The following is a 72089-nucleotide window of genomic DNA, read 5'->3' on the forward strand; positions in this document are numbered from 1 at the left end:
ATATATTTTATGCCAACTGTAATTTAAAAATTAAAAAATTACTAACATAAGCCCCTCAAAAAGTTATTTTATACTACACCTTACCCATAATTTAAAATTTATTAAGATATGCTACTTTCATCACTTTGCTGCAGCATTGAACTACCTTTGTCTTCAGCTGTGTCTAAGATTAATTTATGAAGTGTCACCCTAGAACTATTGTTATAATTGTCACTGGACTGTGAATTTTCAAAGGTGGATAACTGAAAGAATATAGTTCAGTTTCTAAGTTGCTCATGATGAAGTAATAACTTTTCACTCTTATGCTGCCCTCCTAATAATCTGAATTGAAAGGCATAACCATGAGAATGCAATAAACTAAACATGAATTGGAAACATTATTTATATTTGAGCAGAGAGAACTATAAACTTAAGAACACGTCTACTACCTAAATTACCATTTAAATTTTTATATTCCAATGTCAGTATCAGCTTCTTAAAAATGATTGTAAGATTTAATCATTTATGTAAATGTTTTAATATCTCAGATGCTTAAATTTTTTTCAACTAATTTTGAAGCAGAGAGTCTTGGTAGTTTATCTCCCTTTAGAGCGATTCACTTTATCATATTCAAGCCAGATGCATATTAGAAGCACTTTCCTTAATAGTGTATTTAAAATCTATTTGGCCAGTTAATGTCTCCATCCACATAGATGAAAATATGGATAATTTTCATCCCGGTAATTGTAATTACAACTCATGGTCAAGTCAGTTACAATTGATAATAAATGTAATGGGATATAACCAACACTTAACAAATGTAAACGCCAATTGGAACGTATATCTTTCTGTCTCCATAAATGCACAAAGACTAAAAATTAAACGTTTCTAACTACATATGTTGTGAGTTTGTGTAGAAATGAATTGAAGAGCTACAAAGCGACAGGCGAAAGTGTGAGGCCATTGGATCTCATACTTTGATTGCTAAAGGTTAAACCTATGAAAATTAACATATTAGACAGATAATTATTACTACGGCATACAAACTCAAATATTTCAGTGGCTTAATACATTAAGGATGTATTTCTTGCTGATGTTTCATGTCTATTGTGGGTCAGTGGGATGGGAGATGGTTTCCAAAGTGGGGATCCAGGCTGGTGCAGATTTCCCCAGCTGGCACGTGTGGCCTCTGAGGTTGCTATAGCAAAGCCAGATAGAGGAAGGATACACACTGACTCTTATGTCTCCTAGCCTACAAGTGCCATATGTCACTTCTACTCATACCCGTCATGTACTCTCACCCTATCTGTGTGGGAGTATGAGGAAAGCAGGAGAGCACATATACTATTTAGCCAGTCCTAGTCATCTTGTGCTGTAATTAGAAATCTCTTCTTGAAAGGAGTCTGATTCTGTTTGATGTGCTGTGTTTGTGAACATAAGAAATATTTCCTGTGGCTTTCTCTTGAAAATTCAATCATGACTCAATCTGGAGTATTCTAGGAAGAAATGATCTCAAAGATTTTCTCTATCAATAATAATATTTCTTTACTTTTTTTCCTCATTATTTTCTTCTGGTTAACTCAGAATTTTGACCTTATGTACCTGGAAGAATGAAAGTGTTAAAATGGGAAAAAAATTACTTACTATTGGGAAAACCCCCCTCCCCTGCAGAACTACAGGAGGTCCCTCCCAAATCCTTACAAGATAAGGAAAATCAGGAACTGAAAAATGAGAAGTAGTAAGATGGAAATCTTCATAAGACCTTGGTAGAAAGTATGTATTTCTTATTGATTATCTATTATTATGTAAAAAATCCATTCCCAAACTTAGTATCTTGAATTACATAACAATAATTTACATTCTCAGGATGGTGCAGGGCATCAGCCAGTGGATCTTTCTGCCTGGCCTCACTCAGATGGCTGCGGTTCTCCAGTTCTCTGGCTGCTCCACCTGGGCTGGCAGTGTAAGATGACCTCACTCACCCATTTGGCAGCTGGGGCTGCCTGTCGGCAGGGCTCCTCTCCATGTGCTGTCTCATCCTTAAAGAGGCTAGCCCAGGCTCCTTCACAAGGGGGGCCCAGACTGCCAAGAGGACAAAAGCAGAAACTGCAAGGTCTCCAGAGGCCTTTACTCAAAAGTATCCCAACATCTTTTCCATCATGTTGTTTAGCCATAACAAGAAACAGAACCAGTCCAAACTCAAGAATGGAGAAATAGACTCTGAATCCTAAGGCAAAGAGAGGGAGAGTCGCGTAGCAAAGGTATGTGCACAGTGATGGAAGAAATTACTGGAGGGCATTTTGCAAAATAAAAAAAAATCTACTCCAGGTCCTCTGCGCCCCTCAGGCCTTAATCAAATTTAATTTGGTTTGATGCAGGTAATTTTCCCACAAAGGATTCAAGAGGATAGAGAGAGAAATTACACTCACTCACAAGGAGAAAAGTTAATTCTGCCTTTTGTTTTGCGAGTGCACCTTCTCCCTCTTTTCATCTCAGAACAGGGCAAAGGGACTTACCTGTGAAAGTTCTATCTGACTTACCCCAAGAGGGAGAATTCCCTCAGGTGGGTGTTATTTACCAGTGTGTTTAACAATGTCACAGCTGAATAGGAACAGTTACATAATTTTCAGGGCACAGTGCAAAGTGAAAATGTGGGCATATTGTTCAAAAAGAACTTCAAGATGACAATATCAGGCCATTAAACCAAGCATGGGGCCTTCTGAGTGTGGAACCCTGGAGCAGAATCCAGCCCATTGTTACTAAAACAAGTGTATGTGGGAGGGTTGACCATATGATTTTCCCTCCTCATACACAATTCAAGAAGAAAGTTTGTGAGATTTTTTTCAATACTTTCAATTTTTTTTACTAAGGAGAATGCAACTGAAAGTATAAAATTGCTGCCTTCCATTCTCCCCGACTGAGACCTGAGACCGTTTAGTTGAGAATTAAATTGAGACCTTCCTTACAAGGAGTAATTTCTTGCCTAAGGCAATATATCTTTATGTATATAATAGATATGGATGAGCATAATAATTTGAAACCCAATAATGTGAAATGCCGACTCATTTTGAGAGAGATGCCTCAAAACTTGTTAAGTTAGGAAAATATCTCTTTTCCATCTTATATGTTTCAATGGTACTGTCCCATGAAGATTAATTTGTCATTGGGTGCACTAGGGGTGTGTGCGCGCGTATGTGTGTGTGTGTGTGCGCGCGTATGTGTGTGTGTGTGACTTCTTTCTGGGTTTAAAAGGACATCTGTCCCTCCCACCGCCAGGGAGATGCCAAGGCAGACTAGAGTCTGAATGCCCACCAGCTTCTACCATAAGCCTGCTGGCTTTGTGGACATGCAGACCCTGCAGCAGCATGAGGCCCCACGCTTAAGGGGCTCCGTCTCTGGGATGTGTGCATAACTAATTGTTCCTGCTCTGCTGTGATACTGTGAGTCCAAACACCGCTTAACGTGTCCTCAGGTGTTTGCATGACAGAGGAATCATGTCTGTTCCCAGGAGGTCACTGAGGGATTATTCTACATCAATGTGTGCTACTCTACTCTCATTGACCATGATGCAGTGACTTGAAAACTGATGGGTAAAAAATTAGCGCAAATGAATCACATTCTCCATTACCTTCCATTGTAAAATCAAATACTAATTAGAACAGAAAAAAGTATTTTATTCCAGGGATAATAATCACACTTGAATACATTAGCAAACATATGGTATATTTAAATTAGAACAGTTCTTTGATAAAACTATCATACTCAAGCTAAGATACAAGGGCCCAGTATTCTAAAATTTTAAAATGCCAATTTTCATGTTAATATTTGATATTTACTTCTCTTATTGGCACCAGACCAATGGAGAGGGATATTTTTCATTACTCTTACCCTCTAAGAATACCAGGAAAAAATATAGTAGAAACCTTTTTTACTAAAAAATGGTTTTAATACCTAATTATATTTCATGAGGTTACTCTATAATTTAAACATTTTAAATGCACATTATTCATGAGATCATTATAAATTTGTTAGAGATAGTAAAACGGACACATTTAAAAGTCTCTAACCACATAGAAAACATACTTTAATAAACATGCAAAGCCTTATTTCTATTTTTGAAAATCTAAACAAATAATTTTTTTGCAATCTTAGTGACTTTGGGGTTACATACAGTAATGGTTTATTTCCTGTGGGTCTCTGGCAGTCAGTCAAAAACTAAGAAAGGAAAATAGGCCCCTGTGTTATTAAAGTAGTGGTCAAAATAGTTAATCAAAATTTGATAACTTTACACAACTCAACAAAATATTTTTTTCTACTTTACACAGAATTGTAAGTATGTTGAATATCTTATTTCTAAGACACTAATAGACTCAAATCTGGTTTAAATTACAAAGGAGGCACACAACTTTTTATTATATTTTATGTTGCACTCAAGTACAGTTAAAGCAGGAGAGAATAAACATAGCATTGACCCTTGCAGAGGACATTGCTCTAGTAAGATCTTCTTTGATACAACACTCCCTTGCTAATACAGTCCGAGCTGAACCCTTGGTTTGTATAAGAAGAATTAGAAATACCACTATTAAGGTTTATATATATATAGGGTAAACTTTTTAAGGTTTCTAGTTTTGCTAAGTGGCACCCCATAATTTAAGGATTTTTTTTTTTTTATCTTCCATTTCCTGTAGCCTTGGACTGCCCTGATCCCTGGGGTGTGACCAGGTCCTCTTTATCAATTAGATATAAAGTTCATTTTCTTCAGTCCAGGTATCATCAGCTATTAACAATTTCTGAAATGGAAGAAAGCTGGACTGATATGTTTGAAAAGCACTGAAGAGAGACCTTAAGAGGCTACCCTTGAGAAGAAGGTGGTCTTAAAATAGCTTTAGTAGGTGTATAATGTTCTATACACCTCAGGATGAGAGGGCAGTGGTGATAACTTCCAGTTTTACCAGTTTCTGCAATAGATCCATTTAAGGTGGTGAAATGACTAGTGAGGTCTTTGCAGGAAGGGAGTAATTTATCTTTTCTTTATGAGTTGATCATTATAATGCATGTGCAACATAGTGGATTTACTGAAGGAAAGTCATTTTATTTCGAAAATGATAATAGCTGCTCTTTTCTAAACCATACTCATATTTTGTAATTACATCAAAAATACAGAGATAATTGATTACAGTTGCCAAAATTAAAAAGCTAATGAATTATTTGATGGATATAAATCTTTTAAAATATAATATGCAAATAATTTTTTAAGAGTTCATTTATTTTTACCATACTAGAAAATATAAAATGGAGACTTTTTCATTTTTTCTAAACCAACAAAAAGGTATATGGGAATAATAATATGTAGGTATATTAAATACACGATAGTCAAAAACAATAAAAATGCATAAAACAATAGTACCCACTAGTACACTTAAAATTAAAATTGATATTTCACTTCTTCCCTGGGTGTTCTCATACTCACTTTTACTCTATCTTATGCATATTTTAATATGAAATATACGCTAGGCAGATGAAATAGAAATTTTTGATTTTCAAAGTATTTATAATTATCTTACTGCTCTATCGGTACTGTAAGAAATTCTGCAATAATGTTGGCAGCTGGAGCTGTGGGATAAGGTGTAACCGTGGTCTTCCTATGTAGCTTCTGATACAGAGTCTGCAGAGTTGGCAAAGGGAGCTTGGGGTTGCTACAAAAAACGTGAAAATATTTGTTAATTAAAGTCAAAACAGATTTTTATGTGTTCTAAGATACATTATATGAAACCATCAAAAACTACAAGTGCTTTGTAGTAAACCAGGACAGTGAGACCACTATATTTGGGACATTTATGTAAGCATTTATATTGCCTTTATTTACAAGATCTTATTATAATTAAGGTATTTCCATATACGTTTTTCTAAAACATTATAGTCTTCAGGCTTATGAAATTATTGTTGCATTTAAAGCCTCAGAAACAAATTTTGCCTTTTGAAGGAGATAAAAATCAAAGAAGTGTTATGCACTAAAGGGGGACATTTAAAATGTTTCTTTGAATCAGGTTCACTATTGAAGCCAAAGCCAATTTTATTATTGTGTCTGGACCAGGCTTAAGAAATTCTGTTTCAGAACAAAAGTCTTAACTATGGAAATATTTCCTGATTATTTTCTATAACATGTTATAGAAGGTGCATGTCCCTGTAAAAAGGGGCATATTTCCAAATATTTATTAGCAGATGTTAAACAGAATTACGTATTATTATGTATTGCTAAAAACTAAATATATTAACCCAAGGAATATAAAGTTTAGGTAAGATGAAAAAAAAAGATCATCGTGATATCTTCTTTATAGATAGAAACTAAGTTAAAAAACATTTACTTTCACGAAGAGTATTCTGAAGTTATACCATTATTATTTTACGTGCCAACAAGAGGTCTTTAAATTTCATCTATTTCAGGCAAGTGTATTTTTGTGGTTTAAACTATCCATATGTATTCTTCGTACCTTCATGCTGAAGCAATAATCTTTCCACCAAACTGCTAGAAGCAGCTACATCTACAGGTCGCAGAAGCTCTGTATTTTTGGCATTGATATCTGCTCCAAATTCTAGCAGTAAGTTTACAGCTTCCATACTGGACTGTTGAGCAGCAGCGTGTAATGGTGTGTCCCAATACTTGCCTTTCTGTACATCAGCACCTATGTGTAAATAAGAAATGATGATGAATATGAACAAAAACTGTTAGATGATTCATTTACCTCACCAAGGGAAGGAAAATGTGACACAAAGGGGCCCTCAACTCTATCTGCGATGAGTTATTTCTTTATATATACATATATAAGCATACATACTTTTATATATGCTTTGTATATACAAATACATTTGTATTATCTTAAAACTTGGTACGCTTGGATAGAGAGTGCCAATATTTGTTACATTTTCTAACATTTTTCTGTATGATTAAAAGATCTCATAATAAATTTTAAAAAATTACAAACAGTTCCAAAAGTAATCATATTAACTAGTATTATAAACAGTGTATAATTCGGTTGACTCATATCTATTTTCGTCACAATTAATAGCTCAGTATTATTCAAGAGCCTATTGCTTTAATTCTTTTCATTTATTTTAAGGCAATAGAGCTCTTTTGTTTCTTGGAAAACTCATGATTCTAGATATGTGAGCTCTTTAGGTAAAATGTATATAGATTTTCCTGTCACTTCTCACTCATGTAATTTAAATTATAAATGCATATTTATAAATATGCATTTATAATTTAAATTATAAATATATAGAGACTATTAAATGGAAAGGCACATTATATTTCTGCGAAGTGAATTTAAAAACTGCTCACATTAAAAAAAAAAACCTTACGTGTCAAATTACCTATTGCGCAGTTATTTTAGTGCAAGCCCTGGCACATGGTGGTCATTGAATGCATGTGCAATGAATAAATGCTGTTTAATATTGTAAAGAATAATAATTCCATTTTCCAGTACGTAAATGGTTACACCACTAAGAGATGTTTAGAATCAAAGTGCATAAATCCCTTTCAACTCTTTTTTTTGATACTATCGCGAAACTCATGTTTATAAGAAGCAGTGCATTTTAAGAGTTCCTTTATGGCCCTTTTGCTACTTTCAAATTTCAATACGTGTAATAATTTTCAATATTTTTAACCAAATATAAAATGTCTTAATGGAAAAATTATATTGCATAACAAAATCTCCATAGAGAAAGCATCAACTCTGTTGGTTGTATCAATTTTATGGGAGAACAGAGCCTGAAAATAACAATAAATCCACTATCACTAATGGCAATTTTTCAATATTTTTTTCACCTAGTATAAAATATTTGGAGGAAAGAACAATATTCCTAGCATAGTAGAGAAAGTTGTAAAGAGTAAGCTCTTCTGGTTATATAAATTTATGGGAGAATATAGTCAGAAAATAACAATCTGCCAACAATTATTAGCAGAATTCATGTTTAAGAGTTTAATTGGTGTAATGGGGATTAAATAGTAGATGGAGACACTACTTGCCAGAAATTTATAATTTAGCTAAGATGATGTGAGTAACACATAAAAGTGTTACTAAAAATATATGTCAGTATATATCAGAGGCCAACTGATTGTCATAAACAATAAAAAGCATAGACATCCATTTACTCATTTTACATATATTTTTAAGCACCTACCACGTTAGAGACACTGTGCTAGAGGAAAGAGATGATGGGAAAAAAGAGATAATCCATTACCTAAAAGAGCTCTCAGCCTGATAGTGGGAGAAACCACTAAAGCTGAACCTTCAGGAACTGGTTTGTTTAAAGTAGGTGGAAAAGAACGTTATGTCTTTTCAGGTAGGTGGGTTAGAGGTTACAGTCCCGGTAAGTGCATGAATTCTTATGGTTGGTAGAGAATAAGGTTATCTAAGGAGTGACTATCCCTAAAATTTCTTCTGATGGTTTTCTACTCAGAATGGCAACATTACATTCAACCTTAAAGATCTTAATTTTATGATCTTTGTAAGTAGAGGGTTTGAAACTTTGAGGTGAAGTGGAGTTAGCAAGAATAAGCTTCTTATTTATTCTCACTTGCATGTGAGAATACTGAGAATAAGAACATTTTTAGCCATGAGATATTATTTTTGAAGAAGCATATGTAAAGAAATAAATACAGAGCTGAATAATTGCTTGTGTGTACAGACAGAATGGAAGATGTTTTAAAGAAAATTACCAGAATGAAGAAGCTTCCGGATACAATGGAATTGCTGTGACATGCAAGCTACATACAGAGGAGTTCCTAAATGAGGAACATCTTGGTCAATATCTATGCCCCAGGATATCAGTATTTCCAGACATTCGTGGTGACCTGCCAACACAAAGTAGACATGAATTTACTTTTCCTTACCGCCCATCCCCACGACACATGCACCTTACACCATGCTTCTCCCTTTATTAAATTTGTTCATTGAAAAATAAATGGAGCACTGCTTGTTACTGAAGGAACATTTTCCCGCTGTCACTTAATCCCATAACTGTTACCTTTGCTGGCGGCCTCATGTGTGGGAGAAGGAAGACATGACTCCAGTTGGGGTTTGGCACCATATTCCAAAAGCAGTTCTGTGCAGCTTGCACTGCCTTGTGAGCAGGCATTGAATAATGGAGTCACACCATCTATTGTGATTGCATTTACCTAAACCGAACCAAAATCTAAGAATGAGATTCAGAGAATCATACGTGATTAACTATTAGGCATTTTTAAAAGTTATGTAATCTGCTCACAGAAATACTTGGGAAAATGTGAGCAATAAATATGACAAAGTATATTTAGCTCAGACATATCAATGAGGAAAAATTTAAAATTTCGAGATAAATAGAAATAGGATGTGGTAGATAATTCACAGGAGCGGGCATGCAAATAAAAATTTTAAAAACTGTATACTTAAGAATCAAACACGCAAAAACTAATTCAATAGTTAAGTACTTTTCGGTTAGGAAAAAAGTCAACTAATGTAATGGTGATGAAAATTGTGACGAAGCCATTTTACTGGTGTCGGTTTAAATTGGAATTCTATTTCTGAGAACTCATCTAAAGAAAAGCATCTAAAAGATGTACAAATGTTATAGGCATAAAGATATCCATCTACTGCTATTTAGAATCATGAAAGCGGGAAAGAGCTTAAAGAATATTCCGTATTATGCAGCATGCTACCCATTTTTGCAGTGATTGGAAACCCTTCTTAGAGTACAATGAGAAGGCTGGGGCAATTTGAGAACTTTATTTTTATTCTGCTATCTTTGAAAAATGCTAAGAAGGGAAGAAAAGCAAAAGGAGAACTTTGCTTGATTCACTTAGTCAGTAGATGAGAAATGTTAACATTTTTAACAGGTACTTACATTAGCTCCAGCTTCCAGGAGAGTTCTGGCACACGCCACGTGATCTCCAAGGCAGGCTTCGTGCAATGGGGTGACATGGTCTATGGTGACTGCATTTACATTATAACCCTAAATATGACAAGAATCATTTTAAAGATGACTAAAAAATTATATAAAATCATCTCCACAACTGTCATTAGAGAGTGATATAAAAGATGAAGGGATCTCAGGCAACTCAGAAAAGGCCAGTTAGAACGCCACAGGGTCAATCAGTTGTCAGGACTCCTGAGCCCTATTATTGGAACATCATCCCATCTAAACACAAAATTGCCTTAAGTATTTTGTTCAATAGATTCTGAACATATTATTTAAATGTTGCTTTCCTAAAATTTTTTGTCCTTATGAATTGTTTTGGTTGCTATTTTTTTTTTATTTGTTTTAGAGAACTAAGGATTGTTTATAGGCTACATCACTTGTTTTGATTGGGGCTATGTATTACATGTCAGCCCATAGTGGAGGGAAAATATCCTAAATTGTAGTAAGCTGCTTTGTGAATTTTTGTCACTAAATAGGTCTGACTAGGTTCTGTGCTAGTGGTTAAGAACTCTGACTATGGAGTCAGACTTGGATTGGAAGTCTTGCTCCATAATGCAGTAATTGTTTTCATTTGGATGACTACATTAACCTCTAAATTTTAACATTATCATGAAGAATAAATGAGATAATGCATGGAAAGCAATTATTATTACAGTGCCCAGCATATAGAAAAATGTTTTATTATTCAGTCATGACTAAGTAAACACTTTAAGTAATTTTATTCCAATTAAACTAACGATGTCAGATTAAAATAATTAAATATTATTAGAACATGGGATTCTGTGCCTTCTTTCTATTTTTGGTAATTCATTGTCTATTGACAATCGTACTAAACACTAATAGGAAGAAGTCCAAAGACATGAGGAATCTTAAAATGAAAACAAGAAAATGATCACCCTAAATCTTTGTCACTAGCAAGTGGCAATTTTTAAAATCCCTTAAATTATCCTTTCAAAGATTCTGAATTGGCTAGCTAGCAGTCAGACTTAGAGAACTAATTCCTAACTGCCACACACTAGAGTGACCAGATGACAGAAGCATCTGGAAGGTCGAGTTTCATTTCACCAGGCTTTGGGGCAGCCTCTGACTCCTCCTGGCCGGCCTGTCAGTGGATCTGTGACACACGCTGTGAAATATCCTAAGTTTGCTCACCTCTCAAAGAACTGTATGACTCTTTCAGGGGGCTACCCTTTAGATATTACTCACCTTTTGGCGGGTTTTTTTGTTTGTTTGTTTGTTTGTTTGTTTTTACTAAGTGATGAGGAAACAAAATAGTCACATGGTTATCATGAAAGTGAACTGAGCTAAGGGAGCATCTCCTCCTAAAGCTTCATTTCACAGACAAGAAAACAGAGGTTCAGATAGGTTGTGACTCACCTCCAGTGCCAGGCAGGAATCTGCATCCTGAGCCCCAGGGCAGAGCTGTTTACACTGGGCAGCAATACCCTTCCTTCCCTCAAGGCCATCAGAGAAAACTCTTTTCTCTTTGATACTGGGAAACACTAAGGAAATGACCTACTGATCTGAGTGTACATTTGAATCACATTGGAAAAATTTTAAAATCCACAGGCCAAGCCAGAGCACTTTTTATTTCAATAAAGAATCTGTGTTTTTCATTTTCCTCTGGTGAGTCTGATGAGCAGGCAGGTATAGAAATAATAGCTTTCCTAGGCAATTCCCCATAACGTATTACAGATTACCATAATGTTAAAAAGGTTGTCTAGGCATCTGGTCTGATTACCCTTTTTTGAGTATTTTATGGCTGAGCCAATCTGCAATAAGTTGTATACATTGAACAGAGTTAAACATATTTAAAATGCTTAATAAATAATACATAAATGCAATTACTTCTGACTCAAATATACCTATCATCAGTGAACAAATATACTGTATGAGAAATTTGAAATACTAAGACACAAGATTATACCAAAATATTTATAAAGAAGTTTCAAAGATAAATGAGAAACTACAGACTTGACGGCCATGTGAGTTAAAATAAAAAGACTAATAAAATTTATGAAGCAGTTTTATTACTTTTGAGTTGATTACTTCTGCTGATTAATGTTCTACGCTCAGGAGACAGGGCCTATGTTAAGCATTGGTAATATTTTACCTGTGATAATAATGTTCTCAGAGCAAGGAGGCGACCTTGACTTGCCGCTTCGTGTAGTGGTGAACGATCTGCCCAGGAACCTGCCAGAAAAGAAAGAAAACAAACATCTCTATGAATCTGAGTAAACTCTATTAGACAGGATCAATTCCTGTGGGATATAAATGATTCAGATTCATTGTTCACAATGAGACCAAGACACTTAAACCATGCACCGGAAATTTGATTCTTTTCTAAAGGATTCGGATTGGCAGTTTCCAAATCCAGGGACTATAGTCCACATTCTGTAATTGACCTACCCCAGACTTACTGCACCTTTGGAATGATCCTCCAAAGAAGAGGAGCATTAAGGTCACTAGATCTGGCACCAAAATAAACAAGCAAACAAACAAGCAAACACCCACCTCTGCTTTTTGTTTTTCAGACAGAACACAGAAAAAAAATATATATATTTTGCACTTTTAACAGGGAAGGCAGCCAAAACAGCCACCTCTCCACACTCTCAACCCACCTGCTGTTCCCCAGTCTCTGCACCCTGACTGCCCTGCCCTGTGGCGTGAGGAGGCCTCAATGTGTTGCAAAGGAGGGCAAATAGCTGAGCCACAAACCCTAAAATGTGGAACCAGCAGGGTGAGCTCTAGAAAGGAAGTGTCACAGGCTGAGTGTGGCCGACTGTCACTGATGTTTGAAACGGTGCTGATAGTGCTAAGGGCTCACCCAGTGGTCGGCAGAAGGTGGCACTAAAGCCCTCCGATTCTGTGCACTGGTGAGAAAGCACTGACCTGTCATGCCCCTAAGTCTACCTCTTCTGACATAACTTTTGTACTCTTCCTATTACAAAATCAGTGCCCTCCCATGAGGAAATACCTCCCTCCTTCTCTCCCCAGCCCCTCTCAGCACCCAGCTGCCACCTAGAGGTACATCCTCCCCTACCACCACTCCCTACTTTGTGGTCCACCCAGGTGGTTTTATAAGATACTGGGTTGGTACACAGTACTTTTCTTGTAATTCGAACAGGGCCAGCATTGTTGGTTCTATGTAATGGACATGAGAGATCATGTTGAATGTTTCAAAGTGATGCAGGCTATGTAAATCAGAAAACATTCATTTAAAGGGTATCACTGACAGATAAGTTAATGCAATGCTGACTAGACAGGAAAACTTCACAGTGGAATGGAATCATGTTTGCTAATATCTTTCTCCTCATCTACCACTTCTTCCCCCATTTTTGGACCCATAGGGTCCAAAAAATAAAAATAATTTTTAAAAAACATAATTAGTTCTAGTGCAATTTAAATAAAATCACTTAGTGGTTAGTCAGAAATATAAATTTTATGAAAAGCATGTCTCAAGCCTGTTTAAATAGAAAAATTATTGGAAGCATAGTAGGGTGTCGTACTTTAGAAACCACCTACTTATTCCTACATTTCACATCTTCAGAAAAAATCTACACCTACACCTATGCTTCTAAATTATGGTCTTACAGTAGAACTTTGCCATAACATAAGTGAGGTCCAAACAATTCCACTGAATAAAATGTGGGGCACATATCACAAGGTTAATGAAATGACCAAATGAACCTGGTATAGAGGGCAGAAGTCAACCGCCAATCATCAATCTCTTTATAAACAATGATATTATGAGGTTTTATTGAAAATACAATTCTTAAAGGAAAGGGGAAAGAGTCTTTTACTTACTGGTACTGATTTACGAGTAATAGTAATAATAACTAACGTTAAATAGCATTTACTGTGTGCATAATACTAGTCTAAACACTGTGTACAGAATCTCATTTAGTTCTCACAACTCTTTGATGTATATATAATTATTATTTCTATTTTGCAGTTAAAGAAATGAGAGCTAGAAGAAATGAAATCATTTAAAGAGTCACATAGTTTAACTCTAGAGCTGATACTCATGGTTACAACACTGTACTGTCTTCATTTTGCCTTTCTATCTAGCACTATTTCTTGCTCATCCAAAAAATTTATATTCCAGATGCCCAATTCTTTGAGTTTTCAACTGAAAGAAGAGTTATTATTATTAGCTTTTGTGTATTATTTTTTTCCAGTATGCGACACTCCTTTTATATATTAAAAGCAGATTTGAAATATTATATACCAGTAAATAGTCATTGATAGGACAAAATTTGGTGGCAAATAATAATTTATAAGAAATTAGAACATTATGTTTTCCCTACATAAAATGCAAAAGTCACCATCATAAATATTATTATTTTGAGAACAACTATGTTTTGAGTTCCAGCCTCTAAGATGAAATTTGTTGCTTTACAAATCATACACATCCATTTGTTTTATCACTAAAGTAAACAACTTAACTGCAGAGTAAACTTCTGGAGGACTTCAGAACATTATCAATTTTCATTGTGAATATTTAAATAAGAAAATTATAATATTCACTTTCCAAACAGATTGCATATGTGAAACCATTATGTTAGTTTAATCAGCAAAGGAGCAGTAAATTAACAAGGTTTTAAGTAGTCAACACTTAAATGTTTGAATTTAAATAATAATTTGTAATATTTATAATGATCATGTGCTCCTTTCTTCCTGTATAATAGCTTAATAGAAGTTCATTATCCTTAACTTATCTCCAAAAGCTGTGCTGAATTATATGATGCTCATTCGATAGTACTGCCAGTTCTTCCATCATCACTAGTTAACATGCCAATTAAACAGATGTTGGAATTGGGAAAAGTCTAAGAAATGGCCTTTGGGATTTATTCTGGATTCATTTCTTTCTATCATATTATGAAGACTTTTAAAAAGACAGCAAAGCTAAAAATATTTGCAGCTATGGGGAACTTTATGTTGCTGATTTTCATACTAATGTGTTTGTCCATCAAAATGATTGTATTAGCCTTCTCAACCACTTCAGCATTGCTTGCTGGTGTCCACAAAAGAAAGAATAAAAAAAAAAAAAGGGTCATTTAGAAAACAGGCTACACAAGGAGCAAAATAAAGAAATGAGGTATTAGAAGTTACCACCTACATCCCAATCCTCAGTGTTGTCCCCAGACTGTCTGTCACATAGCTTTCTGTCCCAACTGTCTTTTTTTTTTTATAAATAAGATTTAAGTCCATCATGGTGGAGATAGAAAAACTGAAGTCAGATTTTACATATGTGCACTTACTATTATTTCTATTAATATGACCTCCATAGGCATGAAAAAAGAGTCGAATGTCATGGTAATCTGCTGGAAAGTGTAGGTGGGTGGTCAGTGACAAAATCACTGAAAATATACCATGTTGGATGAGAGATCCCTTGGCCCATCAGGCAGAGACAAAGATGAAGAAGAGTGCACGATTAGTTATTTCCTGGGCTGAGCTCAGCAATACTCACTGCATAGGACCCCTGATAGCTGTCATTGTTCTTTTAAGTAGGGGGGCTGGCAAGAGCAGGAGGAGGATGGGGTAGAGGTGGGGGAATAGGAGACCAGATGGAAGTGAGAGACCAGCTGGAGTCTAGAGCCTAGAAGCTCCCAGAGGAAAAAGACTGGGAGGCCAGGCAGGCCTGGACAGTGGCCTTCATGCAGTCATCTAAATGTGAGAGCCAGTTTCCTCATCAAATAGGAAAAGCGCTACCTATCGGACAGGATTGAGGGAGGATTAGGAATGAAGATCTAGTACCTGCTATATAAATGGACAATAAATTATACCTAACATTCTCTGCTAAATATAAACTGATAAATAGGGGAGATTTTAGTATGAATTTTAGGTAGTAATCCTTTTTCTCCAAAACTAGAGAAACTCACGCCATAAATAACAGCATCTATTGACTGAAAGTACTATCTGCTTAATTAAATAAACTATATAAAGCAATTGCATGATTTATAAAGGTATGTAAGCCAGCAATCAACAACTATTACACTTTTCTTTCCTAAGTAAACTATAAGGAATTAAGATACACCAATCTATTAAAGGAGTAATTTATAGTATATGCGTGCTACTCAATGAAAAAATCTTTTTCTTGTTTGAATTCTGCTTACTTAACTCCCCAGCAACCCCACCTCATTTGCTTCCTTGTAATTCCTTAGAAGAATTTCTGTAATTAATCTGGTAACATGTGATAATCAAAAGACACTATATCATGTTCCAGTTGCTGTTTTGAACTAAGTCTTAACCTCTCCTTACTTCTCTCCTTCAAAATCTGAAATTTAGCAACTGCATATTTCTAGTCAAATGTGTTCAATATTAAATATCTTACCTTTCAATATTTGCTTTATATTAGAAAGATTTGTAAGCTTTCTCAAGACCAAATAGAATGTAAATAACTTCATATACAACAATTTACATCTTGTTAGAGTTTAATTTGGTATCTAAGATTTTTTTTAAATATTCAATTTTGCTCCTTAGGATAAATTATTCAGTGTGAAAAATGTTTTACAAAATATCTGTAATTTTCACCGTGCTAATCGAATGCCTACTGTTACGGTTTCTCTGTAGCTACACTGGAGGTGACTCTGACTATATTTAGAAACAACATTAGTTCCCAGACATCTGGTATATAATTTACAGGGAGAAAGCCTGCCTTGTTCAGTAAACATCACATTGCTAGAGCAAAAACATTAACGTTCTTAGATACGTACAGTTTGGTAAGGGTCTGTACCATACCTAAATCACCGTCTCCCCATGGCACTTCAAGCCAGCCACTGCTGAGGTAAATCCGACTCATATTTCTTTTTGATCAGCGTCAAAAAATAAAATCACATTTCATTTGCTAGTTCTATTCGGCCATTTTAAAAAGCTCTAAGCTCCTGTAACATGACCTTTCACCACCAAAAAGAAAACCAGCTTCTGAAAATCTGATTTATTTGCAAAATTGCCTTTTCTTTTTATCATTTCTCTTTATTTGAGAAATTGCTAATCCTTACTTTATTTTTCTCCTTAGAGTGTGTGCCCTGAAATGAAATAGAAGCATTACAATTAGATCTCTGCCCATGACTATGATGAAACCATTTTTTTTTTTAGGAAGTCTTTGTCTTCTCTCATCTTTGTCCCATCACAGAAGTGGGATGCAGACTCATTGGAGAGCTGACTTAGCAGTGATGCAGATGGCTGTTTGGGGCACACTCACTTTTCCTCAGAGGTATCAAAATAGGAAAAGCAGGACATATTCAAACAGGAAATAATAAGGAGAGATGAGAAGCAATGACATCTTCATATATGAATCTGAGTACAAAATGTTAATACATTTTACAGCTCCTTTCTTTATAAAATATTAAGTCAACAGTCTCCTTTATAATGGAGGTAGATTTATTATAAAGCCAATAAAACTTCAGTTCAGAACCCCTAAGAATACTTTCTAAGACACTGTATGTAATTTCATGTTATTTTTCTTAAAGAAGATACCAAAATGTGGATAAGCTTCAAACTCAACAATATCTGTCTCATCCCTATTCACAAGTTTACAAAATAATTAAAAATCACGAGGCATTTACTGACCATTATTGTTTACTCTTCTGTTTACCAGATTAATAAAGCCTTATAAATCCTGGAAGACGTGGTTGATAGAGAGGGGAAGTAATGTGTTGCCCAAACCAGTCTCTTTAAAGACTGAGATTGTCCTAGTCTTTCCATTCTTATCAACTCTTTCAGACAATTGTGCTGCTCTTTCGTGAAATGGCTCAGTCACTCCAATAACCCATTACTGGTCTTTGGTGCTGCAGAAAGAGCATGCTGGCCATCATCAGATAGACCAGAGTTACGATTCCGTCACAGATATGACTTATGTGTCCTTTGGAAGTCATTTAACCTCTTGAACCTGTTTTCTCAACTGTAAAGAGAAGGATAATTCTATCTACAACATCGTGAATGTGAACTACGTAGCACAGTACCAAACACATTTGAAATATGACAATATGACCCACATTCCATTTTAAACAATTATATCCATATATGTACCCATGAGCTTTTGAATACATCTTCTAAATGGAAGATTGGCTAACTTAATTTACCTATCATTATGTAGCCTTAGCTCATCTCATTCCTCTTGCCTATGAATCTATAAGAAATACAAAAAGATAGGGAATGGTCAAATTTTAGAAGAAATTATCACATCCATATGGGTAACTCTCCAACCTGTAGCTCTTACCTGACCTAACAAATTTTAGCACCACATTTTAAAATTTAGTTTTGGACATTCACCTAGACGTTTTGCTGGCATCTCAATACCTTTCTAAAAGCAAACTCATCATCTTTCTCTCAAAACCAGATATTCCTTTTTGCTTCTCCTTTGCTTTAAACAGTGTTATCATTCCCTTTGTAATCTGGCACTAATAATATGATCTTGAATTTAAACAAAATGTTTTTCAAGGAAAATTCATGTATATTTACAGTTTCATATGCTTCTTTGCACGGAGGCAGTCATTATTGGCCTAGATACTTCTTATTAGTTTTTTACTTTTCATGGATCCACATCATCCCAAGCTCGGTCATTGCATCTATTTACACTTGCTGTTGGGGATACCCTTTTTAGTTCCATCAACATAAATATTATCCACATGTTGATTATCCCAAATTTATATCTCTGAATCAGCTCTCTCCTCTGAATTCCAGACTTGTGTTTCCAGCTGGCTCTTCCCTTCCTCACTTGAATATCCACATATAAATAGGAAATTCAGCTTCACATGTCTGAAAGTGAACTCTTGCTGTGACTCTCCTAAATGTCCCTCCAATCAGTACAGGGTAACTCCACTCATCCAGGTGCTTCAAGGCCAAACCTTTTGTGTAATCCCTAATTTCTCCCTATTTCTTAAACCCCACACACAAACACCAGTAAATCCTTTCATCTCTTTCATTCACATATAATCCAGACTTTGACTATCATTTTATAATCTCCACTGCTGCTACCCTTGCCCAAGCCACCATTACCCTCACCTAACTTATTACAAAGGCCTCCTGACCGGTCTGTGTGTTTTCACTCATGTCTTTCCAACAGTCTCTCTCAACCACAGGAGCCAGAATGATCCTTTTAAAGTCAAAAGAATCAGAGAGCTTCTCTTCGCACTTAGAGAAAACTCTAAGGTTTTTGTCATGACCTGCAGGGGTCTCCAGGCTCCTTCTGATCTCAGGTTCCACCTCCTGTCTCCTTCCAGCTTCCTAGTTGAGGCACGTTGGCTCCCTTGCTTTTCCTAAACATACCACACATACTTCTGTTCACTGTTCCTGCAGTGCTTCTTTCTGAGATATGCACATGGCTTACTCTCTGACTTCTGTTCTTCACTGAAATACCACCTCATCAGAGAGCCCTTCCTTGACTACCTTATATGAAAAAGTCCTCCCTGTCCCTCCCCCATCATCTTAATCAAGATTCAGCCATACTCTTTGGATTGTGTTTAACTTATTTGTTTACATTGATGGATATCAAACAGTCAATGTTTCATGTCACAAAATACAATTTTACAACATTTTAAATGACTACTTTAAAATATGTATTTCATTGCATAAGTTTACCATTATCAATTTAGTTCATTTCTTATTAAATAATATTTAGGCAACTTTCAGTTTTAGGGAATCAACATTATTTCTTACCTGTGTACATGTGTCCAATTATCTGTTTAGCATAAATTCTTAAAGCTTCAATATACATCATCAAATTACCTTCAGCAATATTGGGCCTATTTACAGTCTCATTAACAGTGCTGGAAAAATTTGAAGCTAAATCTAATGAAAGTTTGCTAAGAATTTTTCTTTTTTTATCGAAGCATGGGACATTTTTATTTTGCTTTCAATACATTTAAATTATGTCAAAATAGATTGTATGCAATTATATTTACACAATATTAGATTTTTTAAATATAATAGCTTATTTTCAACTTCCTCTGGAGTCTATCTTCATTGAAGATGTATGAAACTCATCTAGGTGAATTAATTTGCTTATTTTTGAAAATTTTTTATCACCTTATCCAACTCTGTTATGTTGCTCATACTGTGGTCAAGTGCATAGTTAGATAATTTACTCTTCATTTAATAAAGGACGGAAAGATCTTTGTTCTACACTAACTGATTGTCTGCATGCCTCCTGGGCTTTAAGGACCATGAGACTACTTATTACTGCTTCCCAGCATCTAGTACAGTGCCTGGCACATAGTAAGTGCTCAATAAACACTTGGTGAATTGTTAAACTGTCTTCTTGATAGTTAACTACTTTTTATTCATACTAATTTGTTCTTAATCTTTATTGATAATTGCATCGCTAAAAAGTAATTAAAAGAAAATGTAATTTGGAGTGAGAGGAAAGAATCAGGTTGCTTTCTCAATCTTTTAAATAAATTATAGTATTTTATCCATTTGAAATATGCTTTGTATATTTTAAATTTTTAGAATAATTTATAAATAATATTCTTCAAACTCCAACCATTACATAGCAAATAAAACTCTTATAGTTTTGGGGGAAGTGGAGGGTCATTTTTATTTCTGAATCTTCATTTCCAACCTCTAAGTCTATCATCAATCATATCAATGTTCTATTAAAATTAATACTTAGATTATTCTTTTAAAAATAATTTCCTCATATAGCTCCCTCTTTGGTACGGTACCCATTCTCATTTACACCTTTCATATTTTCTATTATAAAAATTAATAACTGTGTCTCGAGGCATTTTAAGAAAGTTATTCACTTTCTTGTCTATATCACACTCTTATTTTTTGGCCCGATTTAAATGATTCAAAATTTCCATATTTAATTGCTTGGAAACAGTCTTTTCCTGCTTAATAGCATCTTTCCTTGTCTCCATGCCAACTTAGAAACACCTGCTGAAACAGAAAGGTGAGCAGCCCAGGGATTAAGAGTCACAAAACTGAGTCTGCCGATGCATTTTCCATAGGTAAAAAGGGAAAATATGGTGCCACCCTTGGCCATGCCATATATTTACATTTCAGAATCTGCTTTCTGGAAAGCACCCCCAGTTTAAAGTTAGTATTTGCAAACACATGTCAAGAATTTATTTCAGGAGCCAACAGATTTGCAATGGGTGCTCTACTAACCTTGACTGGTAAGAATACCCCAGCTAGCTTTTCGTTTAGAAGAACATTCTTCTATTCTCGCTAGCCTCCTTTTCGAAAGGGTCTGCTTAATGCAGTTCCTTTCAACAGCAATATCTGCGGGCATAGTAGTGTGCTTGACGTGTCTGTCTGCGACAACCAGGTATTATAAGAGCAGTGCTCTAGCCACAAGAAATATCAGTGACTGGATGCTATTTTTTTCCCTTCCCTTCGGACTTTCACGAAGATTCCTGTGAGCTAACTGGAGAATGGCCTCGGCATTGAAGTCTATTCAGAAACGCTTGGAGCGGGTTGGTAGGTGTGCTTTGGGGGATGGGCCAGAAATGCAGTAGCATTTTCTATTTTTAAAGTGGAGACTCAGCAGCAGCCGGAAGTATTTAACCATTTGCGCGATCAAGAAAGTAAAAACGTATAAAATGGCTTTTCCTAGTCGGAAACAGAATAGAAACTAGAGCTCTATCTTTAAAATATGGATTATTTACAAAGCAATCCAATGTAAAACTGCCCGTTGTTAATAACTACAAGACAGAACTTTGAAGCCCAAAAACTCCGTAGTGATCGGTGACTAGTTATCCTTTCTCCTCCATCTTCAGGAATAGAGTCTGTGCATTAGGGTCAGCTGGTAGCTGGCTCATGTTTTCATCTTGTAAGGATCTAAGTTTAGAACTGGCTTCTGCACAAAATCGCAGTCCTCTTATTTATATAGGAGCAGGTCACTATTGTGGTTTTTCTGGAGGTCATTTCTAGACCAACAGACGTCAGCAGTCAATTTAAGTGCAGCTGATTTTTCACCCTAAAAGGCAGAGGAAAGAGGAGCTGGAGAGATGAGAGGAAAAACCTCAACATGTGCCTGGTGTTTTTTGCTGGCACATAAAGATCAACAAGGTACACTATGCACGACTGAATCAAGAGTAGTGAGTGACTGAAGCGTGACAGGACTCAGGATTAATTGAGCTGGGGATCGTGTTATATTGCACTAACGTACTGAGATCTGCCTTGATGAAAAATGGTCACAGATTCTATTATCCATCTTTATTTTTTTTTTAATCACTAGTTTTTACGCTCTACCTTCTGTTGATACAGACAGAAAAAAATATTGGGGTATTGCCTTCATATAACAAGCTGGGTAAGAAAAAAATTATTTCATGAGTAAAATTATTTCCCATGCATTACCCTATTAATATTTCCTGCCATGTTATATTGCCAATATTTACCTCAAAGTTATCCCTAATGAATATCAAGAATATCTTTTTCTTATCCTGAATTAAGTTCTAATCCTACAAATTGTGTGACCTGGAGCAAGTAGCTTAATGAAAACTCAGTTTCCATTTCTATAAAATGATAAACTAGGAGAGGTCGCTATTTTCTGGCTCTAATGTTCTTTGATTTAGATTCTATGACTAACATAGGAAAGTCAAGGTGGCATGTGAACTTTAGGCACATTATGTTACCACAAAGGAGGCCAGACATTCCCAATAAAACTGGAGCTCAGCCCAGGCTATTTGTCTGAGGGACACACTCCAAGGGGAGTTAGAAAATACTGAAGGGTGATCAGTAAAGGGACCTGTTCAGTTCAGCATATTAACATGTGCCTTTTGTCATTGTCCACTGGCTCTTTGTCCCCGGTTGGTTCCCATAAGGGAGTGTGATGATTTACACAAGCCATACAGTAAAAATAAATTCTAATTTTTATTTAATCATTTTATTTTATTATTAGTATTAGTTAATGTATAGTATTATATTGGTTATATTAGTTTCAGGTGTGCAATATAGCGATTTGACATTTTTATACCTTACAGTGTGGTCGCCCCACTAATTCTAAGAATCATCTGTCATGGTACAAACCTATCACAGCATTATTGACTATATTTCCCTCAGAAGGGAAGAGGTGGGGGGATGGGTAAAAATGGTGAAGTAAATATAAATTTTTGTTTGTAAAAGATATTTCAATTTTAATCTCTTGACTTTTTGGCTTCACACTTCTTTTGTGATTGTAAAATAAATAGAAGATGCTTTATCACAAGAATTAGGACAATTTTTGTTCTTAAAACAATTTTGGACATTACAATGATCTATTTCTGTCTGCCTCCTCCACTAGGCTGTATACTCTGCACAGACCGAGTACACCCATCTGTGATTTCACAGGTCTACCACAGCACTTCTTAAATGGTGGGCAATAAAAAAAAAAAGTTATTTTAAAGAGCAATTTTAATATGGAATTCCCAAGAATATTTTTAGAGGGCTTTCTGTAGTCCATGGGAGGTAATGAATTTCTAGGGCAGTGCAGTGTGGGCGGAGGCAGAGGGGAAGGGAATCATTGGATTTAGTTAACCGAGATGTTTGCTGACCTACAGAATACATATAATAATTCACATAAATAACCAGGTAGACTAAGGTGATAATTACTTCTCTCAAAAATTTGAAATGCATTGAAAGTAATTTTTAAAAGTGTGACTCCATGGTGTTGAAGGAAAATGTGGTTACAGTTAATTTACTAGAAAAAAAATAAAGAACAAAAGATTGAATTGATTGAATATATTCAGCTGTATGATTTCATAAAAGGATGCACAGTGAAGTGAATGTGTTTGGGACAGAATCATTTAAATGCTGGGTATGTATGATCGTATACATTAGAATGTACTATGAAATCTCTAGATATACAGAAGGATCTAGCATCTTCTCTAGAAAATAGGCTGGATAAGCTGAAAGATATCCCTGGGCCCTGTGAGTTGGCAGAAGTTTTAAAACAGACCAATGTTAGCTAAAACACTAAGGAAATTAATAAAAATTATATTCCATAGAAGGTAATGGACTTTGAACTATTCTGTCTCAAAAAAGCATCTGAGATATTCCATAGATTGGAGATGGCATACTTTTACTACCCACAAAGGCTGAAATAAAAATATAAACCTTGTAGGAAGAATATGGGAAATGAAACAGGGTAATTCTATTCCTAAGAGTCATTCGATTCCCTCTTCAACCAATGCCATTGTGTCTGAAAACTCAGAGATCTATGCATGGTCTGGTTACCAAACCTTAGTGAGAAAGTAATGTTAAGGTTGTGAAAGTGTCAAAGAAAAACGCTGTAAAGCATTAAAGAGATGAAGGCACTTCTATGGGAAAGAAATCTTAATACTTTTAAATACTTCAAAATGGAAAGGTGAAATCTAAGAGGGATTATGATAGAAATCTACATAATTATGCAAGGCACGATTAGGAGTGAATAAACTTTTTCAAAAAATTCTGAAAAACTAGAAAATTGGCTCACCTTCTGACAGTTTTAAAAGCTAAATTTGGGACGTAAATGTGAACTCTTTAGTTCACATAATCAATCACAACCTTCAGGAGCTCATTGCTTCCAAATGATGGTGCTTAGCTAAACTAATTAATGAGTCATCCACAGATAAAGATTTTTGAGGGTATATTCCTAAGATCTAGATGAATAGACTCCTGCTTGGATCCAAGTTGGCACTTTCCCTGACCACTTATAGCTGTGAAATATTTCAAATGTATAAACTATCCACCACTCAGTTTAACAGTTATCCACTCATGTCTAGGCTAGTCTTGTTTCATATGTAACCGACCCACATCTCTCTCCATCCTCACTCCTAAGATTATTTTGAAGCAAATCTCATTATATCTTTTCATCCACAAATATTTCAGGATGTAACTCTAAAAGTTGAGGACTCCTTGTAATCATAACTACAACATCATAATCACACAAAAATATAATTCTAATATATCAGCAAATATAGGTTGGCAACTTTTATTTTCTAAAGAGCAGCTCAGTTCATAAACCATTTTCTATAATGATTTCTAAATTGATATGACCCTCGAATCCTTTATCTTGGCCAAAAGTGTGTGATCTCTCCATTTTCTAAATGTCTTTTAAAAAATATAAGATCTCATCTTTAAAAATGAATAAATAAGTAAATGATTATTTTCTCTCGATTACCAGTTCACTAAGTACAAGATAAAATCTTCACCTTAAATTATCACAAAGGTTCTCTTTTACCTGTTAGTGTCAAACTGCCATCCTTGCAAAGTCGCATCTGAGCCCATTATTCAGTTCTTGGCACCAGCCTTGCTGTGGGCTTCTTTACAAAGCCATGCATATATATAACTCTTAAAAGTCATCTCTGAGGCCCATTCTTGATCCATTTTATTTTTTTGTTCTATTTTATTTAAACATGAGTACCTAGATCTGTTGGCCTAGGATGGAGAATGAGGCAGATGTGATCTGAGGGCAAGCCTGACTTAAGTATCCTGGGAAAAACTGAGTGATTGTTACTTAACAGTTAACCCTTGTTTCTAGGGTCATTCAGGTTTTATGCAGAGGTTGCTGGGAAACCTACAGTGACATCTCGTGGTCCCTCTCTTAGCGAGAATTGAGTTGTTAGGAAAGGCCACAGGATCTGAAAACTCACAACTAGAGAAAATATAGTTTGGATCATTACAAACCCACACACATAACAGCAGTGCCTAAATACTGCAATGAAGAATATTGTACCAGCTTGTATATGCAATGCTTTGAGAATAAATGTTATATAAGAAGGTCTTTTCAATTTTGCCAACTTTTGGAGGGTATGATTAAAAAATTATAAGCACAATATAAAATCAAGTTAAATATAGTTTGAAATAATAATATTACATGTCTGCATAAAACAGATTTTTATTGTAGATCTTGAAACAAAATGTTAAGAAGCTTCTATTGAGGAAAATTACCAGTCCTCAATGTCCAGAAAACTTCACAATGAAAATAGTTTTCCTTTTGCTGTTCCTTACAGGTGATTTCTACCAAACTCGAATGTTGGTTAATAAGAGAGCTGAAATCATCTCAAAAATTTTAAAATATCTTCTATAAAGTTATAAAATAATACATCCCTGAATTTGTAATATTTTAAACTATGCTAGTGTAAGTGATTTTTTAAAAAGACACATACTAATCCCTTTATGTAGAAAGAAAATAATAAAATACAATTTTAATTCAAAATACCTAAGTGCTTAAACTATGAGAGGCTAACATAGACTAACTACTAACGTACATCAATTTCTAGTTGTGTAATGAATGACAAGGTAGCAAAATGCCATTCATTCATTTGTGCACCTGTTTATGCCAGGTATTCTGTCTGACACAAAGAAAAAAAGACCGTTGCTGCCCACTTGAACCTTAGACTCTAGAGAGGTATTTTAAATTGCGTGGACCTCAGTCACTATTTAAGCAACTTTTGTATATCTGGGGATCAAAGGTTCCAAGAATCATGAAGGACTCAGAAATTCCCATCACTAGGTTGCAGCGATGGCTCCTTATTACTAGAAATGTCCATAAAATATCTGATTTACACATAATTTTCACTGAATTTTACTAAATTGTAAGCAGTAACCAGTGATAGTCAATAAAGAGGACATGACGTTATCATGCGCAGTACATTTCCATTACCAAGATTTTTGTGAAACCCAAAAGAACTTCACAGAGAAGTAGGCAAAAACTATTTCACTGTTGCTGTGATTCTTAACATGGTATCTTTGAAATCATTTGACTATTGTATATACTGTGAAATTAATGGAAAGATATAAAAATGAAAGATATCTTTGTGAAGGAAAAAAATAAACAAGGGAAATCTAACCAAAGATATCAATTTTATTCTTGAAAATAGGACTTGACATTTCTCCAGACTTCTGCTAAACATATAGTTAGAAGAAAGTATACAGGACATTCAAAAAATCCTAATTTTATTGTTTAACCACAACTCATAGAAACAAAAGATTTTAAACTCATTAATGTGACATTTTTAAATCAATTTTACTTGTACTAACAATTTATCTACATTTGATTTAAAACAAATCTCAGTAGAGCCACTTTCTAACAGAGCCATTCCTTCCAGTTTAGTGCAGTAGTGAGGACCCTAACTCTGCAACCAAAATGCAGAAGCTCAGTTCGTATCCCAGGTCCGCCAAATACTAAGTGCTTAAATACCTAACTTGTTGCTTTGGGAAAGTTACTTAATTTCTTTATGTCTCAATTTTCTTATCTGGAAAATAAGATAACAATCTTACCTCACAGGTTGCCTGTGAAAATTAAACGAATAACTACATAAATCAAAACAATGCCTTGTACACAATTAGCCCTCAATTAACATTGGTGTTTATGGCATTATTCTTACTAGCGTAAATGTAGATATAAATGCATTACTCATGCTAACTTCATCAATTCTTGTCTTTCTATCTCGTAGGAAAGTTAAAAGGCAAGTTAAGAACCCACAACTCTCAAGCACTTCAGTTACTGTTAAACCCCATAAATTTTCATGGTTCATTAGTTGCTCAGTAACAATCGTGTATATAAGATAGCTCCTGGTATACTAAATATGACTTTGTTACTCTGTGAGCAAAACAAAACCACCAAACAAAAATAGCCCATGAAAATGAAGTAATAAAAACACAGAAGAGCTGCAGATTCAAATATCCATCAATCCTATGTCACAAGTGAGTTTACTGGCTACAAAGAAAGAAATGCCGATTGACATAATGTATAATAGACCAGCCATTTTCACATAAAAGTCAAAAAAAAAAAAAAAAGAAATACTTAAAACAATATAAATGAAAAAAAAAAAGTTGTAAAGGGAAGAAGCCACAGATTTTGAAGTAACTGGAAATAGTAATAGCAATGTCTGGAATCACGAAATCTCTTGAATACTCTTATCATTAGTCCTTAGGTTCTAGAAGATTTTGCCAGTGGGGATGAAGCTAGAAGATTTGGATAGTCCTGCTGAGGTTTGCTGAGTTGAACTGAATTCAACAAAGTTTAATGTTACCTATGTTTTTTGCTAGCTAAATGTCAGTTTAACAGATGAAGAACTGACAGCAGTTCTTAAATGTGCAATAATATCTATGTCTTACACTGAAAATTCCTCGATAAATTTAATTGTCATTACCTCAGGGCTTTCAAATGTTGATGCGAAAGTGTGCATAATCTAATCCATTACTCCATCATGTTAATTTTTCCTTCCAAATTACTTTTGATTATGTCCATATTCATTCATTTCCAATACCATCAACTGAGTCGGAGGTCTAGACCAAGCTACTGCATAGTGTATATTACTGTACCGTAATCATTACTGTTTTCCCTACATCCATTCTGGCCGTCATCTAATCATTCTGTCTTTATCGATTAAGTGATATGGCTGGGACTTGCTTCAAAATAATACCAAGGTAACTTTTGCAGGATTGTATTATGTTTCTGCTCAATTTATAAACTAGGAGGTTATTTAAAATAGAAAACCTTATCATAACAGATTTCTTAGAAAGCTGAATCCTCATGCTAGATTTGGCTTGCTGATATTTTTAAAAAGATTTTTGCAGCTGTATTCATGAGTGAGATTTGATTAATTTTGTAATTCCATTTTACCTTCTCCGAAAGTTACATATTATATTTATTTATTTATTAACACGATGCTTTAAATTTTATGCTAATTCAAGCATTAAGGAGAGCCAAAATAAAATTGTAGCTATAATCTTGTCTGTATAAATGGCATCTTTTAAATATAAGTTTGGAGCTATGCATGCCTCATGTACCCAGCACAAATTCATTGTCGTATGAGGTATCACATGTAAACCATATTTGCATCCACAACTACTTATATCTATGCATAACATACAAAAAGTGCTACTTGTTATCTAACAATTATCACTCTAAAGCACTATATGTGATTTAAATCTGTAACTCCTCTTTAGAAACAAGATCTTACAACCAGTGCAGAGAGAGGCTTCCTCTAAAAGCGGCCATCTCTTAGATAGATCTCAATTTTATCCTATATCAGGTGAAAATAGCCAAACTGTGAACAGTCACTTCAGTTAAAGTGACCCATACCTCATCTCAGTCACCGCCCTCCTTATAATCTGCACTCTGAACCTAGCTTTTCAGGAATTTTCAGATCACTTTAATCATTCCTCAGTTCATTACCAGGAAGCAATGAGACCTGTTACATAAACTATGCAACCACAAAAATCCTCCTAAATTGATCCAGGTATAAAATTAGTAATAATTATTTAATCCTTTACCGAGCTATGAGGATAATTGATGGGCCAGGATATAATAGGGAGAAAGAAAGAAAGATGCTGTTAAATCAGATTTTTCTGAAACAAGTTTTTAAAATGTTGGGGAAAAAAATCTTAAAATAGAACTTTCCAGACCATCTATCAGAAATGTGCAGTACATGTGTCCAAGAAGTACGGAATGGACTCTGAAAGATCATATAGTTTAAACCAGTATCACAGCACCAGCTGTGTCCACAGAATGCGAAAGCGGTCAGCCCACACCACAGGGCAGTTGCTTGTTTAGTGAGTGTGGGCACTGTGAACTGTCTTCCAGATAGTAAGGCCAAACGTGAACTACACTATTGAGGATATGAAGAATGCTTTAAAAAAAAAAAAAAACACGTTTGCAGAAGCAAGTTCTCCTTCAATAACTAGAATGTCCAGATATATGTACAGATAAAAGTACTGGAGTTATTAACACACAACAAAATGAAACTCCACAAACACTACAGGAATAATAAGGAACTTCTTTAAAAGTGATAAAGGTTAGCTACAAAAACTTAATGGCAAAATATTTAAAGCTTTCTCTCTGAATTGAAAAACAGAAATGGACACTATCCATTTTGGATAGGGTAATGGGTTAATCTTCAACAAAATTGTGTTGAAGATTAACCCATAAAATAAAGAAGAAATTTAAAATGACATAGCAATTAGAAAGGAAGAAATAAATCTGTTATATTCACAAATAATATGATTTTCTATCTAAAAACCCACAGAACCCACAGATTCTTATTAGAATTAATAAAAGAGTCTAACAAGTTGCTGGGTATAAAATTAATATTCAAAATTAATTGTATTTATGCCAATAACCTACAGGTGTAAAATGAAAAAATTAACAAGATACTATCTATTGTGGCATAAAATAATTCAGTATCGAAGAATAAATTTTTTCAAAAATGTAAGTCCTCCTCAGGATAATCATAAGACATTCCTAAGAGACATTAAAGAAAACCTATATAAATGGGAAAATATATCATGTTTATTCATTGGAAGGCCAAGCATTGCAAAGATATGAATTCTTCCTCTAAGAAATGATTACATATTAGGTTAAATGAATTCCAACAAAAACCTAACAGGTGTTTTGTGAACTGGAAAAGTTGCTTCAAAAATTTTTATATAGAATTTTAAATTACCGAGGATAGAAATTACCAAAACTACTGAGAAAGTAGAACAAAGTAGGGACTTGCACCCATAGGTATTAAGATATATTCTAAAGCTGTAGAAACAAAGTGTGATATAGATCTGTAGAAATGTAATAAGAAAGCCCATAGGGAGACTCGTGCATGAATAGACACTACACTTATGCAGAGAGAATGCTGCAGTTACTAGATTATAAAAGATTTGACTTACTTTCCAATAAATGATGTAAATAGAATTGGCTATCCACTTAGAAAAAAATAGACTTACACCATTCAAAAAATCAAGTTTAAGTGGATAATTTGAAAAGAAAGCTTTAAGAAGAGAACATAGAAAATAGTTTCATGATCATGAAGTACAGCAGAATTTTTTAAATTACACAAAAAGTATTAACCAAAATGGAAAAGATTTATAAATTTGACTACTATTTTTGAATTAAGAGTTTCTATTCATCAAAAGAAAAACCATAAAAAGTGAAAAGCTAAGCCACAAAAGGTAGTTGTAAGTAGTTCTTTTGTTTTTTCCACTTTCTATTTAATTGTTAATGTATAAAAATAACTTCTAAAAGTTAATGAAAAAATGACCCAAGGAATACATGGCAAATATCACAAAAGAAGAACAAATGTCCAACAAACATGAAAATGGCATGATTAGGGAAATAAAATATAAACCGTAAGATACACTTATATACCACCCAGACTAATTCCCATTAGCAATAATGGGAAGCGCACATATTCCCATATATCGCTGGGTTCATTATCGATACAACCATGTTGGAAAACAGTGTGACACTAGAAAACCGAAGATGCACATGCTGTATGACCAGGCAATTCCACTTCTAGAGCTACACAAACTTCTTTGTACTAGATGTTTGTAGCAATATCATTCATAATTGCCCCTTATTGGGAATGGGATTTATAGCATTGAAAATGAATGAACTCCAGATACATATAAATAAATCTTTTTATCATATTGGTCAGTGAAAAATGTCATGAAAGAATATTTAGAGAATGAATCAATTGATATAAAATTTTAAGGCTAAACCAAACCTTACCTATTTGAGATGTATTCATAGGAGTGGAAACTATAAAGAAAGGCAAGAAAATGATTACAATAAATGTTAGTCACCTCTCTTTAGGGACAGGGAGAGAGTGTTATGGTTGGAAAGGGTTACCTGGAAGGCTTCTGGGGTTCCAAGAATGTTCTCTATTTCCTGACTTCGATGGTGGTTAAACAGATTTCTGTTTTATAGTCTTTTATTAAATTCTATAAATTAGTTCTGTTCTTTTTTCCAGATGTAATTTATAATTAAGAAAATACTAATTAACCAAAAGAGGCCAGCCAATAAAATCAAGGAAGAGAAAACATAACACCCCAATAAGAACCGAGGAAGCACTAGGCTCTTCTTACCCTGATGATCTTTATTCTAAGCTGCAGTATTTGGAGGCCTCCCTGTTTGCCTCCACTCCCCAAATCTGCTGAATATCTGCTCTCAGACAGAGGGTTACAGGATACTTTAGCTCTTCTCCTATTTGTGCTGAGGACTCACACTGTTCACCTCCATGAAACAGAGCATCCTAGATGATCTAGGGACTTCCTTAGCACTGAAAGTGTGTACAAGGAGAGGATGAGAAAAAATGAGAGGGGACAGGACCCCAGCATGGCTAGACAGCAAAGTTGCCAACAGTGTGCTTCAAGTGATCATATGTGGTCCTTGAAGTGAATAACTAAAAACTTGTCTGTGAGACCCCAGGGACTGTTCTGAAATGATTGTCATTATATGTTATCTGGACTCCCTCCAGTCGATCTGGGGAATTCAGCTGAGTACAGTCTTCAAGTTTTGGAACAGGACAAGTGAAGTCATGGGTGTGATACATCCACCAAAAGGAACTTGGGTTCTCTGTGGAAAAGCTTCTCTGGTACAAAAATGATTCACCAATAGTCAAAAATAACATGAACGAACCATCGCGTTTCAGAGCTATAAGTGGACTTAGACATCATCTACTTTAGTGATTTGTAAATGTCTTCAAAGACCTCTATGAGTTGAAGAGAGCGGCTCCAGGGTGTGGCAGCCAATATGGTGTTCTGTCTTCAAACAGAGCAGCTTCCACTCCACCAGCTTTACAAATTGAGCTTTTGGGTCATCACCCACCAAAAGGCAATGGCTTAAAAAAAAAAAAAAGATTCAAAACCCACGGACCTTGCCTAACTCCTTTGTTTTGCAGATACAGAAACTGAAGTTGAGAGAGGGAAGGTGGTGTCTTCAGAGTTACCCAGAGCATTACCAATGAAGCAAGACTAAAACCGAGATTGCCTGCTTCCTACCTGTGCTCTTATCAATATACAAAATTAGTACTTAATACCATAGACAGACAAATCTAAACCAGGAAGGAAAGCACATATCTACTAACCAGTAGCACCTCTCTCATAAGGTTTCTGTAACAATTAAATGAGTTTATCATTGTACATGTTTAGAACAGCCCCTGGCTCATAACTAAGAACCGGTTAGTATTTACTATTCTCATAAAAAGGACACTTTTCTCATTCTTTTTTTCCTTTACCTGCTTTGTCCACACAAGTGTTCTATTTCTACCACAGCCAGCTTGAAATTTAAAAAGTGTCACAAATTTATACAAAGAATTAAATCAGCAACCTGTGTTCTCTAGTCTGAACACGACAGCTGCTGGGAAGAAAATCTGATATGCACCACTGACAAGGACCTAATGTCAAAACAACTTTACACATAATCCCTCTCCATAGTTCTAGCCACCACTAACTGTGAGCTCATGGAAGGCTGAGGCGTTAGAAGCAGCTAGAGTGTTTTATGTAGATATTTTTCAAGAAAATTGAAGAGAGAGGTCTACTGGTATTTGTTTCCACCACGCTGAACATACTTGCAGAAACAGATCCTAGAGCAGAAGGCATAGAAAGTCAGGACTCCTGAGTGTGTTGCCTCAGCTACAACTTTGCAAGCCAAGGTAGCACCGCAGACCCTAGCAGACCAGCTCCAGAGGCCTGTGGGCAGTCTCTCCTTGTCTAACCAGGAGGCCTAACCCACAGTATGGGGCTGCTGCTCTGACTTTCCTTTTTGTTACCTTAACTACCTAAAAGAGTTCCCGACACTGAAACAAGTCATTACTCCCACTGTAATCCTCTAGCTGCCTGTATGTGAAGACCCCATTCAGGTGCATAGGCGAAAGCAAGATTTAAAATACATAGTAGAGTTAGTTATCATTCCTACCACTTTGCTCACTAAAACTATATTCTTACTAAAGAATTTGGGGCACAGGAGTAATAAACAGAGTCGCTTGAACAGTGAAAAACTGAAATCCAGAGAAATTATTTTCAGCAGGTATTAATCCTAAGTTTTATGTCACATCTCCCAGCACCTGACAGATTTCTGATCCGCTTTAGAAGGAAAAAGAGCCATCTCCTGTCAGTTACAGTTCTGATATCTGGTGTTAGGGGCGTTTTATGTTTGCTATACACACAATGAAATAGCATATTCAATTTAAATGAATAAAGAAAAAAATTTAATAATATTTGAAAGTTAGCTCAGAGTTTTTAAAATATTAATAAAAACGCATTTACTTAACATGACAACTCTAAAGGTAAACAGGTAGCACTCTTCAGCAAAAGGCAAAAAATCTTTGAGTTAATAGGAGATAAAAAAAGATGCTTAAGTACATGAAGAGCCTTTAACTGATTCCAGTTAAAAAGAAACATGTAAAGGGTTTGTTTGATTTGGGGAGGAGGGCTATTGCCAATTCATGAAGCTAAAAAGAATCGGAGAAAAGGGACAATAAGTCTAATTAAGAAAAGGAAGGGGTGGAGGGTATTAGTTATAATTTCTGGACGGTATTGATTTTCTGTCTTCATTTGTTTTGTGAGAATTAACTCACGGTGTCTCTCCATTAACATTTATCCAGTGTATGCCAACCACTCCCCTGGGCGAGGCACGATTATAACAGGCAATGGCCCAGGTTGAAAGTGGTAATAAAATCCACGAACTTAAATTTGAATCCCCTCACGTTCTCTCTTTTTTCCTTCTTTGATTCCTTCCTTCCTTGACTATCATTAAGTACCTGCCATGTGCTAGGCATTTTTCTAAGCTCTGAGGATGAAATGGGTCCCTATCTTCACAAGGTTTACAGGCTAGTAATGAATGACCCAACTTGGTCAGTGTTGAATTCGGCATATCATGCGGACAAGGAGAAAGCAGACAGACAGTATTGTCATTCTATCTAGCTAGGATTATTACAAAACCCCCGAAAGATAGACTGCAATCCCGATATGCAGAAAGCTCTGGAAAAAACACTCTGCTTCTATCATAATATAGGCAAAGAAACAAAATCTCACAAGTGGTCTGGATGAGCCATGTCAGAAGCAACAAAAGAAGACGGGCTCACAGTCTGAATTTCCTCTAACTCAATCACCTTGGACAAGTCCCTCTACATGTTTTTAATCTTCTGTTTTCTTCTTTTGTAAAAGAAGTAGAATACCACCTACTTTGCAGAGGACAGTTACAAGAATGAAAAGAGAGAGTACATAAGGAAAGACTTTGTGAATTACCACAAAAATATGACCTACTATCATTAGAAAGTGTGAGGTAGGTCATGTCGACTCAAAGTTAGGGATGGAAAATGTTAAAAGACACACTAACCACCCCTATCAAGTCCAATCACAGGAAATTTGAGAAACTAGAGGCACACTTTATGTTGAAGAGAATGTTTGCTTTTTTCATTTCTCATCTTCTCCTTGTACCACATTAACCACATATTTACTAGAAAAGCAACACATGAGATGTGCTTCAATTTAAAAAATGGAGTATACGACAAAAGTTTATATTTACAAAATAAATATATTGTTTATTTCCAAAGGGACTCTTTTTAAGTAACAAGTTTACATGGTAACACAAAAATTCAGTAATTTACTAAAAACTTTTATACACAACTTATAAAGTACAACCATGCACATATTCTGATCTCTCTCTCTCTATATATACATATATATATTTTGAATAGTACTTTACTAAGTTTTAAACATAGCTTCAAAAATACCTAAGATTTAGCTATTTTTAAAATTAGCATTTCTGCTAGAATATTAAATTCTGATATTACAACAATTGGATTTCTATACTCCGTAAAACAAATGGCCAGTATTGTATGAGCAGCATTATTCCATAAGCATCTATTGAAGACTAAGCTCGCTTCTGCAGATGTGGGTCACCATAGACTACTGGCTGTGTTGCTCAAAAAATACTACTCTCCAGTTTGTAAAGTTGCCATAAGACATTCCATTTTGAGAAAGTTGTTCTTCCATCATCCATTTCTGCCACGCTTTCAGTAGTAACACTCATTTCTGACATAAGGTTGAGATTCACACCTAGTTATGAATATTGTAGGAGGAAAACTACCCCTCAGACCTCGTAACAGCCTTAACGTTCCTGTTCTCGGATCATCACTTTGTTTCCCGATTGTAATAGATGCATGGTCTCATACTGAAGAGAGAAGACAAAAATCATTATTTGTGATTTATCGTTTTTTGGAGAGTGACTTAGCCACCTTCAGATTGTTCTTAAGTGGCCTGATAAAGGATCAAATGTTCCTGCAAGCTCTCGGAGAGGTATTTTGCAAGCCTGTGTATAGGGCCCCAGACAATTTAACATATTGCTAGAGTTTAAGGTTATTTGATGATTCTATGAAATAATTCTGCATCCTTATTTGCAGATACAATTCTATTTAAAAAAAATTTTTTTAAAGTCTATTTTTATCCTTCCTCATAAGGAAAAAAACCTTTTTATAAGATATATTCAATGAAAAAAAAAAAAAAAGTTTTGTTTGCTTCCTGAGGAGACCAGTTGGCAGAAAGGAGCAGAGAAAATAAAGGAAAAATTGTCAAATCCCTAAACTAGCTGACTCAGCGCTTCCCGGTTTGTGCTGTCTTTATTGTATTTTTTGTCTTCCCTTTTAAACTGCCAGTGATTAAGAGAAAAGAAAATAAAAGAGCAAGAGGGAAGGTTTGGCAGGAGAACTGAACATCTGATGCTCTGGTCCATTGGAGGTTAACTAGCTTTGACTCTTTCTGTGGCACCCACTCTAAAAGAGTAACCGGAAATTTGCTGTTACACGCCATTGCAATATGCCACTACACATTTCTCATAATGCTCTTCCAGAAACACCCAGGTTTCCTACAGGATAGCCATGACCAGGTTTGCCCAGGAATACATTTCTTTCCGAAGAATTTCTAGCAAGAAGAGTTTCATGGACAGAGTAAGATTGTAGAAGAAATTTCTGCAAGTAATTTTAAAATGCCCACTCTGCACCAGCCTTTCCACCACGGCATTCTGGTGAGGCTCAGCCACGCTAGTCAAGCTCTCTGCATTCCATGCTCCAATTCTATGTTATGGCTCAGAATGTCTTGCTTTTTATGTTTATTTCTCTCTCTCTCTCTCTCTATCTCTCTCTCTCTCTCTCTGTGTGTGTGTGTGTGTGTGTGTGTAAAGGCTGTCAGAGAAAAATATCTGAATGACAGGAATAGCTTAGGTCTTAAATGAACAAAACGAACTTTTTGCTTGTGTTTTTGGAAAATTTTGCATTCTGAATGCTTTTTAAATAGTTACAACTCTGCATAGAAAGGGCCAGAAGACAGATCGCATGGATGGCACAGAGACCTTATGAGCTGGAGGCTTGATTCTGCCATGGCCCTTGTTCGCATGGTGTGACAGATCAGTAGTGGGACAGGCAACTGGTTGAGAGGAAAAGCTCAGCAATGGGATCAGAGTTGAAAGTCTACTTCTTCCAGTTACTAACTAAAAAGTTGACAACTTACTTAACTTTTCAGAGCTTCAGTTTGTTGTTTTTAAATCGGCACGTACATAAAATCAACCGCTTAAGTTCTGAAACCTTCTCCCTAAAGAGCTAACGTGGTGCCAAAGCACAACACCTGCTTAGCAGGTAAGTCTGGTATTATCATGTACTTACAGCAATTGTTTAGAAAACACCATTTATTATAATTTCACCATCTTTTCTTACTGATGCTTCTCTATGTTACTAAATTGTGACATTTTTGTCCTGTTTTTGAAAAGTTTAAAGGACAATATAAAAAGCCAAAATTTGTGGAGCATTATCTATATGCCAGACACTGTGGCAAATAGTTTAGGTAATAAATTATATCTCATATAAAATTTACAATAACCCTCTGAAATAAATATCATTATTTCCATTTACTAAAGAAACTGAAAGCTATAGACTTTAAACAACTTTCCTAAGATGACACAACTAGAAAGTGCTAGAGACATAATAGAAAAATTTATGTGTGGCTAAATCATGGTTGTCTGCAACGTGATTTAAAACTCCATTTTTCCCTAATTTAAGGTCTTTTTTTTATTGCATAAATATTTGCTGAGTTTCTTCGGTATCCAAGGCACTGTTTTTCCTGTATGCCATTGGCAGTTATTTCAAGGACTAAGTGACTTTTCTCCTCCTCCAGAATAACAGCTGTTTTTCCCTGTGCCCCTGTGATAATTCAGAATCTAATTATTAGGCAAGAATCATGTTTATCTCATGAGGCTTAATTACAAAATTCTTTTTTTTTCCTTCCAATTAAATTGTTTGTCCTCCAAAATCTTATTTTTTTAATAATCAAAATATTCATTACAAAGCTGTAGAACCAGGTTTGTGGTTGTGTCTGCTTTTAAAAATTAAGCTCTAAGTAATTATAAAAATCTCGATCACTGAATCCAATTAACTTTCATAAATAAAAATAACTTTGAAAAAATTTTATCATTACTTCCAGTTGACTTTGAATATTAAGCTTACTTAAACAGATTTCCCTTTCTTTCACATTCTGGGAATGTTATACCAATTAGATATGCAAGTACCATTTTAGGATTTAATATTCATTGTACAGGAGGTAGTTTCTCCAATCCAAACTACTCTTGCTCTGTTGATTCTTTGAGTAATGGTAAATAGCCATCAAACTTAATTTCTATACTAGATTTTAGATTTTACTAGATTTTACGAGATGGGTTATTTCATCATAACTACAAGGAATTGAGAGAGGGAGAAATGCTCAATTTTCATTTAGCTCCTTTTATTTTAGTTATTGGAGAGTCACTATGAAGAAATATTCGTTCCTGGACTCAATAGATCTGTCATTCTATGTATTTGAACTCTACAGAGACTAGCACTGTTTCCTTTTCCCAATTCCCCATTCTAAATATTGAATGGTTCAGAGGGAAATAAGACATCAAGCTTCCAAATTGAGAAATTTATTCGATGCATCATTCCACTCAAAAAAATGACTTACTACTTTCACTTGATGGGTGATAGATAGCTCATAAATCTCAGTGCCTAATCAATATTAGTTTGGTTGTTACTGAAGAGTTGTCACTCACAGACTCATCATTACAAAGGGTCTCATTATTTAACTGCTATTGTAGTGTGTGGAGACCTCTTTAGAGGAGGAGTAACTTCCTTCAGTACTTGAGCAGCAGCCTACCTGACTCAGTCAATTAACAAGGAACTTTGCTGGGTGATGACGATGAGAAGTGGATTTTCCATCGCTGGGCCTGAACCTTAATTGTGTCATTGTCCGTTTTCATTTAAATCTAGCTGCACACTTGACAGCTGAGTGGAGCCAGTGTTTCTATTTAAGAACATGAATGGCATTTAGGCATTAAATTTCAGTAAGTTTGTACTCTGCCCATAGTTTAAGACTCTAAGCCTTTTGGAAAGAGAGTATGTATTTCTGAACGTTTCTATTTTGCTCAGTAGGTAATGATGACATGGAAATTTTAGCTGCTCTGGTGGAGAGAGGATGCCTTCCTGCCATCTCACATAGTTATGCACATTTCTAACGGGTCCAAAATATTTACTGTTGTTTTAATCCCTAGGAAAGAATGCTGCAAGGATATTCAGTTAGGATTCATTTTATAAGGTGGTTAGGCTCTGTAAAGATGCGTGTGACATATAACATTTGAAATAAACTAGGACAGTTTAGTTTTAAACACGATTTTATCCTTTCCATTAAAGAAAAATTTCTCTTAAAGCTCAACTGCTGAAGATTCATCAAAGTAGAGTTGTTCTGTTCAGAGAGCGGGAGGGGGCAATAGAAACCTTGTCCCGTCATACCACCCTAACCTCTCAGTCCCTGAGGCTCTTCTAGAAAATTCTTAAATCTACTTAAAAGGCAATTTATAAAATCCTGTAACCAATGGAGAATTATAAGATCGAGAAAAAAGATCATTCTAATACATGTTCTCCCTCAACCTAAATTTCAAAATGTACTTGTTTAATCACAGCCCACCTGGAAGTGCTAACAATTTATGAGACTCTTTAAGCCTCTCTCTCCCAGATCTGATATTCTTTGGACATTTCCAGTGTTAAAAGGTTTGCTTTGCAGTGTTGCTGAGAGAAGCCTGGAAAGAATGAATGATTTGTTCTTTATGCAACTGGTAAAGAAGAAAAGCCAAAAGTTTACACAGTCCTAAGCAAACTCCTCCTTCCTTCCTTCCTTCCTTCCTTCCTTCCTTCCTTCCTTCCTTCCTTCCTTCCTTCCTTCCCTTCCTTCCTTCCTTCTTCCTTCCTTCCTTCCTTCCTTCCTTCCTTCTTTCCTTTCCTTTTCTTCCCCTCTTTTCCTTTCCCTTCTCTTCTCTTCCCCTCCAAAACTATTTGAGGGTGGTTTTGGAGAAAGAGGCATTACAAATACTCCACCTGCTTTCAATGACATGGGTTGTCTGTCATTAAAGATAAACTTTCCTCTCTCCTCCCCAGGTTGAGAAATGAGCTTAATGTGCTAAAATTGTTGCAGGAACCCACAGAACTGCCAGGGAGCCAATCCAAGGATGTGCACTGACAAGTTAACATCGAGAAGGTATTCTATCTTCTCTGAGATGTGGTTCGTGAAATGCACACAATGACAAATTAACTCATTACACCAAGGATTTTATAAAAATATTTATGGTGGTAATTATTTCCATCATTAGTGAATGAAAACTCTTAATAGAACCACTTACTTTTGGATGTGTGATTTGAGAAGATGTGTTTATTTTTCACATTGGCACAAAGCACCCAACAATGTGTCCTCATCTAAGGTTTAGACTTCAACCTTCATCTCAGATGAACCAGGCTTGTTTAGTTCTGCATTGTAAACTTTCTCCTTGTCTTCATATTCAGCTTGGTTTCATCTACCCTTGCACAGAACCAGATATGTTCTGCCTTTGAAGTTTTACCTCATTGAGAAATGAGGTGTCTAATACTCCCAACAGACTTCCTAAGAGAACATTCATTGCAAAACTTATTGTAGCACCTTATAACTTTCTACTTGCTTGATGTTTGGTTGTTTTACATGTGCAAGATTTGGCTCCACTCACCTAAGTCTCCTTTTACTCTAAAAGTAAGTCATATGCAATATGTGGTAAATATATAAATACATATATGTTCACACCCACATGTATATAAATATACATGTATCCTGTGTACATGTTGCACATAATATTGTGCCAGGAGCAGAGTAGGTATCCAAATATTTATTGAACTGAATTAAATTCAAAACTGTATTGGTTATGTCAATTAATAAGAAAAATAGCTTATTTTAATAAATTACCACCACCTAAAAGAAGTAAATTGGAAAGTAGGTCAAGACCTAGCTTTCATTCTTTAATTGTCCTTATTATATAAAAACTTTAGAGCTGACAATAACAATGTCATCTATCAATATATACAAAATTTGTTTTGAAAATTTTTACCAAAGTACTTGGCAGTTTTCAAAAAGCTTAATGGATAAGCAATGATCATACTTGTTCTTTCTTAAAAATAAATTCTTTTAACAATAAAACTCTGAACCTTTTGGCAAAGATTTAGGCAGGAGGTATATGAGTTAGAATAATAATAATAAAATAATAATAATAATAATAATGAAAGTTGAAGTGAAAAGTGAATAGAGGATGAAAGTGTGAAATTGAGAAGCTTTCAAGCATTATGAATAAGGATGTATGCATATTGTTGATACAACTTTTATTTAACTAACATATCCCAGGCAGAAGTATTTTCTCTGTACTCTCTCCTCTGTGCTCCCAAAACACTTTTTTAATCTTGTAAAGTAGGACTTACACACTTTTAAGTGACTTGATTATCTGTCTGTCTCTCCCACTTGACTATATACACCTTTAGGAAAGGGACTGTGGTATGTTTGTATATTTCATCCTTAATACTAGCACAGGGCTTTGACATAGATGACACACAAGTAAATAATGTAAGTAATAAGTGAGCAAATAAATTAATGGCTAAAGGGAGGAAGAGAGGAACAAAAAGAAATGAAAAGAGTATTCCTAAGAAAATTGAACCCTCCTAAGCTATAATCAGCTATGCCAAGTTTCTTAATTCTAAAAATTCATGTGTTTCTCCAAATATAGAGAAATAAGAAAGATAATACATTAAAAAACCATCTTTTGTAAACTTGAAACTTTGTCCCCAGATTCCATTCTTAATTCAGTATCGTAATCATTTCTTCCAAAAAAGTACTCTGGCATATCTGAAAATGAGTATAACATGGGCAAAATTAAAATCTCTTAAAAAATTTTTTTGTAGCACTTTTGATTATAATGTCATGCCTTTTGTCACAATAAAACAGATCTACTGATTCAAGTTATTCTTATGTGGAGTTCTACCTAAGTACAGAAAATGTATCCCCAAACTCTCACATCTTTAAGGTATTTTTGTACCTTTGTTGAGTGAACACCATGAAATAAATCTTCCTACAGATTTGTCTCTTGAAATTTTTCACTGCTGAGATTTCGAGAAATGTTCCTAATGAAACTAACCTCAGACGAAATCAACACAGCAGCCCCAAAATCACACAAAATGGGTTGCTCCTCAGAAACCATTTAAGTATCACTGCTGTTGCCGTTGCTGGCACCTGCTGTAAAATTAAATTCCTGAAATTGTTTTCAGTCGTAGTGGGGACTTTACTGATAGAGGAAACAATGATATTACATTCTATAAAATCCTAGCTGCTTTTCTTACCCTGGTTACACTATTCTCCAAATGACAAATACTTTGACTTGTGGAAGCATGTTGACATTGCAGTCCGTTTCCAAGTATCAACAATAAAAAAAAAAATTGCATGCTTAATGGGAACCCTAAAAACGAATTTATGAAATCACAAGCACAAATAGCCTATCAGATGATTTCACATCCATTCTCTATTCTATATAAGGTCTCAACCAGGAAAGGAGTGCCTGAAGAGGTTAGGTGTCATGAGATTGTTTTTCAAGCAGCCTCACAGAGAGACATTAGCCTGATGTATTTTCCACAGTCTAGAATTTGGTCCATGGCCTTGCAGGCTTGGAAACTTGATCTATCAACAAAGCTGGAGCAAATTCACATCCTGGAGGTAGATTTATAACTCAAAGAGCACAAAATACCAAAAATTGAAAAATCAAGATGCAAATACATTAATTTACAATGATGACCCTAGTGTCAGATGGACTAAAACACTGCTGGGCCAAGCTAGCACATTTTCTTCCTTTGGACAAATCTAGATAGAGAACCAAATTATAATCAGAAGTTACTAACTGATGACAAAAAAGTGAGACGACAGGAACACATTAAATAAATTAAATGCCAGACTAGAATTAAGATTCTAGTTCTACTACTTCCTGATTTACCCTGATATTTCACACTAGAGATAGGCAACCTACCAGACTCATCAAGCAGCTAAGGATGCCACGTCTTCAGGGTGGCATTAGCTGGGAATTGCAGACTCTCCTGTGTGGCTAATTAATATGTTTCTGACTGATATATTTTTCTTTAGCTACCTTAAATCTAATTCTGGGAGAAAATCAGTTGCCTAAGGTAACATTTGCTCTCTCTGGTAATGCTATTTAAAGGATTCATCAGATTCATTCATTCTTCTTTTCATCTTTTCTTTCTTTCTTTTTTTTTTTTTATAGTCATTCTTTCTTTTCTATACATACCAACAAGTCTAGGTCCTCATTGCCTTATGTCAGGAGCCTACTGGTCTACCTACCTCAAACCAGTCCTATTGTCCAACTCCAAAGATCACTACAATATAAATCTACTTTAAAGTAGGATTTTATACAGGTCTTTTCCCATTTTCCCACCTTCACTCATACCAGAAACTTTCAGTGATTCCTACCACCTTCAAAGTTAAGTTCTAATTGCTTAGCTTGCCATTTAAATTCTTTCATAACTGTGCCCAATTTATTACCATTTTTCCACTTCATGAACCTACTACTCCAGTCCAATCTCTTCATATTCTCTGTGTACCCCTAAATTCATGCATCTATTCATTCCTGGGGTCAACTCGAGATCTACCTCCTCCATGAAACTATCTCTGAAAGTCCAGATCTGAAACTAACCTTTCCATTCTTTAGATTCATTTGGTATTTAGTATTTCTGGAAAGCAATTATTATATGTTGATATACCATCTCCTTAATTAGAATAATCTCCTTACTTACAGGTGGGAACTGTACATTTTGCCTTTGTTATATTCTATTTCTTTAGTTCCTTAATATCAGGGGTACTCAAACAACAGGCCTTACAACTTGCCCTGTCCGCTTGTAGGTAAAACTACTACATTTCTTTCAGAGCCTCAGATAAAACTTGAAAAAAATTAGCCTTAACAGAAGATAGGAGCTGCCTCTTGAATTGTCCTTGGGATATTAGTAGTTCATGGCTTCTTCTAGGTCCTGGGAATGATTTCAGAAATCAGTGTACTCCCTCACACCATCTTTTGCTCTCTGTACTGTTTGATATTACAACACCTTTCACTGTCAATCTCAAAGTAGAGTGTTAGCTTTAAAAATAAGCTAGACCTCTGATATATAGAGATTATCATCAAGATATTAAACAGCAAGAATGATACAGGAGGTAGTTATATAGAAAAGCATAACAAATACATCTTTTAGTATGATGGTGGAGTTGATAAAATTTTTTCATACAAAAGATATGTTAGGTTTACTGGAATACCAAAGAAACCAAGAAGGAAATAACCTTAAGCTATTTTAGCTACCATTTAGCCTTTCAACATTCTCGTTGTGTAATCATACCTTCGCCAGAAGCCTCATTGCAAAGTGCTTTAAAAAGACCACCCAACATTTGACTAATACAATGAGCTGATGTGCAGTCATATCTAGGAAGACACAATCTCTATCATTTCATAGCACAGCATTACTGCTCGTAGGGAGGACATCAGAATGTTGTCAACATGGTCTTCTGTGATTGTGAAAGACATGAAAATACACACATCAGCTCATATTTCATGGAATTTGGCAAGCCCACATCAGAAATGTTGGGGAACAATCTGGCTAAGTCTTGAAAGTAGGAAGGAGAAATCTAATTCAAAGTGGAGTGAAGGTGATAATCTTTCCTAGGAAGGAGGAAATTGCCAGATTAAGCAAAGGCAATTAAGCTTGATTAGTTAATTATAAAAATACAGTCAAAATAAAAATAGTTTAATTGTAGTAAATAAAAGTAAAAGCCATATTAAAATGGAGTAATAATTTCCTGGGCAAGGAATAATTAATTCTTAGAGGTAGACGATCAAGAAAGAGTTTGTAAGATACCTGATTGTCTTCCAATATAAAAAAACCGAAGATTAATTATGCTTATACCGAACGAAAATTATCATGATATATTCTATTTAACATATGCATTAATGTAAGATATTAGAAGACAAAATTTTGTGAAATAGATCCAATTTAAAATCAACACAAAACAAAATTTTTAAAAACTTGATATTCCCAGGAAAAGTGTTCTCTAACTGTGAGTGATAACTTCTTTCTTTTTTGTGACATAATCTGAGAGTTCTAATATGTCTTAACACAAGCTGACAAAGGTAGACAAGAAAATAGAAGCCATTTGTTATATTCCAATGAGTTCCCAGTTTAAACACACTGAAAGTTAGACTACAGAGGGGATGATTGTTTATTTTCATTTGTAAATATGTTTGAAAAGGAGCTTCCATAGCTTCCTCTAAATCCCTTGTCAACTCACAAAGAAATGTGGATTTTTAGCCCATATTTCACATTTTTATGTATGACAATTTTCATAATACACAGACAAGATTTGAGTTTGAAGTAATGAGCTATAAGCTGCCTAAGAGAGTAAACTTTAGGACCTTATGATCATATAATCTATTTACCCTTATATCTAAAAATATGATTTTTGTTTTAAAATCAAGTCTTTTATGTTTGCAAAATACTCTACTTACCAACATAATGTATGCCACATTTAAATAGTTATACCTGTTAGAAAGGAGAGCTGCTGGGCGAATGATTAAATACCACTATTTCCTCTAGATAGATCCCACCTTCCATGTGAAAGTTGCATTCTGGCATTTAGATTTTCTTCACTTTAAATGAGTACATGAAGTCCTTACTTTGTATAAGAAAAATTTTCCTTGGGAAAAATATTATCTACCTCACACATCAAAAAAATATTTGCTACTTTCACTCAACTTTCCATGTACTTAAAGAGTACTCTAGAGTTAAAATGACTTTTCACAAGTTGAAGATGTAGAAAAATCATTTAAGAAGGCAAATTTTCTACTCTAAGTGCTCTTTTTTATAGTACATTCTTTAATTATGAGATAGCATATTTTGATTCTGAAATTTTAAGTTACTTTAGAGGTATTTTGGGCTCTAAAATAATCATGTTCGCCTGCTGATTTTCAAACCAGAAATTAATCAAAAGACTATAAGCAATTAAAATGTCACCTCAAAACCCACTAGAAGAACTGTTTTTATTGTACAGATATCAGTCCAATAGAATGTAAATGATTTCACAACCTTTAAAGTCTAACTTTAAAATTATTGTTTCTCATTTGGTCTAATATTTCAATTTATTCCAAGAAACATGGATGGATGTACTTGGCTGTACACATATAAAATTTGTTAATTCATATTCCTATCCTCTTCTAATTAATTTTTTTACAAATCAAGCGTAGCAACAATTCCATCAGAAAAACACATGCCATAAATCTTAATATTTGCAATATAGTGCATTATTTCATAATCAAGTGGTTAATCTTAGTAAAATAAAAGTCGTGAAAGACAAACAAAACCTTCAAATCTCTTTAATAACAATTATTTTACATATAACTAAATATTTTAATTAAAAATCATAAAAATTTGTGTACATATTAAAGGAAAGGACAATTGAAGTGTAATCAGAAACTGAACCCTCTAAAACTATGGCTTGGCAAATAAAATTTTTAAAGTTTTTAAATATTAATAGAAAAATGTACATTTAATAATATGTTTCCATTAATCTATTTTGAAATGATACCTTGATTTTATTAACCCAGACATTGATACAGCAAAGTAATTTTCTTTTTTATGAAACCACGAAGGGGAGTTAACAAATATTTTCCGTAACCAGAAATTTACAAAATATTCACTTTGAAACAGTCCATAAAGAAAACATGTGATGTTTTCTTGGACTGTGGATGAAATGATAGTTAAACTCAACTTGAAACAAGAGAGCGTTACTATCAACATACCTTGTCCTTGGGTTACTCCATAAAATTCAGCTGCTATCCTTGCCGCTTCCTTGCGGTTGCCTTTCACGATGTAGAAATGACTGAGGATGGCAAGGCTGATTTTCACAAAAAGCTTAAAACAGAAAAGTGAAAGTATTGTAAAGTAGACATTGGATAACTGTTGAGCAAATGGTCGGCTTTCTTCTAACACCGACATTGCTGCACAGGAATCTGTGGCGGTCTTCGGTGAGATCCAAGTCTCAAATGTGCCTGGCTCTCGTCCGGGATTCTCCTGAACAGCTGGTCTTGAAGAAAGAAAATATCAGCTGGTAATGATGCCTCCAGCTCAAAATATTTATACTGACCATAAAAGTTCTTTGCAAACTCCGATTGGTCTGACAATATTCCAGGAAAACAACTGCAACACGTGCCTCATTTGCTAGACTCCTGACTTTCCAGTCTCAAAATAAATAAACACCCCACCTCTCTGCTCTGAATTTCAAAATCCAGGTAATGAAATTTATATACAGATTATTTCCTTTTTTATTAGTATCTAATTAGTATGAACACTTTGAAAACTGTGTATGGGGTTTCTGTTGTTAATGTAAATGATATCCATAACAGCAAGAAAACTTAAGTCCATCAATTCAAGCCTATAAAATGGCCCTATTTGTAGATCATGATCTAAATCATCAAATAGTCCATGACGATGATCTTAATGACTACTCATCAGATTATCCAATTATGTTGCTTTGACCGTTGTCAGAAAAAAAAAATGTTTACACATGGATTGACTGGAAAGCCATAGAATAATGACTTTAGACTGTTCATTCATTCAGTGAAAACTTTTTAAGCAATAACAATGTGTCAAACATTTTGCTTGATGCTCGGGAGCCAAAGAAAAATGTAATGTCCCTGCCACAAGTTTCTCATAGTCCAGAGGAGGAAACAGGAAAGAAGTCAGACAAATCCAGGTGAGGACAGGGTATCATGGGAGCACAAAGAGTAAGGGCATAATTCTGATAAGGAAGAGTCAAAGAAGGCTTCCTGGAAGAGGTGACATATACAAACAGTTATCAAGTAAACATTAGTATTTCATCTAGACTACCTAGAACCAAGCAAAACAATATACTTTTTAGGCCTATAATCTTTGTTAACTCTAATTTGATTTATTTTATGAATGAAATGCAACTGTCATAAGGGCATGCTTAGGCAAGCTATAGTTTTAAAAGAGATATAGAGTAAAATATTAAGAAAAATGTAGAGTGGCAATATTTTGGTACATAGCCAAAAATAGTATTTCAAAACATAAAATGGCATATTATATAGGGAACTTATTTATACATTTATACAACTAGGTTTGGGGCCTATTAATCATTGTATTGTTTCCCAATTTTCTGAGAAGCTCCAAAATAACAAATCATAAAAAAACACCAATGATCATAGCAGCATTATTCACAGTGGCCAGGACATGGAAACAACCGAAGTGTCCTATGATAGGTGATTGGCTAAAGAAACTGTAGTGCATATATACAATGGAATATTACTCAGCTATAAGAAGAGATGAAATACTGCCATTTGTGACAATGTGGATGGACCTTGAGATAATCATGCTAAGCAAAATAAGCCAGACAGAAAAAGTTGAAAATCACATGATATCACTTATATGTGGGATATAAACCTAAAAGCAACAAATGAACAGGACAAACGAACAGAGACTCATGGACATGGACAATAGACTAGTGGTTACCAGAAGGTAGGGAGGGAGTGGTGGGAGGAGGGAGGTCGATGGGGTAAAAGGAGTCAAATATGTGATGACAAAAAGATATCTAACTATGGGAGGTGAATACATAGTGTAAACATATATGCCTTACTGTTAAAGTGTACACCTGAAACTTATTGGATTTCGTTAACCAATGTCACCATAAAAACTAAGTTAATTAATTTTTAAAAATCTATACAAAAGACATAAGAAAATAGAAGTGGCCTTCTTAGAATAAAAGAGCATACCAATGATTGGTGATATTAGTAAGTGTTGGGTGCTTCTCTGACTTGCTGTATGCTTTTAATGCCGTGTATCTTATCTGACTGAACTGATTTCCACAAAACATTCCTGAGACAAAGGAGACATTGCTATAAAATAAATATGTCAAATAAAGTAAGCTTCTTCGTTCCCAAATGATTGAGTGGCTCTTAGTAAAATAAATTGTCATTATATTAAAAAGAAATCACTGAGTTCTTTATGAAAATAGCCCTTGATATTGTTTTCACAGGCAGAGAACTAGACCCAGTGTCCATTTCATCCGTGCTCTGGGAATCAATGAAAATTAACTCTAAACTATTGAAGGTAAAGTAACCAAATGTTTCTCCCTTTCAGTTGTGGTGCAATTATGCCAGTTAAGTAGTTACATGACCATCACCTCCAGTTAGTCTTCCCTCTGGCATTGTGATTCCTGACTACACACAGGAGAGGCAGGCTCCAGGGACAGCTGGACCATCACAATGCTCTGAGTCACTGCAATCACTTCCACTTCAGTGCTTCAGAATTACAAATAAATTCTGCCTAAGTCACGACTGAGCGTCTAAGGTTTCACTCTTTCCTCTTTACCAGTAAATGCTATCATAAATAATTATCTCTACATGAGCTAATCAGATGCCTAGATTCTTTTGGGTTGAGAAATACTTTTATTTCAATAAGGCTGCTATCATTGGGCTTTATGTTTAATTCCCTACAGTTTTACTACTAGAAAAATACTACTGTCTAATATTTAGGATTTTATGTCAAGTTGTCGAGTTTTGTTTTAATGAGTTCCTTGATTCCCATCTCAATTTTCTGTGTTGATATTTACTCTCTTTTGGCAGCTTTTACAATCTCTAGTTCTATTAATCACTAAATAAAAATTAAAGCTAAATAAAATAACTCACAGTAAGTTAACTCACCAAATGTAAATGAGATGCTGTATTTTCATATTATAGATCTTTCCAAATAACACCACAAATAACTTTATTAATATTTAAGAGACATATGAAAAGTATCGTGCCCCTATCTTCTAAGCATTAGCATTTTCTTTAAAAAAAAAAGCGATTAGTAATTTAACTGATTTATTCAGATAATACTTTTATAATTTACATTGTTGAAAGAATGTGGAAGGGGTATTTGGTTGATTAGCCAGTACATCCCAACTGTCCTAATTTTGTTAGTTTCAACCAACCAATCAATTAATCAATCAAACCCAAACTGAGCTCAACAATTGTGTTTCTAGGATTGGTGACAGAATGAGTGATGTGAGAGAAGTTAAAAACACAGGAAGAAATCATTTACTGAAAATCCACTATATTCTATATAAATCTTCTCATTTAATATCTCTATCTCAGAAGGGTATTATTATTTAATTTTAAAGGTGTAGAAAGTTGGGTTCAGAGAGTTTAGTGACCTATAAAAGTTCATTATGAGCAATAGCACTATTTGAACATAGTTCTGACTCTAAAATACATGCTCAAGTTACTGCTTATATTTTCTATTTTTAAGAATTTACAATCCGAATGAGCAAATATCATTTATGCATACAGAGAATGAGACAGTTGCCCAAATTCTCTCTCTCTCTCTCTCTCTCTCTCTCTCTCTCTCTCACACACACACACACACACACACATACACTGAAGAGATCACTTTGAGATTGTATTTAATCAGGTACCCAAATTAGTACCTAAATTAGGAGGGCAAGATATACTCAATGATTAAATTAAATGGAATCTTGTATGTACTCAAGAAATGGGAAAAAAGGAAAAAGAGAATGCTTCATGACTGGGCTAATACTTTTGGATTATTCAAAGCTAAGAGTTGGTGAGTAACTCCCATAAAAACAACAGAGGAGAAGTAGATAGAAGGGTCAAAATAGAGTAGTCAAGAGTTACTACATTCAAAACATGGAGAAATGATTAAAATGAAAAAGAATAAAGATAAAGCAAAGGATATTAGGTCTGGCCAGAGGAATTCACTGGCTTTCAGCTCAGTATTTTAGTATGATTGTGAAGTGGGAATCAGGGCAGCAGTATGAAGGCGTGATCCTAAAAGCAACTTCCAAAGAAAAAGTCTCCTGGGCTTTCCCCTATTGTCACCGTCTGGGTACTGGCTCTGCTCCTCTCCACCATATGGTATCAGAAGAGAGTCCTCTCTGAGGCTGCCCTGGGACTCCCAACCTTTCTCCGTTCACATCTCTTGTTCACCCACCTTTAGCATCCCAGGTTATTACATGAAGAGGAATTTGTTGTTTCATAGACTTAATTTCATGTCATTAGGATGTTAAATATGTTAATGACTCTCAAAGGTGGTCAGATTAGTCTTTAAATTCTCATAAAAGAGAGCATCTCATTTCCAGAGATTATAGTGCTCAATTGTTTTGACTTAGCTACAGTATTAATCCAAGTCATTAGGTTGAAAATGTCAAGAGGACATAATAAAAATTGCCTATTTCTAGTGCTTTCCAATTGATAAATCTTAGCATGTGGAGAAAAAAGGGGCCACAAACTATACCGGACAAGCTCAGAGGAGGCCAGCATGATAGGCCTGACATACTCAGAGACTGAAATTCACCACATAGGATGGTCTGAACATAAAAATTCCTGACTAAAAGTGAGTTATTGTGGTTAGTCACATCCTAGGCCTGTAGCTTCCTTGACGAAAGTCAACTTTACCTTAAGTGAACCTGTCTGTCCATTGTCATTTTGCATCTAAGAAAACATACCTTTGAAATGCGAGAGAAATCCCCTTTTCCAGACCATTCAGGGCATAACCTCCCACCAGAGTAGGGACCACAAAGCCCTCATGGTTACCTTGTCCCCAGCATGCCATCTCTATGTGCTGTAAATGTTAATTACTAACTCTCCCATATCCACCAATGTATTGAAGTATGTCTCTCTGTTTTACTTTTTATTATATCTCAGAGATTTCCATTTTGCTTTGTCTTGCCTCCTTAATCTGCCACCGGTGGATTTCACCTACCCCTCCTTATGTCTCCTTTTATTCTAATGTCATTCTCTGGAGCATTTTCTCAGTCCATTGAGATTTTTGCTTGCTGGCAATTGCCATCAGCTTGGCTCAGACTCTATAAACTCTCTACAGGTTTGGACTTTTCTTATGTTGACAGCATAAATATTTTTATGTGGAGGGAATATAGTCACCCCATTGAAATGACCGTTTCCTTTTTTAAAAAATGTGATCCCTTATTTTCTGGCAGAAATCTAAGGGCTCTAATTGACATTTATATTCCTAATATTAAAAAACAAAAGAAAACATAAAAATAAACCTGAACTACAGGCATACATTTCACATGGCAAGGTTGCTAACAGTCAGTACAATGGCAGACAACCTCCCAGCCCCAGAACAGGATTTTGAGGAGGATTTGTACACAGTCAATGCAAACTGGGAAAGTCACTTGCTCATAAACTGAAAAAGTCAATGGTGGCTGATAAAGTGAAAGGGAAAACTTATGCAAGTTGTTATTGGCAGGATGATTTCTCCATTGTGCTTAAAACACCACAAAAACTATAATCTCACTTTTTAAAATTTGTAGAATTTTGAGAATAAAGGCAAATGAAGCTCTGAGCTATTTAGAATACACTAGAACCTTACATATTTAGAAGTATGGGAATTTGAAATAAAAACAAATGTTCACACTCTAAGTTAAAATCCTGAAAGTGAATTAACAGCAGAATTTAGCCTTAGCTTCATTCAGTAGATTCTATAGATTCTGTTTAGTATCTTCACTTCACTTACTCAGGGAACTAGACACTTCACAAAGGGGAACCAGAGTACATTGTTATAAATCCTGATATAGACTTATACATCGCAATGTAAATCTCCTGTCATAGATAATTAATGTGTTCACAGCGGAACTGCAAGTACCCATGCCTCTGGTTCCTATTAAATATATTTAATTATTGATGAAGGACAAACTCTTATAGAGATTATAGTCATCGCAATAATTATTATTTATATTGTTAGTTGGGGTGAGAGCTATTCCATTCTGACTGTGCTACTTGATAGTAAATTCTTGCTTTTGGCCTCTAAGCCATACTTCCAGTATAATGGAACAAAAGAGTAACTTCTGCTAGCGTTATGATGATTCATAAGTAAAGTAAAATATTATCCACAAAGTTATCATTTACTTAAAATTCATCCAGGCTCTTTAGGGGAAAGTGCAGGCTTTCTCCAAAACTCGGAACACTTTCTATCCTAAAAACTGAGTCATGTTAAACCTTACATATTGTGGTCAGCCCTAACTAGAGATTCCTTTAGGTTTAACAGATTCTAGTCATGTATGTGTGGCCCTGGAAAATGTGGCTGAAAGTTGGTAGCTCTACATATTCGGGGGTTTAAAAAATAGGTTATATTTTAAAATTAATATATGGTACACTTATTAATACTTACTACATGCCAAGCACTTTTCTAGATATTTGTTGCAATAAAGTTTTTTGTTTTATTTTGTTTTCTGCAAACTCAGCAGTTTTTAGAGGATCATATGTCACCCTAACTCAGTCCATGAACTTGATCTTCTGGCTCCAGAAAAGGACATTTGACCAAACTAGGCCAATGAAAGGTATTTCTGGGGCTTCTGCTGGCGTTTTGGGAAAGATGCTCTTAGTCTGCAGGGGAAGTTAAGGTAGCACGTTGAAGTCTGAAGATGTTGGGAGCTATCCTTGTCAGTAAGGAAATAGCTTGCCCTAGAATTAAGCCATTAAGAAGTTGCACAGTCAAGATTTGGGGAGATGGTATCATGACACCTTCATCTGAATACTTGGATCTAACTGTACCTGAAGCAGCGGGATCTGACAGTAATAAAAATAATTCCTTTTAGTTGTTCATTAAACCAATTCAAATTGAGGATTCTCTCACTTTTACAGAAAAAGTCCTGACATATTTATATTTTTTGGAGTCCTTATAAAGAAATTATAAAGTAGATACCATTGTCCCTTCTGCATAACGGATGAGAAAACAGGGACTTAAGCTAAGTCACTTGCCCAAGATTATATCCCTTAAAGTGGAAGTGCTGGGATTTCAATTGGAGTTTTTCTTACTGCAGTTCTTCTCACATTATTGTTAATAGGTTAGAGTCGAAAAATTCATATTATCTAGTTTACTCACTGCCTTACCAGTCTATCACACCCTGTGATTCACTGCATACTTTTGTGCTATGCTTGGGTTATAAATAGTCTTTGGCTAAATACTGTGTATTTCACTGGGCTGAAGCTAATGGGCCCCACCCAAATCTTTGGTGATTAAGAATTGGTTCTAACCACCTCTTTTTAACAAAACTACCTAACGACTGTTCCCTAAAGGGAAGCTTTTCCCTATTTCGTTGTTTTGAAGATCCAAAGCATGGATCACATTAGAAGTGAAATGATGCCTCAGTGACCTTTCAGGTACTTCCAGCATGGCAATTTTATCAGCATTCTTATATATAGACTTTCAGAAATTAATAATTATCATTTTTTTTAAAGAAGTAAAACATATCAATTACCCTGGGATGTGGCCAACTGGCTAATAAAAATTGACAGAATGACCCTGTTTAGAATCCTAAGGTTAGGGTTTTTGTTTCTTTGAGAAGCATAGGTACTTGCCTTGTGTGCACTCCTTTCAAATCTATTTTTTTAAATCTCCAATTATGAGTCCCATGATTAAAGTGTCTACCATACATATTGTGAAATTTAGATATAATAATGCATAGCACTGCATACATCATGAAAAAAGCTCAGCAAACATTAGCTATATTATAATGATTTATGTTATTTTGTTAATTAAATTCCTTAAATTAGAATCTGTTACCTAATAAGCACTAAGATTTTGCTGGGTGCCTGTCTAAATAATTGTTCAACTTCCAACAGTACCATTCTTTGCCAACTATAGACATGTACTATTAGACTCCCTCTGGTGTTGGAAAATGTGCCCATATCTACACCCAGAATTCATAACCAACGTTATATAAAATGAATGGTACATTTTTGCTTCAAGTTATAAAAGATGGCTACAACTTCCTAAGAAATTTGTTCATCACAAATATTTTGAAATATTTATTTATTTTCCCAGGTCTACAACAAAGGTACTCAATAGTTTTGGACACAGAGAAGAAAGCAGTCACTTTGGGTCTTAGAAATAAAACTGATCTCGCGTTGGAATCCTGGTTTAAGAAGCTAGGGTTCTGGAACTACAAAACATTACCTTAAGATGTGATAATGGCAATGATAAAAGAATGGTAACAGCAAAATATATTTTGTTATATATTATTATGACCCTAAAGCAACCTATGAATTAAAGTTGTACAAGTACAGGAGTGAAGGCACTTTACCAGGGCCCTCAATCCTGGCCCTCAATAACTATAACTCCAATTTACTACTACTAAATAACTACAACCTATTCTTCTACAAGTCAAGATAAGGCTCTTTTGTTCAATGCATACAAAATGTATTGCATGTGGGCACCATGATCTGCTGGGCTCTGGGATCCAACTGAAAGAGGAGGATAAGGATCTTGTTCTCAGGGTGTTAGACTCAACATTAGCTCACTCTGTCTGGACTTGGAACCAATAACATATCCAGTCTTTAACAATAGATGTTCTCAAAATTATGCAACTCATTTTGCTCTTTTCTTTGTCTAATATCCAGGATGTAAAATCAACAAAAAGTCATGAGAAGCCTTTATTTGACCACATACCTTCGTGTTAGTTCAGTGTTTTATATTCTTTTCTTGTTTTTCTCATGGCGCACACACCATCATCAAGCCTCAGTTGTTGTTGTTGTTGTTGTTGTATTTTACAGTTACATTTTGGCCTCATTTTTTCATCATGGCGCACACACCATCATCAAGCCTCAGTTGTTGTTGTTGTTGTTGTTGTATTTTACAGTTACATTTTGGCCTCATTTTTTCATCATAATTGCTTACTTACCGGCTTGGTCTGCTTACTAGATTTCTATGTAGTGCCCTTTGAAGAGCTCCCCCACCTGGCCTTAGTCTGTAACATCACCAAAGGCAATAGTGGGCTTTGTAAATATTTTGCAAAGACAAAGAAGATGAATATGCATGCCATCGAGGTCCATGAATACAAGATGCGATTTTTTTTGGAAATGGCAAGAGAAGGCAGCCTCCACAAGAACACTGAGGGTACTGGCAAAATAATGATGCCCTTCATCGCCTCTCATATTTGTCACATGGATTTAGCATATCGCATGTGGAGAAAACAAAAAGTCACTTTCTGAATAAGTGAGTGAGAATTAGTGAGGTGTTAATTGAGATCCATAGGTATTTGATTATATCTTTTCTCCGTCTTTAACTTGTGGTGAGTCTCTTTTGTTTAATAATCTTGCTATTCAAACAAGCACATTTAATATGCTTTTAATCTAAAGCCATTTATACAATGGCTTACTATAAAGAACATCTGCAGCATATGTAATGGCCCTGGTTATTTATTTTCAGGTTGTCTGAAGGTACATTGTGGGTATTCCCTGCTCAAATACTTTTAAAAACACAGCATTGTCTCCAGAGCCAGACTTTTTGACTTGAATCCTGATCTTGCTACTTGCTAGTTACATGACCTCCAGCAAGTTGATGGACTACTCTGTGCCTCCACTTCTTCATTTCTAAAATGTGAATACTAATAATAACTACTTCAACGGGTTGTCAGGATCATTATTTAATACTTAAAAGTATTTGGAACAGTGTTCAACACATACTAAGTGTTTTATAAGAATTTTAAAATGTATTAAAAAATAGAAAATATGGCAACTAAAACAAATAGATGAAGGCTAAGTTGGAAGATGTAGCTTGGTGTGTAGTTTGGTGTGATTCAAGACTCTCCAGTAACACATAGATGCCTTAAATTTAAATATACATGTTCTCTGATTTTCCACAAGAAATTATAATTCAAAGGATGAATCCTTAAATGTTCATAATAGGTTTATTCATATGAACCAAAATCTGAAATAATCAAAATGTCCATCAACAGGAAATGGACAAATTGTGGTATACTTATACAACTTATACAGTTGAGTAATAAAAGGATTAAGTTACTGATATGTGCAAAACAGATGAATCTCAAAAATATAGGTTGAGTAAAAGAGTACATATTGTACAATTTATTTTATATGAAGTTCAAGATAAATAATATAAATATCTAGATATAAATTAGAAGACTGATTTCCAGTGCTAGGGTGAGTAGAACTGACTACAAAGGAGAAGGAAATAATTTTCCAAGAAGATGGAAATATTATCTACCTTTATATCAGTAATGGTAATATGGAATATATATTTAAAAAACAACACCTCATCAACTGTACATTTAAAATCTATGAATTTTACTCTATGTAAATTATATTGTAATAAAATAAAAAATACACTGACAAAATAAATAAATTCTGTCTTTTGGCAATGGCAGGCTAGTTAATTCAGAACAAACCTCCCATCAGAGACAAAAAAAATTTCTAGATTAAATACTAAAACTATGTTCCTAGGAATATCAATAAGATACCAAAAAAAAAAGTGAAAAATCACTGAACCAAGAATTTTGGACAAGAGGAAAATCCAAAGAGGGGAGGATGGGATTTGGGACCCCTTTTGCCCTAGGAACAGGAAGAACTTTGCCTGTCAGAAGGAAATGACAGAGAGGTTAAGCAATCCTTCTAAAGACTCTTGGGGAAAGGAGGGATACAAGTTGAAGTACAAGGCCTGGCAGGATTGAGGGCCCTGGTAAAGTGCTCACACTTAAAACCGATATCCAAAAGAGGAGACATATTGGTCTAAGAATGAAACAGAAGTAAATCAGCTGCTTTCAATGACTACAATCTATATGGTCTAGAAAATTTTAATCCTTGAAATTGGATTAAAATGATTGGAGATTGCTAGTACCCATAGGCATCAGCAGAAAGAAACAACAAAAAATGTTTTCTGGAGGAAGATAATATTTTAGGTTTTAAATTATTTATATACACATTAAAAAAAACCAGATATAGCACTCATTCAAAAATAAGGAAACACACAAAAAGACATATCAACATGACTCAGAGCCAACTCAAACAACAAACAGCCTATACAGAACTGTAAGTATTCTGGATAGTGAAATTTCCAGAAATTTTCATGTATTATATGTTACTAAGCTTATAGAGATAGAAGCCAAATTTTAAGATCTCAGGAAAAGACTGGAATTTTTAAAAAGGACATCATAGATTTAAAAGCAAAAGCTAAAAAAAGATATCTTAGAACTAAAAAGCACAATTTCTGAAATTAATAACTCAATGGATGGGTATACCAGCAGATTAGATGTAACACAGAGAAAGTTAGTACATTTGAAGGTAAATCAAAAGAAACCATTCAGGATGAATAATAAAACAGAAGAAAGAACAGGAAGAATGGAAGACATAATAGAAAATCTAACATGTATTTAATCAAGGTCTTAGAGGAAAAACAGAATGGTCAGAAGCAAAATTTGAAAAGATAATGGTTGAGAAATTTCCAAAACTAATGAAACATATCAACCCACAATTTCAAGGAACCTAGTGACTCCCAGGCAGGCTAATTTAAAAACAACAACAACAACCTTCCCTGTCAAGAACTGTGAAGGATCTGGGATTTCACTCTACTTGCAATGTGATAAGTTAGCCCCCAGTTCCATGGCTGCTAATAGGACACAGGGTCAAGACGTTATTTCAAGTTAAAGACTTTATTATTTATGGCACAGAAAGTGTTTGCATTAATTTGTCTTGCCTCCAAGTCCTCAGTGGCAACAAGAAGGGGCCAAGGCATATAGTGCACATGCAGTAGGTAGTGTCACAGCTGAAGAGCTCCAAGCTTTAGGAACCCAGATATTTTGTAATGAGCAGTAAGCCACCTAAACTTTGCCTGGAGGAAGACCACTATCTTTATTATACTGTGCTATACACAAACCTGCCCTCTGCTCCAGAGAAAGACAATGATCTGTATTTCCCAAGGCTATTTGCTGTACAAACACTCTTGAAAAGACAGTATAGGAAAAAGGCAGCAAATACCTCTACTTACAAGAGTACAGACATGAGAGACCCATGGAGAATTGTATGTCAACATCTTCACACTTCATTTCTACACCATCTAGGCTACTGGCTAATTTTCCCATGTGTATGTCACTCATCAGCCACTGTGGCTAATTTGATCAGCAGACGCTGGGGCAAATTCATCCAATTTGTCTCATACAGCATATAAGTAAGACTACTATTAACAAGACTCTAAGCAGCAGGATGAGGAAAACCTTTCAGTAGTGATGCCAACCATTGCCCCAAGAGTTTTGGACTCAATCAGCTGAACAATTCTCATAAACCATCAGTGCCTGCCTTCTAACACTGAGGTAGTTTCATTGATCACTTTAGTTAAAGTTAGGGACAAATTTTGAACCACCTTTTCTCAATGTAAGATTCTTATTGTAGGAATAATTACCCTCAGAGTATGCATAAATAGTCACTTATTTCTCTGGAGAGCAACTCCAAATAATCAAGAGTAGTCTCATTTTAGAGAGCTCTCTGTCATCTGAGGGCTACATAATCTACTGATGATGTTTTCTAAATCACTGCTTAGTTGCAAACCACTTTGGTTTCAGGATGGAGGCAAGTTAATGTCTGACTTCCACACGAGATGTACAACCCAAGGATGCTCATGGTGTACCTGGAAAGAAAGTATTGTTTATAGTTGTTGGGTGACCTCAAGTGATACCTGTATTATGTGGAGGTAGGGGTACTCGGGTTGATGGTGCCTCAAACATGGCCTTCCCATGGCTGGTTGTCAGCACTGACTTATCAAGAAGGGAAGGTTTCATTGGTGTGTCGCCCAGTTGGAAGATTGCACAAGGGGCTAACATGAGAATGAAATGGCAGGCAGCAACTTTACTGTGGAGAGCCCACTTCTGTTGCGGGGAGTGCAGTTCTATTGCAGGGAGCGCACTTCTGCTTCTGTTATTCTTCCGTTCCCTAGGGGACTGCATGGGTTCCACACATATTAGAGTACAATAGTAACATTCTGCCACACATGCACGATACAATAAGCTGAATTATGTTTAGATATTTTAGGTGCAGGTGCCTTACTACACTGATATAACATTCTAAATCAAGGGTCCTATTCCTAGCTGCAAGCCTGGATCACAGCCAGACCTAGGACCAGCCAGGCTTGGGACCCACACTGGTAAATCTTAGGGTTCCCAGTTTACTTTGATAATTGAGTTCAGCTTTTATTTTTGAAGAGACTGCCTGAGGACAGTTAGTGAAACATGTCTAGTTTGTCCAAACTGCCAGCTTTCACCCAGTCCATGGAAAAACCGAGTGATAGCTACGGGAGAAGAAAATACAGAAGACATCGGAGGTATCGACAGGAGCTGCAAGAGCCAAGACCACCCCCTCAGGTTTCCAATAGACTTCTCAATACACATAAGTGGAATGATGATCAAATCATGGTTAGATGCATTTGGTTGGAGGTACCAGATTCAGCCATCATTAAACTGAAGGTGCCTTCGACTGTTCATGAAAACTGCAACGGGTCATTTTTCTTCGTGAGGAAGGCATTGGGGGCAGATATGAAGGGCAAAGATCATTAATGTCCCTCCCTCCTGGTCTAAGGTGTTCATTCCCTCTTCATGTGCCCAGGTTATAGATCCCCTCCCCCTGGTACACAATGGTCTTACTCCATTCAAATAGCTATAACTTCCCTTTTCACAATCATTCTCTAGTCACACTCAGACCTCTCGTCCAGAAGGATCAGGAACAATAGAGACAAGTGATTTTTCTTTTGTAAAACACAAATATCTAGTACATCTCCTAGTTTAGCCTATGTGGGCCATTGTAGTGAGACATGTATACAAGCAGTCATCATCATCCTCATGATCTAGGACCCTGCAACTCCAAAAAAATGTATTCAGGTGCCTCAGCTAGAATTTGGTTTGATCCTCAAGGGCTCCTTTTGGCTGGCTGCCAACAGGGAGGTGTACTGACCAGGCTGGGTTCTGTTAGGGGAAAAGATGCGTTATGCCTGAGAATGGTCAGGGCAGAATCCTAAACTTTCAAAATGTATCTATATAACTCATTCCTTTCATTCTGATCATCACCCAGGAGGCAGATTCAAGAAGGAATGCTCCTTTTCTGGAGACAGTCATGTTCAGTGACCAATCTGTCCTACCAAGTGTGTAGATCAGGAGGAGAAGAGGGAGATAAACTCAGAATTTCTTTTTTAGTTTATTTTCAAAGACGTCAAATGCTCAACAGTATCAGATGACTGTGGATAGTAGGAAGCAGAGAAGACTCATCAAATACCTTGACTATTTACCTATTTGTTGTGTAGTTTTTATGATAAGAAGCACACCACTGAGGGACCGAAAATGGTCCAGAAAGCTGAACACATGACACAGATTAGTTTCAAGAGCCACAGTGGTTAGCTGATTGGACCGGAAAAACAGAAAATATCTTAAACAGAAAGAAATTTTAATTTTTTCCACTGATAGTCTAGGAGAGCGGCAAAATTCTGATGCAGTCAATCTGCCCACACTGGGCAGGGGACATGCCTCAGGCCAGCGATCCCCAACCTTTTTGGCACTAGGGAACAGTGTTCCTCTGAGAATCTAATGCCTGATGATCTGAGGTAGAGCTGAGGTGGCGATGCTGGTGCTGGGGAGTGGCTGCAAATACAGATGAAGTTTTGCTCGCTCTCCTGCCATTCACCTCCAGCTGTGCGGCCCGATTCTTAACAGGCCACAGACCAGTACCAGTCTGTGGCCCAGAGGTTGGGGACCCCTGCCCCAGGCCATGCAGCCTTCCTCACTGGGAGACAAATGACAAGAGTAACCTCTCTGATGAATTGTTAACCTCTGCATCAAGAATAGAATCTTTTGTTTTTTCCCCATCTATTGTGGTGAATATGTCGCCATGTGCAGTGCAATGTCAGATCCAGGCAGCAATGTTTACAAACTGGGTGTGCAGAGTCAGTCAGTAACTTGAGTTGGTCTCATTGAGTTGGCCTCATCGAGTTGGCCTCATCAAAATGAACAATGGACATCTACATGAGTGATGCAGATGGTTCATATTAGCAACACCTTTTGTTTCCATAGTTTGTGGTCTCAATGAGGAGTGTCTTAAATGTGCCTGTTTGCAGTTTTCCAAGTGGCAGGTCAAAAAGCCAGGCCACTGGCAACAGCCCAAGAATCGATAAAAATCAAACAAGATTTGTCAAGGGGCGTATTGGCCAGAGCTATGAGAATGGAACTGAATTCCACCTGCTGAGTGGAGAGATCACATCCGTTTCTAGTCAGCATTGCAAGCACTGAGGCTGAACACTGCCGCAGCCCAACGGACAGCATAAGGGTTGAGCTTACCCAGAGCATTGGGAACCAGGCCCAGGCATTTAGTTCATTACAAAAACAAATTGCAGCTATACCCATGTATGACTCTCACAAACATAATGTCGAGGAAATGATTCCCTATGCTGCCAAAAAAGTTCAGTATAATTTCGTTTATATGAAGTTCAAGCAAAGTAATGTTCAAGGTGTGGCAACTTGAAATGCAGGATGTTCAAGTTGGATTCAGAAAAGGAAGAGGTAATTGAGATCTAATTGTAAACATCCATTAGATACTGGAGTGCTCCAGAGAATTTCAGAAGAAGCTTAGTTTGTGTTTTATAGACACAGTAAAGCCTTTGTTGCACGGATCATGAAAAGCTATGGATTGCTCTGAAGGAAATGGGCTGCCTCAGCACTTCATCGTCCTGATGTATAACCTATTGTGTGGACAGGAAGCCACTGTCAGGACAGAATATGGAGAGACAGAATGGGTTCCTACAGGCAAAGGTGTCAGACAGTGTACATTTTATCTCCCTGTTTGTTTAATTTGTAAGCAGAACATATAAAAAACGGCTAGACTCGGAAGAAAGAAGAGTGACAACTGGTGTAAGAAACAGCAGTAACTTAAGATATGCAAATGACACCATGTTACTGGCAGAAAGTAGCAATAATCTGAAATGACTTCTGATGAAAGTGAAAGAAAATGTGAGAGAAGGACCGTATTCGAACATTTAGAAGACAAAAATCATGACTGCAGAAGAAATACACAACTTTAACATGGACTACGAAGACGTCAAAATCATTAAAGTTTGCTTACCTTAGTTCAGTCATCGATTCAAATGGAGACTGTAGCCAAGAAAGCAAGAGAAGGCTGAGACTCGGAAGGGCAGAAGTGGAAGAATTAGGAAACACTCACCAAGAGCAAAGATGTGTCGTTAGAGACTAAAGCTAAGATCATGCACACTCTCATATTCCCAGTTACTATATATAGCTGTGAAAGTTGAACAGTGAAGGAGACTGATAGGAAAAAAAGGGATTCATTTGAAATATGGTGTTGGAGGAGTGCTGTAGGGACACCCTGGGCCACCAGAAAGACCAACCAGAGGATCCTGAAACATCACCAGAGGCAAAAATGACAAAACCAAAGCTGTCCTGCTTAGGGCACATCATGAGAAGGCAAGGTTCTTTGGAAAAGACAGCGATGCTGGGAAGAATAGAAGGCAACAGGAAAAGAGGAAGACCAAATACGAGGCAGATTGACTCCATAAAAGAAGTCGTAGGCCTGAGTCTATAGGAGCTGAGCAGGGCTGTTGAGAACAGGACACTGTGGACGTCACTCATTCATAGGGTCACCAGGAGTCAGAGCAGACTCAATGGCACGGAACTCACCTTATGTTGTAAAGAAGTATAACAAAGAGCAGCGAGGCAGTGTTTACCCGGTCAGCAGTTGTCTTTGGGCAGCAGAAGGTGTGACAGGGAAGGTACACATGGGAGGGGAAATGTTCTATTCTCGAACTTGGGTTACTACTTTAGAGTAATTTGTTAAAATATACATTTGTTTTATGCATTTTTCGATATGCTGTTGAATTTTATGAATTTTAAAAAGGGAATAAATCTCTTAGCATGTTAATGTGAAGGGTTGGAGTCCAAAATCAAAATTACTTGCTCTCGTGAATTACAAGTTCAAAGGCAAATAATCTCAAGCTAAATTAAGATGTAAACATGATGTTACTAATTTCTTATACTGCCCAGCCTCAATTAGAGGAGTTCTCAGGTACTGGGTAGAATCAGAGTTCCTACAACAGCTCTAGCCTAGATTCTCACTTGAATGACTAATGCCTTCAGGCATCAAAAATCCTACCAGTTCAATGCCAGGTCTCTGATGCTCCCACTTATTAGAGTTCAAAGAGATCGTAGGACATAATACAATTATCACTAGCCATAGCCCTTTACCCCCGAAATGCAGAAAACCAGTTCCCTTCTCCTGGCAATCATCCCAGGAAAAATGACATTTCTAGAACCTAGTATCAGTGTTGCCAAAAGCCATGGCAGAAACTCAATATTTTGTGTGCGTGGGAGGGTAGAGTAACAAATAAACAAACAAACAAAACAAAACAAAAAAAATCTGGCTTTTATACTCAAAGCCACAACACTTTTGCCTATCAAAAGATTCAGTTGTATAGAATCCACAACTGTGAACTTATAGAGAAGAAATTTCTCAGCAAGAGTTTAATTTCAAAACTATGAATTTACCATATCTACAGGGAAAAGCCCACCCATACATACTATCTCCTCTCTCAGAGAGTGACACGTTTGTGACGCTGAAGGCTTTTTTGCAAAGATTTGAAAATTGCAGTGGAGACAGTTCCAGTCACCTGGTCTTGTTTGGGGTACTTTTCTTTTCATCCACTGAAATTTCCATTTCTCTTTTGAGCCTCACATTTTCAGTACTTAGAGTATGGTGTGTGTTCTATATGGTAACAAGGCCTCCACTGTATCTTTTGAGCAGGCATTTTTAGTCTTGTGCCGCAGAGTCTGCTGCCACAGTCTTTTCTCGTGGAATTGCTGAGGTTTAAGAAACTTGCATCTCAGGGAAGTGGAAGAATTAGGAAAGACTCACCAAGAGCAGAAGTGGAAGAATGTGGAGTTCTCCGCATTTGTTCCGACTGCAAAATCAGCTTCATTAAACTCCTAAACTGAAAGCTACTTTGAGATTTTTTTAATGCCTGTTCCCTGAGAGGCCTATATAATTTTCTCTAGATACTCTCTTTTCTCCACTTTTAATTCTAAAATCTCAAGCATATGTCCTCAGTCTGGGTGGTACAGATCTGATCAGCAGCTTGGTTCTAGTCTTCATGACCACTATGTCACTTTGAGGTTTATCTGTTGAGTATTTTTATATTTGACCGATGGATAAGGCACACGAATTCAAGGTTATTGTTCTGCAGTCTAGTTTGCACCTAAATGTAGAATTTGGAGCATCCTAATTTTAATTCTTGAAACTTACTAGTGTTTTGTATCAGCAAAGCAATCAGCTATTCTACATTCCAAAAGCAGTGGATACATTCTGCCTTTTAATATCTAAGATCTAACAGGTGTATCTACAGAAAGAATTGTTTTTCTGTAATGAATCCTTGTTGCAGTTCTTGTCACACTAGCCCTTGCTGATACCCCACACTGCAAAAGTCTGCCAAGCGTACCTCCAGGGCAAGCTGTAACAACCTGCACCCTGAGAGGGTAGCTTTGCTGATGTCCTCGTGCCTTTGCTTTAGAGAGAAGCTGTCCAAGTGCCGCTTGCTTAGAGTCTCACATGCTTGTACTTCTACCTTTATTAGGAGGAGCCACTCCCTGTGGACCAAATAGAGAGGCTAGAAGCTACATGCACCCATCAGGGTCAACATCCACAGGACCAACTTAGCCAAACAGTTAAAAGTTGACTTAAAACCACCACTGTAAATGACTGACCGGTCTAATGAAAGATTCTACAGACCGTGAATCAGGCTGCATTATGCCTTTTGTGGCCACTAGGCACTTTGTCTTCAGCCATCCCTTCTATAAAATGGTTGAAAAATTATTTAAAAATATCAAATATTATATTTTACAGCTGCATTTGTATAAAGACAGATCTAAGCTGCATTATATCTATTTCTTTTCTTCAGATTTTAAAAGAAATGAAAACATTTTGGGGGGTCCTAGAAGTGTTGTGGCTTTAGATATCAGCCTACTAAGTCTACAGGGTGGATGGCCCTGGCGGCAGGTCAGTGCATGCTGCTCACACATGAAGTCGTGGCCCTAAGCCCAGGCTCCGATGACCATATTTTCTCTTTTACATCTGCATGTAGATATAAAATTACATCCTCATAAATTTACGAGAAAGAATTACCACATCAGCTTACAGTCAGAGGGCAGCTTTATTCATTAGTAGTTCAACTGGAATAAATAACCCACAACATTCCATTTCAGAAACTTTTTTACATATAAAGTCTTGAGGCCTTTTGCTTCCTCAGTTTTATCTCATGATAATCTGCTTTGTCAATTAATGTCCACTGGGGTAAGTTGCATCTAGTCTTAGTGGAACATTTTGTTTCATCAATAAACATCTGGTGAAGTTTGCCAATCAGATTTATGTTATAGGCCTTGCATAATTGTGTGGGGTGACCTTGTAAGATAATTATCATTTAAATCTTCTTCAATCAGATACGCTTTCCAGTAACCACACAACTATATATCAAGCTCTGTTTTTAATCTATTTCATTTGTCTTTTTCTTGTCCCGGAATAACTCATTAGTCAGAATAGCTCAATTGTTAATTTACTTATTGTTGTTATAATTAATGGCAACGATATTGTACATTTCTAGTAAGGCAGTTACTGTAATAATTCTTGTACTTTTAATAATCATTTTAAAGTTGTTTTGATAAATTATTGCTGTTAATCGTTGCTACAATGTCTCTGAAATACATCACACATCTGTCAATACACACACACACACACACACACACACACACACACACACACAGTCGGTTGACAGTAACTTGGAAAAGATTCTTGCCACAAGTTCCTTAAACTCAATTCAGCCATTTAAAGAAATAATGCCATAAATTATACTTTCTGGCAACTCAAATGCTAAAACTGTTTGTTACAATATTGATTTGAGATAAAGTTAGGAATTCTTAAAGTAATTTTGTTTTGTAAATTTATTCCTAAGGCAGTTTTTATTTTTCTCTGTTGGAGTGATTCTCAAATATTGAGGGGTTTTCTTAGGTCCCTTATTTATTTCCACAGAGATTTCAGTGTCAGTAATGGGAAATGCCATGTAGCCTCACTTATGACTCCCTACAGCTTCTCATTAATAATTTGATGTAAAGTGCCCATATGTGCCATAAATTATATGACCTTCCCAGAAACAAAAATGTGATTTCATCACAAAAGCCAAAACTTGTGTTAACTGATATAAACAGATTAGATTCTACAGTTTCTTTTTGGTCATCATCTTCACACCTGACAGACAAAACTAATTTGGAATCCACACTGTCCTCCATTCCCTCTGGACTGAGACATGAACTTGAGTTTTGCTTTGACCAATGATATGTGAGCAGACGTATATCATTTCTGGGAATAAGCTTGTAGAGCCTATGCATAATTCACTACATTCCCTCTTTCTTGCCTCAGCAAATCTAGAAGCAAGGAAATCAAGCTTCACTTGGCTTAGGAATCTGAATGAAGACAGCATAGAACAACAGAGCCTCTCATTACCTGAGCAAGGAACTGTGGAGTGAGCAATAAATCTCTGCATTTCTAAGTCGCTGAGGTTTTAACATTGTTACCACAGCATGATCTTGTCTGTCTAACTGATACACACATAATTTGATCATTCTGAGCTAGGCAATCAAGAAGCTGCCATAATATGAAAACATGAAGATTTATATTCATTCATTCGGTAAAAATTTATCAAGTGCCATCTACTATGCGCCAGCACTGTGTTACACATTGGCAAAGCAAGTGTGAGCAAAATGGATTTCCCTTTTGTCAAAGAGCTTACATTCTTGTGGTGAAGCCAAATAATAGTAATTTAAAAGATAAATAAACGCTGTAATGAGAGCAATTAGGAAATAAATGCACTGTTGTAACAAAGAATAACAGCAGTGACCCACAATTAGGAAAGTGAGGGGATACCTTTTAGGGAAAAAAATGATATTTAAGCAGAAACCTAAAGAATGAGAGGGCCAACGACGTGAAGAGTTGGGGAAGAATAGACTGGGCACAGAAGAGAAGCCACAGGGTCCTGTGACAGTAAAGGATTTTGGTTTCTTAGGACCTGACAGAGGCCACTGTGCCTGAAGCATGAGTGAGAGAAGTACGGCATGAGATGGTACTGCCCGAGTGGGCAGGGACCATTGTTTCAGGGCCATGGATAGGGGATGCTGTGATGTACCACACAGATTCCTTTTCAGACAGAAGCTTTTCTTCTCTCAGCTAATGGTGCTGCCTGCTGACTGCCCTCAGCTGGCAGTCCTCTTGGGAATTGCCTTGCTCCCTGCTCAGTCTCCTGCGTGCCAGAGACTTCTTCAGGAATGCAAACTGCAATGTCACAATAACTACATGAGAGTTTATTCTAAGTTAAATGAAAGGCGATTGAAGACTTTAATTAAAACAGGGGGGATCATTTTAGCTGGTGTGTATAGAACTAGAGAGGACAAGAATAAAATCAGAAGGTCAGTGAGGACTCTATTACAGCAGTCCAGGTAAGATGATGATGGCCGGAACTAGGGTAATGGAATTAAAATTTGAGAAAAGTAGATCAATGCAAAATATATTTAAGGGCAGAATTAATAGAATTTGGTGATTAACTGGATAGTAAAAGAAAAGAAGGTGTTGAAGAATAATACCAAAGCAATGGCACAATAAAATTTTGAATGTGTGGTAGCAGAAAATTCAGGGCACCAGAATTCAGCACTACTTTGTGCAGCTTGGATACAACTGTATAAAAGAAAGTACCAAAAAAGGCTCATTGCTAAATATCTTGTGAAATATATTTGGGCTTCATTTTAGAAAATTACTCCCAAAGAAATATGTAATCAGTATAAATTTAAAAACACAGTCACAGATGATTATGATTTCCATATTCTAGTTCTATATATTACATGGTGTTGCCTAATAAATTATTGGCAATTAGTTGCCATCTGGTATTCTCTAACTAAGTAGAGCTTAGACGCAGCAAACCTAATTACCAAAAACTAAGAAAACATGGTTCATGTTTATTTTAATGTACCAGCATTGAAGAGGAATTTTTCACTCAAATGGCTAATGTTGTAATTAGCTCTTTGTTCTGCTTCTGTAGACATGCTTGCTGCATAGGCCGAAGGGCAGCGTGATCTTGAAATCAACTAAAGACTCACCCTCTCTTTGATTGTTCTGTTTGGATAACAGATGTATTGCCTTTGCTTGTTAAGAACAGATGTATTGCCTTTGCTTGTTAAGCCCTATAAAAGTAAGGTTACTCCTGAACTCAGGGCCCAGATCTTCAGAGAGCTAGCTCTTCTGGGACCGCCGGTGTAAAAAACCTGCGTTCTCCAACTCTCGGAGTGGTACTTGGTTTTACACCGGTCTTGTTTCTGCATCAGCATAGGCTCAGAAGTCAATAATGGTTTGGGATTCCAGAAAATTGACATGTACTGATAAGTCATGCCACAAAATGTCATTTTTAATAGGTTGCACAAGGTCAGCATTTGCAAATAACTGGAATAAAAGAAATTAAATGGCACAGATAGAATTGTTAAGGGAATGGCTACCTTATTTGATATTGGACCACTGTTGCTTACACTATGATCTAGAAGGTACTGCTGCCACCAGTGACCACCGAAACTACGCTGCCTCTGCTGTGATTCCAGAAGCAGCTTCACTCACCCTCAAACAGAATTATCCATGCCTGCAAATATGTTAGGTCCCTGTTTTTTTCATGTAGCCAATCAAATCAAAGGTTCATTAAGCTATATCTGATTGGTGAAATCTAAGTTACATGTCTGTACCTTGGCAACAAAGTATTCTGGGAAATGTAGTTTTTTGGATGCCATGTCAGGAGGCAGAATGCATAATGTGGAGAATTATAACTATGTAGAGAAAGCATTGAAAAAAATTCAGGTAGACATCAATGACAGATGTAATTAACATTTCAAAATCTTCACTCAGGATTAAGCTTTATTGATCCCATCACCGATGTACTGTTTTTCACTGTATAATGCTGACCACCGAAGTAATAAATTTAGGAACCGCTTGATTTAGAATGTTCTTTATGAACAATGATTACTTGAGAATCTGCACTAATATCTTCAGGAATGGATCAGCTGTTGACCTGCTTTTTGGAAAAGTCAGATATTAAAAAAGACTTTCAATAAAACTATATTGATTATTTGAGCTTACTGGAGAAAGCTGCTTAAGAGATTTGTCTATAGTGTTTCAGATCTATACAAGACTGATAGTCTAATAAAATGTTTCTTTTCTAATTCCACAAGTCTTCAAATAATTTACTCCTAGGCAAATGAGACACGCAGCAAGAAATCTTTTCATGAGACCGTGTTTGGGCACTGACCTCAGTAGCTGAGCTCAGTGTGTTGACGTTAGGGTTTTCTATTTTCTTTGCTTCTAGAATTCATCTCTCTGTATAAGAATTTTCAGAAGTGGGCTAACTACTGTCAGTTATTCTCATATCTTCTAAAGCAGTTTTCGGAAACTACCTACTACAGTTTCTAGTAGGAGGCTCTATTTGAATCCTTTCAATAGTAAAAGAGAATTTGCCTTCTATTGTTCAACTTTCTTTTTAACAGGTTTTCTTTTTTGTTACCAAACATTATTGTTTTAGGTAGCAATAAAAGAGATAACAAGTCTTCATTAAAGCAAGTCTATAGAGATGAAATCCCTTTAGCATAATGAGGATCAGTTAAACTAGTGTTTCATGGCCTATTAAACAGATTCCTACACTTTAATATGGTTGGCTTAATCAAAAAATTATGTTTTGTTTTGAGCAGTCTAATAATGTATGATTATATTTAAGAAGGATAATTCTCTTACATATATATATAAATATATAAATATACAAATATATAAATTTATATATAGAGAGAGGTTTTGAATAGAAATATATGTACATATATAATGTTATATAATGTTATCATTTCTAAAAAGTATTTTTTATTTATTATTATTTTTTATGGTGACATTGGTTAATGAAATTCAGTAAGTTTCAGGTATACAATTTAACAGTAAGGCATATATATATATATATATATATTGCATTGTAAAAAGTTTTAAAGTACATGATCTTATTTAATTCTCATAACACATTGACTGAACAAAAGGTTTGCACGGGCTGAATTCAGACTACAAATAAAAATGTCAATTTAGCTATTTTTATACTACATTATCTAAAAAGTTGCCTTCAAATATTTGATATTATTAAATATTTTATTTTCTTTGCATCTATGACAAATACTAAAAGATATTTCTCATTTTCCGATCTATAATAAATAGCTTTACTGCAAGTAGTAGTGCTTTAGTCCACATCTAAAAATGCATTATGAAAGTGAGCAGTCGAGTGACTCACAAAATGGTAAATATATGAAGCAACCAAAAAAATTATCTTAAAAGACTAATAATAGTATACTGTTGGTGAGGGGAAATTTTTTTTTTTTCCTTTACTCATTTAAGTTTCACTGGCTGGTCTAAAAATTAAATTGATATGATACAAATAACAAGAGAAAATAAAATTTAATTACATACATCTGGGGAATCCACATAAATATGAGAGATTCCATAGACACTCAGAGTAAAATGAGGCTTGTGCTCCATCTTGAGCTAAAGGTGGGTAGAGTCTGAGACCTCAAAGGGAAGGAAAGCAGTTACCAGTAAGATAAAAAGAGCAAATGTTTGGTAAACAAATGTTTGTTGAGCCATATAAAAACAATGGGACACAGAGAGGAATTTTAACAGATTTTGCTAGACTCCTCCCTGTCTGTCACACCTAGTTCATAGTATAGGATAGTTATCTATAGTGATAGCTCCCTTCCTAGAGCAGGTCCTCGATCTAAATTCTTTTATGCAGTGAGGGGGAAGGCCAAAGGTTCTTCCTCAGTACCCTTTTGGCATCTTTTGTCTGTGCCTGTACCTGTCACCTGAGGCCCCATCACCATCTGCATCCAGATTTGAGTCATCTGTATTCACAACTATAGCCGTTAGGTAGGAAAACACTTTCCTTTTTCTTTTTTTAAATTTTATTTTATACTATGTCTTTTTTATGCACCATTTTTGGCAAGGCAGGATAGGAGATATTGGGTTTTTAATACTCATTTTCATTAATTTATTCTGAATGTGCATGAGAAGTGTTCTGAATTAGAGGCAGTTTAGATATTATTTTGTAGTAAATAATAGCACATCAAGTATGGGTTCCCTATAC

The 72089-nt window shown here is 35.7% G+C and overlaps 1 protein-coding gene across 4 annotated transcripts; it reads right to left on the reverse strand.

Moving 5' to 3' along the window:
* Positions 1-5283: 5283 nt before the first annotated feature.
* Positions 5284-47350, reverse strand: ASB5 (ankyrin repeat and SOCS box containing 5). Of its 4 annotated transcripts, none has more exons than XM_039882590.1 (7): positions 25088-25377; positions 12050-12129; positions 9862-9969; positions 9007-9157; positions 8699-8833; positions 6471-6662; positions 5284-5675 (listed from the first exon to the last, which is right to left on the reverse strand). In XM_039882590.1, exons 1-7 carry the CDS (start codon positions 25122-25124, stop codon positions 5548-5550), a joined length of 831 nt encoding a protein of 276 aa, XP_039738524.1. In that variant the 5' UTR covers positions 25125-25377; the 3' UTR covers positions 5284-5547. The 4 variants fall into 4 exon arrangements, with proteins under 4 accessions (XP_039738524.1, XP_039738523.1, XP_039738525.1 ...); XM_039882589.1 differs by lacking the exon at positions 25088-25377 and adding an exon at positions 21055-21285; XM_039882591.1 differs by lacking the exon at positions 25088-25377 and adding an exon at positions 19210-19356.
* Between the last annotated feature and the right edge of the window lie 24739 nt (positions 47351-72089).

The sequence above is a fragment of the Pteropus medius genome, unplaced genomic scaffold, assembly GCF_902729225.1.
Source record: "Pteropus medius unplaced genomic scaffold, Ma_sr-lr_union100, whole genome shotgun sequence".
NCBI classification, from domain to species: Eukaryota; Metazoa; Chordata; class Mammalia; order Chiroptera; family Pteropodidae; genus Pteropus; species Pteropus medius.

What these genes read in the sequence shown, in the direction of transcription:
- ASB5 (XM_039882588.1), bottom strand. Translation starts at nt 47,027, where the DNA reads ATGTCGGTGTTAGAAGAAAGCCGACCATTTGCTCAACAGTTATCCAAT. An exon ending in TCCTGGAAGCTGGAGCTAAT is followed by an intron (nt 9,158 to 9,861) that starts GTAAGTACCTGT and finishes GGTTCGGTTTAG; the next exon opens with GTAAATGCAATCACAATAGA. An exon ending in ACATGAGGCCGCCAGCAAAG is followed by an intron (nt 8,834 to 9,006) that starts GTAACAGTTATG and finishes TTGTGTTGGCAG; the next exon opens with GTCACCACGAATGTCTGGAA.